The sequence below is a fragment of the Grampus griseus genome, assembly GCF_964374135.1.
Source record: "Grampus griseus genome assembly, chromosome: 3".
Lineage (NCBI taxonomy): Eukaryota > Metazoa > Chordata > Mammalia > Artiodactyla > Delphinidae > Grampus > Grampus griseus.
The window spans coordinates 58,369,062-58,441,150 of NC_139019.1; the positions used below are offsets into that span (position 1 = coordinate 58,369,062).

The 72,089-nt window shown below is 37.9% G+C and overlaps 1 protein-coding gene across 3 annotated transcripts; it reads right to left on the reverse strand.

Moving 5' to 3' along the window:
• Positions 1-1,040: 1,040 nt before the first annotated feature.
• Positions 1,041-43,769, reverse strand: FAM169A (family with sequence similarity 169 member A; the record flags this gene model as incomplete). 3 transcript variants are annotated; one of them, XM_082651574.1, is made up of 12 exons in its annotated part: positions 1,041-1,670; positions 3,058-3,261; positions 6,666-6,822; positions 12,805-12,955; positions 13,490-13,529; positions 16,058-16,164; positions 16,680-16,808; positions 21,539-21,718; positions 39,798-39,969; positions 42,077-42,162; positions 42,476-42,575; positions 43,638-43,769. In XM_082651574.1, the coding sequence occupies 12 exons, from the start codon at positions 43,767-43,769 to the stop codon at positions 1,122-1,124; spliced, it is 2,007 nt and encodes a 668-aa protein (XP_082507700.1). In that variant the 3' UTR covers positions 1,041-1,121. The 3 variants fall into 3 exon arrangements, with proteins under 3 accessions (XP_082507700.1, XP_082507699.1, XP_082507701.1); XM_082651573.1 differs by having other exon boundaries at positions 16,052-16,164; XM_082651575.1 differs by lacking the exons at positions 39,798-39,969; positions 42,077-42,162 and having other exon boundaries at positions 16,052-16,164.
• Between the last annotated feature and the right edge of the window lie 28,320 nt (positions 43,770-72,089).

A 72,089-nucleotide genomic window follows, 5' to 3' on the forward strand; every position in this document is an offset into this window, starting at 1 on the left:
GTACACACAGGCTAGACTGTAACCTGTCCGCACAGAACAAATCAAGAGCGAGCAAGCCAAAAGGGACAAACGAAGCCTCCAATCTGATTTAAGCTCTTGTAACTATGGCTCCTAGAGCAGCTTATTCCTGCCATCTAGGTCTAAGATTGTGGGGCGCAGTTCCAAACCTACCAAAAATGGAAGCCAAGGGCATAAGCTGGCAGGCAGGCAAAAAGATCTTTTGACAGGAATCACTCCATGAGTTAGGGAAGTGGATGAAAGGGGAATATAATGAAGATTCTAGAATAAAGGCAGTGGCAGGATTAAGGAGAAGCCTTAGGAAGGGTTCTCACACTTCTAAAGTATACATGTTAACTGGGTGAGGACAAAAGTACAGTCCCCAGATTCAAATGAAATTTTAAATAATTATACGAGTGCCTACAGGCCCGAGTTAAATCCCTAGCAGTACTGTTAATATCAGATGTTATCAAGAGTGAACTGGAAACAGATTTTGTTTGTGCCTTTCCACAGACATTGAAGTCAAAGGAAGAAACTGCACCTACAACTAAGAACTAAGAGGCCAAAATAACCACCTTCATAAACATTTGACCATAAATTTCCAAATTTGTGCTCTCATTTAGTTGAAGTTGCATTTATCCTAATTTACTGACATTTTTGTTTAAGCATGCCTACATTTTAAAAAATGATTAGTTTTGAAATTTAAATCTTCTAGAACCTTCACCAAGATTACTATTAAAACCCGTAGTATAAAAGATTTCTGTGATCCTTAACAATTGATGGAAGCCCTACTACTTTCACATTTTTTAATTTATATTTTGTGAAATATTAATGGTCAGATATCCCCAATTGCTAAAGAAAATATAGTATGATCTGGTTTCCCAAAATCGAAACATGGTTAATAAAAATAAAAAAAATTGTATTTACACAAAATAGCCTGAAAAATTAAAAAGAACGGTGAATCCTAGGTCCTACAGGGGAGGGAAAAGCGGCATCATAAATAAGTTCAAATTGAAAATTTGGAGTTTTTATCCTGTGCCCCATGCTATTTATTAACTGCCATATTTTAAAAACAACAATTACGTTACAAAGAAGAGGATTTATCATCCACATTTCTTCCTCATTCAGGTCAGCTTGGCTTTCTTCTTCGCAGGTCCTTTGTGCCCTTTGGCCTTTCTTCTTAAATTCCGCCTGTCGACCACAGGCACTTCCACTTCTATCTCCTCTGAGCTGCTATCCACAGTCTTCTCTGTTGATTGTGTCAACTGATCCAGTTGCTCAGAAGATGCTTCAGACTGCTCCTCTGACTGGTTCTTCTGTCCTGCATTCTGTGAAAATGGCACATCTTCAAGTTCAACCTCTATTAAAGAGCTCTGAGGAAGAGCTGGAGATGTTTCCTGGGGCTCAGCTACCCCCTCCTCACCCTGGTCTTCCAATGAGGCAGTAGTGTTGGGTGATACATTTTCAGGAATCGATTCTTCAGAAAATTCAGTTATCACGGAGTTTGGAAAACCACTGTCGGACCGTTCTTCATTTGGGATAGTAGCTACATTGTCTGAACTCCCAAAATGTGCTTTCTTTCTTGAAACTAGAGGCAGCCTCTCTTCAGTGTGCCCCTTGTCATCAGATGGGCCTTCATCTAGCAACATTTCTGAGTCAGTTACATGTGAAGTCTAAAAACAAAAAACCCGGTGAACAACTTTTGCAATATAGTTCTTACATAAATTATTCTCAGACATTAATATGCAATGACCCTGAACCACATTTTAAAGAATTCAGTACTCACTACTTTTGTTAATCATGTGCACATGTTCTGAATACAGCTCAATTTCTTCGAAACTGTCTTACATGATAATTTGGATTCATTAAGTTCTTGCTTTAAAGATGCAATAAAAGTAATGATTTTACCCCAAAAAGTACTTAGGGCACAAACTTTATGTCAAGATTCTTCAAAACCATGAATCAACTCAGTTTTTAGTTTCCTGGTGTTACTGGAGCCAGAACCGAGACTCCTGGGACTTGACACTGTGCTACCCCACTGAGTTTGACTAGTAGGTGAAAGGTGAGGGCAGCGAAAATGTTATTCATGTAATTATGTGAGACACTAATAAAATAATGCGATACAAGAGTTTTTTACCCTTAAATTGGAATATTCAAAAGTAGAAATTAAATTTCCTTTTTGATGTGGCGCCTATATATACAATGGAATATTACTCAGCCGTAAAAAAAGAATGAAATCTTGCCACTTGCAACAACATGGATGAACTTAGAGGGGATTATGCTTAGTGAAATAAGTCAGACAGAGAAAGATAAAAACCATATGATCTCATTTGTATGTGGAATCTAAAAAACAAAACAAAATGAAAACAGACTCAGATAAAAAGAACAAATGGGTGGTTGCCAGAACGGAGGGTGTGAGGGGACTGAAAGAGGTAGGGGATTAAGAGGTACGAACTTCCAGTTACAAAATAAACCACGGGGATGTAATATATAGCATAAGGAATATGGTCAACAATATTGTAATAACTTTATATAGGGAACAGATGGTTACTGGACTTACAGTGGTGATCACTTCATAATGTATACAAAAATCAAATCACTATGTACTACACATGAAACTAATATTGTACATCAACTATATTTCAATAAAAATAAATAATTAAATTTCTTTCAAAATATTCCATCAAGTTTTCCCCACTAATCTAATCTGTCTCCCTAATTAAAACAAATTAAAATGACAGTACTGGTCACAGACTATGTAAGTAATAGGTATTCAAATATTTGGTAAATAATGCTTTACCCATTTTTCTAAGCATTTCCTAAATCTACAAAGTGAAACTCATTTTGTTACCGTAAGTCAGACGAATGAAGTTACAAAGATTTGAATTTTAAAAAACATTACTGATTGCATCTTCTTAAAACACCCAAAGTAGTAAAATTGATTTTTCCTGAAGGACTGTACATGTTAAAGTAGAGGAAGATATATATCCCACATTGCCCTAGCCAAGTCAGCAACACTGGACACTATAACTATAAAAAATTAGGATATCTCTCCATTACCTTATCCTGTGCAACAGCCTCAGGAGATTTTGAAGATTCTACCACCAGTGGAACAAGATTCGTAGAGTCTTCACTGGAATTAAAAGACTGCAATTTTAATTCTTCACCTAACACTTCGCTAGTGGAGTCCTCCTCTTCTGTTATAAGTGAAGTCTTAAGAGTATCATCCATTATCTCACCATTCATAGGCTCTGATTCAGATTCCTACACCATCGAGGGCAAAAAAAGTCAGGACAGAATTACAGATTAACTTACTTGTCATACAAGGTGGGTCCATTCTCAGTCGCCCTGTCATGCACCAGGACTCAAAATACACTCTACCATGTTACAGGACACAGGTTAAGGAACAGCAGAGTCAGTAAGAGAAAAGAATCCATTAAGTACCCCAATTTCCCTCTGTTCTCATGGAAAAAAGACAGGACCAGGATGCTCTATGGACCCAGTGTGGGTCTGAGATTCAGTGAAGAGACCCTGCCTCCTTCTTTCTCTTCCTCCATACAGGGCAGTGACAGGAAGAACCTTTTCAGTAAAAAGCCACCAGAGGATGTCTAGATTTGGTGCCAGCTCTTTACAGAACATCAGCTGCTCGGCACTCAGAATCCTTGGGGCCCCTGGGAAGTCACAGTTTAGCATGCAGGGGGAGGAAGCAGTAGCAGTCTTGTGGGAGGCTGAGTTTGGGTACAGCTTCTTGCTGGGAGGAGAGAGCTCTCAGTCTTAGTGAGCTCATTCTCCTGTCAACAAAGGGTCATCTTTGAACAATGCTGCTCCTTAAATCACATTAAAATATGGAAAAGCGATTTGATAACACTAAGTCTCCAATTTCTGAAACTCCTCCTCCAAGGTTTATCAATTTACAAGATTTTCATTAACATCTAATATTTCTAATTAATCCTAATGACATTCTAATAATTAGAGATCATTTTATTTAATTATCATTTAAAAAATTAGAACACTGGGCTTCCCTGGTGGCGCAGTGGTGAAGAATCCACCTGCCAATGCAAAGGACACGGGTTTGAGCCCTGGTCCGGGAGGATCCCACATGCTGTTGAGCGGCTAGGCCCGTGTGCCACAACTCTGAGCCTGCACTCTAGAGCCCGCAAGCCACAACTACTGAGCCCGCATGCTTAGAGCCCATGCTCCGCAGCAAGAGAAGCCGCTGTAATGAGAAGCCCATGCACTGCAACGAAGAGTAGCCCCCGCTCACCACAACTAGAGAAAGTCCACTAACAGCAACAAAGACCCAATGCAGCCAAAAATAAAATAAATTTAAATTAATTAAAATAAAAATTAGAACACTGATGCACTCAAATTTTAAGAAATAGACTTGGCTGGATTATATAGAACCCCTGAAATCATATAATGAATGCTTTCCTAAGGGCTACTGAAATCACAGACTTAGAAAAATTAATCTGGCCAGAGAGTATAAAGAATAAACTGCACACAGAAGGTAATTATAATAAAACTCACAAAAGGACCAACTACGGTAAGAGAAATGTTAAAAGGAAGGAAATGAGAAAGATATAGCAAAAGTTTTTAAAAAAAAAAACAGAATTTTGGTGAGTAACTACAAGGGAGAAGCAACAGAAGAGAAAAACTCAGTCCTTCAAGTTCTAGGTTTGGGAACAGAATGAAAAATAAGAAATAGGAAAAAAGGCTCAATAGAGAAGTGATAGGAAAGAACAGAGATGTTAAAATTTAAGATGATAAAAGACATCTGTCTAAACAGAAATATTCAGAAGGCAAGTAATACTGAAGTCTGGATCAATATTGAAAGTCTGGAGTTATTGGTCATCCCCACAGAGATGACCATTCAGCCATTAGACTAGATGCATTTTCAAAAGAGAAGAAAGTCAAGAACTGAGTCTTCTAGAATGTCCACAAATACAGGGGAAAAAACAGGAAGCAGAAGAGTCAAAAAGCAAATAAATAAAACCAAAACAAAACTTCAGAGAGAGGAAAACCAAGAAACCAGAACACAACAGTGTTAAAGCCAGGGTACTAGAGAATCCGGAGGAAGAGAGAGTAGTCAACCTAGGTAAGGAAACCCACCAGAATTGAGTGAAAGTGTCACATGTATTGTTGGACAAAAGAAACAGGTTACATGAAGGATGTACAGTATAATCTTAAATTAAAAAAAAAAAAACCACCACAAAAATATACATTCCCGTAGACATCTAGAAGCATATAAATCCCTTTTTTAAAATATGTTTTGTGGCTTCCCTGGTGGCGCAGTGGTTCAGAGTCCGCCTGCCGATGCAGGGGACGCGGGTTCGTGCCCCGGTCCAGGAAGATCCCACATGCCGCGGAGCGGCTGGGCCCGTGAGCCATGGCCACTGAGCCTGCGCGTCCGGAGCCTGTGCTCCGCAACGGGAGAGGCCACAACAGTGAGAAGCCCGCATACCGCAAAAAAAAAAAAAAAAAGTGTTTGTTTCCCTAATTTTTACAAGAGAAAAAATGTCATTTAAAAATACAATTTCATGAAGTAGAGGAAACAGGAGCTAAATTGGAGCAAGTTAATAAATAAAATCAGTAATGCAGTTTCACTTGCTTAGCTCCTGGCTGGACTTGACAAACAGGTAAAAGATTTTTAAAGAAACTTAAGTATGTTTCAAAGAAGAAATAAGGAATCTGTAAGAGAGGAAAATATTGAAGATATTAAAGAAAAAGAAGGATAGGAAATAGAGAAAATGAAAAAAGAAATGAAGCCAGATAAAGAGTTTTTTACTCAGTCACAAAGGATTTTCCTCCTTGTTTTCTAGTTGTAAAAAAAATGAATTTAGTTATTTTTCTAGGAATTTGTAAATCAACTGTAGTCAAATACATATGTTTTTTCTGGACAACTAATTCTATCCTTGTAACCAAAATAGGGGTGCAATTTAGGGCTTGCTGGATATTAAGGCGTTCTAACTGGTTTTATAAGGTAGACCTCTTATAGTCACATTTGTCACTTCTTAAGTATGTTTAATTCTACAAATTAATTTGTATTTTAAATACACTGAGGGACATTACTAACTAAACATCCTCTATTTTATCTTTGCAATATGTCAAACTTTATAAACTCAGTTTGAAATATAAAATACTTGTAACTTTATCCTCTACTACCTGACCTTGCTTTAGACATATATGCTTTTTTTTTTTTTAAATTTATCTTTGCTGTGTTGGGCCTTTGTTGCTGCACGCGGGCTTTCTCTAGTTGCAGCAAGCAGGGGCTACTCTTCATTGCAATGCGCAGGCTTCTCACTGCGATGGCTTCTCTTGTTGCAGAGCACGGGCTCTAGTCTCATGGGCTTCAGTAGTTGCAGGACATGGGCTCAGCAGTTGTGGCTCGCGGGCTCTAGAGCACAGGCTCAGTTGTGTGGCACACGGGCTTAGCTGCTCCGTGGCATGTGGGATATTCCTGGACCAGGGCTCGAACCCATGTCCCCTGCATTGGCAGGCAGATTCTTAACCACTGCGCCACCAGGGAAGTCCTGACATATATGCTTTTTAACATTAAATACAATTTCTACTAAGAGTCTAAAATACATCGTTATGCTTTTCTAACAATATATGACTAAGAAAGTTAAATTTTACTTCCATTCATTTTATTTAATAAGTGAATCTCCTACCTTTTCACCTTCTTGCTTTTCCAGGCCTGGCTGGGTTTCTGGTGCTGGTCGAACATTTTTATCACTACTTTCATCCTCAAATTCAATCACACTCTGTTCAGGTTCTTCTTCCAAGAATTCTTCTGAGCTCTCTGATGTTCGTGCAGTAGACTCCAATCTATAAAACCAAAGAAAAACATTCTTACTTGTTTTATTAAAGATGAATATAAAATTTCAGGAATCTGTTAATAAAGTAACACTTTAGAGAATCAACTAAGTGTTGTTCAGACAACAACTTCAAATTTTATAGGTCCAAAACCAACCTCTTCATCTTCTTACAAGTTTGTTCTCTTTCCTACCTTGTTCTCCAGTTCGATCACCACCTTTTCAATTATGTAAACTAGACCTTTCTTTTACTCTATCTATATTGATTGGCTCTTACTCTCCTAGGATGAGCATACATCTCAGCTTACCTGGGACAGTCCAGTTTACAACTTTTGTCCCAGCACTGGCATAATTACGGGCATCCCTCATTTTATTGCACTTTGTTTTACTGCATTTTGAAGATACTATGTTTTTACTAATTGAAGGTTTGTGGCAATCCTGTGCTAAGCAAGTCCACTAAAGCCATTTTTCCAACAGTATTTGCTCACTTCATGTCTGTGTCACGTTTTGGTAATTCCCACAATACTTTGAACTTTTTTTGTTATTATTATATTTGTTACAGTGATCTGTGATTAGTGATGGTTGATGTTACAATTTTAATTGTTTCCAGGTGCCACAGGTCACACATATGACCAACTTTTTTTGTAATGAATTTTTATATTGGAGTATAGTTTACTTACAATGTAGCGTTAGTTTCTGCTGTATAGAAAAGTGAATTGGTTATACATATACCTATGTCCAGTCTTAAGATAGCAAACTTAACTGATAAATGTTGTGTGTGTTCTGACTATTGAAACTGATTGGCCATTCCCCATCTCTCTCCCTCTCTTTGGGCCTCCCTATTCCCTGAGACAAAACAATACTGAAGTTAGGCCAATTAATAACCCTGCAATGGCTCTAAGTGTTCAAATGAAAGGAAGAGTCACACGTCTTCTCACTTTAAATCAAAAGCTAGAGATGATTAAACTTAGTGAGAAAGGCACGTTGAAAGCTGAGATAGGTAGAAAGCTATGTCTCTTGTGCCAAACAGTTAGCCAAGCTGTGAATACAAAGCAAAAGTTCTTGAAAAAAATTAACGGTGCTACTCTAAGTGAACACACCAGTGATAAGAAAGCAAAACAGCCTTATTGCCGATATGGAGAAAAAGTTTTAGTGGTCTGGCTAGAAGATCAAACCAGCCACAACATTCCCTTAAGCCAAAGCCTAATCCAGAACGAGGGCCTAACTCTCTTCAATTCTATGAAGGCTGAAAGAGGTGAGGATGCTACAGAAAAGGAGTCTGAAACTAGCAGAGGTTGGTTCATGAGGTTTAAGGAAAGAAGCTCTCTCCGTAACAGTGCCAGGTGAAATAGCTAGTGCTGATGTAGAAGCTGTATCAAGTTATCCAGAAGATCTAGCTAAGATAATGAATGAAGGTGGCTACACTAAACAACAGATTTTCAATGCACACAAAAAACCCTATTGGAACAAGATGTCATCTAGGACTTTCAGGGCTAGAGAACAGAAGCCAATTCCTGGCTTAAACTTTCAAAGGACATCCAAAATATATAAACAGCTCATGAAGCTCAATATTAAAAAAAACAAACAACCCAATCAAAAAATGGGCAGAAGACCTAAATAGACATTTCTTCAAAGAAGACATACAGATGGCCAAGAGGCACATGAAAAGCTCCTCAACATCACTAATTATTAGAGAAATGCACATCAAAGCTACAATGAGGTATCACCTCACACCAGTTAGAATGGACATTATCAGAAAATCTACAAACAACAAATGCTGGAGAGGGTGTGGAGAAAAGGGAACCCTCTTGCACTGTTGGTGGGAATGTAAATTGATACAGCCACTATGGAGAACAGTATGGAGGTTCCTTAAAAAACTAAAAACTGAATTACCATATGAACCAGCAATCCCACTACTGGGCATATACCCAGAGAAAACCATAATTCAAAAAGACACATGCACCCCAATGTTCATTGTAGCACTATTTACAATAGCCAGGTCATGGAAGCAACCTAAATGCCCATCAACAGATGAATGATAAGGAAGATGTGGTACATATACACAATGGAATATTACTCAGCCATAAAAAGGAACGAAACTGGGTCATTTGTAGAGACGTGGATGGATCTAGAGACTGTCATACAGAGTGTAGTAAGTCAGAAAGAGAAAAACAAATATCGTATATTAACGCATGTTTGTGGAACCTAGAAAAATGGTACAGAGGAACCAGTTTGCAAGGCAGAAATAGAGACACAGATGTAGAGAACAAACGTATGGACACCAAGGGGGGGAAGCGGGGGTGGGGGGGGCAGGGGGGATGAATTGAGCGATTGGGATTGACATGTATACACTGATGTGTATAAAATGGATGACTAATAAGAACCTGCTGTATATAAATAAATAAATAAATGTAGCACAGCCACAGATGTATCCACCCACTTAAAAAAAAAAAGTTTCAAAGGACAAGCTGACTCTCTTGCTAGGCACTAATGCAGCTGGTGACTTGAAGTTGAAGCCAGTGCTCATTTACCATTCTGAAAATCCTAGGGCCCTTAAGAATTATGCTAAATCTACTCCACTGTCCTCCACAAATGGAACAACAAAGCCTGGATGACAGCACACCTGTTGACAACGTGGTTTACTGAATATTTTAAGGCCACTGTTAAGACCTATTGCTCAGGAAAAAGAAATTTCTTTCAAAATGTGACTGCTCATTGACAATGTACCTGGTCACCCAAGAGCTCTGATGGAGATGTACAATGAAATTCATGTTGTTTTCATACCTGCTAACACACCATCCATTCTGCAGCCCACGTATCAAGGAAGCATTTCGACTTTGAAGTCTTATTATTTAAGAATTACAGTTCATAAGGCTATAGTTGCCACAGATAGAGATTCCTCTGATGGATCTGGGCAAAGTCGATTGAAAACCTTCTGAAAAAGATTAACCATTCTAGATGCCACTATGAACATTCACGATTCATGAGAAGAGGTCAAATATCAACATCACCAGGAGTTTGGAAGAAGTTGATTCAAACCCTCATGGATGACTTTGAGGGGTTCGAGACTTCAGTGGAGGAGGTCACTGAAGATGTGGTAGAAATAGCAAGAGAATCAGAATTAGAAGTGGAGCCTGAAGATGTGACTGAATTGCTGCAATCTCAAGATAAAACTTTAATGGATGAGGAGTTGCTTATTGTGTATGAGCAAAGAGAGTGATTTCTTGAGATGGAATCCACTCCTGCTGAAAATGCTGTGAAGATTGTTGAAATGACAAAGGATTTAGACTATGGCATAAACTTAGTAGACGAAGCCACATCAGGGTTTGAGAGGATTGACTCCAATTTTGAAAGAATTTCTACTGTGGGTAAAATACTATCAAACGGCATCGCATGCTACAGAGAAATCGTTAGTGAAAGGAAGAAGTCAGCCAATCTATGTGGCAAAGTTCATGGCTGTCTTATTTAAGAAATGGTCACAGTCACCCCAACCTTCAGCAATCACCACCCTGATCAGTCATCAGCCACCAACATTGAGACGAGACCCTCCACCAGGAAAAAGATTACGATTCATTGAAGGCTCAGATGACAGCATTTTTTTTTAACCAATAAAGTATTCTTAAATTAAAGTATGTATTTTTTTTTAAACATAATGCTATCGCACACTTAACAGACTACAGGATAGTGTAAAAAACTTTTATATGCACTAGCAAACCAAAATATTTGATTTATTGTGATGGTCACTTTATTGCGGTAGTCTGGAACTGAACCTACATCTCTGAGGTATGCGTGTATTAATAATGCCCCTTTCATTCTCAAAAATTTCAGTTTGGACAATAAACGACATAGTTTAGTTCTACCTGTGAAATGCCTTTCAAACAAATACGTAACTTTATTCCCATTCTCATCTTCCTACTTCAGGCCCAATTCTCTCTGGACACTGTAACTTCTTCCCAACTCATGTTCAGACTTGCAACATATACATGCTTTAGTAAGGTTTTCAGAACTATGTTTCTTTTTTTTTTGCCTGCATCCATGGCATGCAAGATCTTAGTTCCCTGAAGAGGGATCGAACCCAGGACCCCTGAAGTGGAAGTGCAGGGTCTTAACCACTGGACCACCCGGTAAGTCACCAGAGTTTGTTTCTAATACACATATCTGTACCAGTGACAGTCCAGCTCAGAAAATTCTGATGGTTCTCTATGGCTTGGAGAATAAAGCATACCTCCTTTCAAAGCCTAACATGACCAGACCCTTATATTTTTACCTCCTACTCGATGCTACCATTTACCTATACACCAGTTTTCCTTACCAACACTCCTCCCAGCTTTGTGCCTTTGCTCATGTTACTCCTGCAGTCTAGAACTGCACAGTGCAATACAATAGCCATGAGACACTTGTCATTATTTACAGTAATTAAAACTGAGTGAAATTAAAAACTCAGCTCCTCAGTTGCACTAGCCATACTTCAAGTGCTGGGTGATGAGCAAACTGAGTAGTGGCTGCCATGCTGGACAGGGAAGGGCAGACAAAGAACATGTCCACCATGACAGAAGGTTCTTTGAACAGCCGTGGTGGAGACCAGGGGTGAGCAAACTTTTCCTTTAGGTTTTGTGAGCCATATGGTCTCTGAACAACTACCCAACTCCACCAGGGTAAAGCAAAAGCAACCATAATAAAAATGTGAACTAATAAGCACAGATGTGTTACAATAAAATTTTATTTACAACAATAGGTGGTGGGCCAGATTTGGCCTATAGACTACAGTTTGTAGACCCTCGAACTAGAAAAGAAAGTCTTCTTTCCCAACTCTGCTTGTTGAGTTTCTACTTATCTTTGAAGCCCTGGCACAAATGTCAAATTTCTTTATCCCCTCAATTAGAATCAATCACACCCTCCTTTGCCTCCATAGCACTTTGCACTTCTATTATTATATCACAATCCACCTTGCAGTGCTCTTAACCTGTGTCACAGGTACAGATATGTGTATTAGAAACTTATAGATAGTCGATTCTTCAAGGGCAAAGATGAAGTTTTGTTCTTCATAGTGTCTGAGCACTTAAGCATTTAGTCTCACTGTTACTATTTTATGAAAAGCAAAAAAAAGGCCACAATAATTCTGAGATGTTCAATTTAAAAATTTACTGTTACATTCCCTTCTAAAAAGGGTATTACAACAAATGTTGCTCAGTGAAAAAAACTATAATTCTCTAAACTCATTACTCTTTTCACAAATTAAATATTTACTTAAATTTGACTTTAAAGTGATGAATTTTTCATTAAAATATAACATTTACATAATTATCCAAATTTAAAGTTACATACATAATGAAATTGGCAGAGTTACAGAATTCTCTACCTGAGTAGAATAATTTCACAACTAAAATGGCAACACTATGAATGGTTGACTCAGGAACAGTTAGCAGGACTATCAGAGCAAAAGCCTAATTTAACTATAATATTGAAAATCTTGCTTTCTTTAAGATTCAAAGGAAGATGGAGAATAAGGTTTTGATCCAAGTGTTCTGTTGATTCAGCTGGCTATTAGGTTTCTGGAGGAGTTGACAATACCATTTATGGCTATCACTAATTTGTTATATTCTATAACCCAGTAAAATGAATTAGTTATAAAGTAAAATTGAGGGTTTTTTAAATTGACTAAACCTCAGCACTGCTAAAAACCATAGCTACTGTCAAAGTTGACAATAATGACTCATTTGGGATAATATAATCACTAGAATATTCTCCTGGATTTTCACACGAGAGACTAAATCATGAGTTTATTCCACTCTCTTACTAGCAACTTCTCCCTATACCACTGTCAAAGTGACACTTACCAAGTGTAATCAATAATCTTGTGGAAGAACTCAAATACAAAGTTCTACACCAAGGTCATTTACTACACAAACAATAAACTTCACCTTAAAAACTAAACACTAATAATATGAAAATAAGAATAAACAAAATAACGAGAGTAAAATAAACAATACTTCACTTGTTCACTGAAGCTGTAGGTGAAGTCTGGGGAGTCTTTTCATCTTCCCCTTGAGAACTACTAAATTCAGAATCCTGAAACCGTTTTCCAATCTTTGGCCGCTTTAGATGACTACTTCGAGTACGAGTGGAAACAGGTGTTTTACCATGACCTGAGGAAAAAACGGCAAAACTATAATTGATTATGTATTCAAAGGATTACCTATTAAAATACACAGAAATGAAAAAAAAATACACAGAAATGCAAGAACTACGCTAGTTTACCTAAATCCCCAACATTACACACTTCCTCTCTGTCACTTCAGGTTAAGAAACCATGTCAGTGTCTTTTTCTAAACTATGAAATAACCTTGTCAGTATTCATTCCTCACATTTCTGTGTCACCTTGAGTTTTTGCAAAGTGTTTCTGCATTTTCACTTAGACCCCCTTCCAATAATCTTGGGAAATGAACAAGGTACACATTACTGTCCCTATGTTACAGGTAAGGAAATGAAAACAAAAAAAGGCAAAATAGCTTACCTAACTGTTCACACAGCAAAATCAGTGGTAAAAGAACACAGATCTAGATTTTAGGGCTGGAGAAGTCTTCACTTTACTCTAAGGGACACACCCACATAGACACAGACACACACACTTAATTCTAACTGTCTCAAACACTTACTAATAGACCAGCTGAATTTCTTACCTTCAGAAGTACTTGCAAAGGCATCTTTTAGAGAATCAATCTAAAACAGAGATACAGATTAAAACCATAAGTTTTAGGTCCTTTCCTCTCCCTATGGATCTACTTCATACAGTTACAAAGAAAATCCTTTTAAAAGTTTTTCAAATAGCACCTTTTGTACTCACTATTCATCGACTAAGAAACTCACTTAGGAAGTAAAAAAGTTATATTATAGCTTCAGTTTATTATGAGCTTAAGAACTTAGGAAGCCATCTAACATGCTATAGTGATATACACGGGGTTTCTGAATGTTCTGTTCTTGGCTCCCTTCTCTTCTCAGTCCTCATCCTCCTTCTATGTAACTGTATCTACTACCTTTACTTCAACAGCTATTTGCTGATGAATCCAAATATACAATTTAATCTCCCCAACTTTTTTCCTGATTTCCAAATGATGAATCCAGATATACAATTTAATCTCCCCAACTCTCGCCCCGATTTTCAAAGCTCTATTTCCAGTGAAATCTCTCTCCAGCGGATACTCCACCAATTTCACATCCAACTTGTCCCAAACTGAAATCTTACATTTTCCCAGTATTATCCTCTATCTTGGTTAATGGCAATAACAATTCAGTATGCCATTCCAACCAAAATCCTGTGAGGCAGTAATGCTTTCTTCTTGTCCCTCATTCAATCAACCACAAAGCCTGTCAATTTTGACTCTGAAGAATCTCTCAAAACTGTCCCCTCTTTTGTACTACCAATGCTTTAATTCAAGCATTTATCATCTTTTCATGAAGGTGTACACCTTATATATGTACAATTTTTGTCAATTATACCTCAATAAAGCTAAAAAAAAATATGTAGTTAAAATAAACAAACAAAACCACTTCCCCATGTGGCTACTGATTTAAAAAAAAAGATAAAAAAACAGTTTAATATGAGAAATATTTTCCTTGAATTAAAATATTAAAGTAATATAAGGAATATGAATTTCTAAAATAAAAAAAGTCTAATTTATATTGCCAACCTTATAATAAGGTGAAATCTTAATATGTTCTCATTAAAATGACACATTTTAAACTATATGGCTTAAGATAAAAGTAGATCACTGCTCTCACCACATGTATGAGAAGAGTAGATTTTTCTACTTTCCCTGGTCTTATGATATCTGACCAGGACTAAAATGAATTTGAATATATCTGAGGAATTTGGAATGCAGTATAACAGAACTGGGGCTTATTCTGAAGTCTGAAATTCCAAAGGTAGAAAAAAAAAAACAAAACTGAACTCCTTATATATAGTTACTGTATCAATATTATTTATATTATCCTTAAAAATGTTTTAAAAAACTTTTACTCAAAATAGTCAACACTCATGCTAACTAAGACAGGAGAAAAGAGGCATAAATAGGGCTTCCCTGGTGGCGCAGTGGTTGAGAGTCCGCCTGCCGATGCAGGGGACACGGGTTCGTGCCCCGGTCCGGGAAGATCCCACATGCCGCGGAGCGGCTAGGCCCGTGAGCCATGGCCGCCGAGCCTGCGCATCCGGAGCCTGTGCTCCGCAACGGGAGAGGCCACAACAGTGAGAGGCCCGCGTACCGCAAAAAAAAAAAAAAAAAAAAAAAAAAAAAAGGGCACAAATAATTCCCCAAAGCACTGTGTCTCTGAAATGTACATGCATTTACATAGACATATTCAACAGTCACTAAAAATATATTCAGATACCCGTGTACAAAACAAATATGACTGTATTAAATGCCACCACAACAAAACACTGCATAAAAGTAGACCTCTAGGACCCCATCAATGAACCTGTATTTTAAATAATATCAAGTAGTTTCTAGTAAAGTACCTGGTAAATCCTCTGGAATTCAGTAATGGGACCTGCCCTTCTACTTTCACGTTACCTAGTATTTGCAAAGTATATTACATTCTACAAAGACCTAATACATATAGCCACAGACTTCCCAAAGTAACTTCATAACCTTTGACCTACTACTAATTCCACTTCTAGAAATTTATCTGTGCAAGGAAATAATTACATTTGCTCAAAGATTCATGTATAAATGCATTCATGGCTGGGTCACTTATAAATATAAAAAACTTAAGTATAAATGTTAAGGAAACAAATGCTGATATTTATATATAATAGACTAGTGTACTATTTAACAACGATTTAAAACAGTAATGACATAGAAAATGCTTACAATATTATGTTAATGGAGAAAAGCAGTTAGAAGCAGCATAAAAGAATAAAAACAAAAATGAAACATATGCAGATACATGTTTCATAATATATATTAAGTACATATACAAAAATGTTAGTTGCTACATCTAAGGTAATGGAATTATAGCTTTTTATTTTCTTCTATATTATTTTGTGTATTCCAAATTATTTTTCAAAGAAAATTAAATCTTAGAAACCAACTAACATAAAATGCCAAGTAACTAACACAACAGAAGTTACATAAGTCTGTTGAATGAACAATAACATTAAAAAAGTTAAATATTAGTATTAGCTGAACCTCTTTTTTAAAAACAGCAAAATTATCATTTCCTACAGTAAACAACAGTATACCTACCGTTAGCTGCATCTCACTAGACAGACTGTCTTCAGCTCCTGCTTCATAGTCTGGAACAGATCCAAGACCGTATTCTCCAGACACAGGTCTTTTAGCTTCATTTTGAGAAACTGCTGTGTGTAAAAGAATTTTTTAAATTGTAAACCAGTTAGTGTCTGCTTTTAATTGTAACACTCTTTGTACTGATTTTTACAAAGCCCTAAAGAAGGGTGTTGAAAATCCAAGTGTGGGATATCCCCTTCACCAATATCTTATAATGAAGCCTTGCAATTGTAAAGAGTCTTAAACAGTTATCTGTATGTAGTGACTTCAAGGGGAGATGCATGAAACTGGGTACTACCTTTGATCCACTGATGCCTATTCTATGCTGTTTGAGTAAACTGTGTTTATTTCTTATCCACCAATTCCTACTGGACTACTGGGCTACGTTCTACTGGACTACTCTAGGTCCTCTGACTATTAGTGACTCAAATGTTTACATATAACAAAAATTCAAAGTTTAGAAAAGGAGGTCTGTTACTAGAGAGATCACATTACAATACACCACTATTCTGGACTATAAGACACAACCATAATTAGGCACTGCTTTTTTAAGCTGGACTTGTGTTCAAACTGAAAACATTCTTACCTGTAATTTTAAACGTTTCTCTTTGTAATGCTCTGGTGATTGGTATTCTCTGGTACCAGTGTCCAACACCTTCAACTTCCCAAAGCAGTTCATGGTCTCCTGGATATTTTTCAAAGTACTGGTTGCAAGCTGAAAAACACATTGAAAGTTTTCTAGAAATCCCCGAAATCAAACGTTTGGGCAAACAGAAGATGGAAAGTAAGCTGTCCAAGTCACTTAATGGGGCTAGCATAACTCTGATACCAAAAACACCAAGGAAACTCAAGAAAATTACACAGCAGTCTCATTTATGAATAAACAAAGATAAAGATGATAAACCTCACCAGTTGTGAAGGAAATATAAGATGAAACAGCAGGATTCCATTTTCACACCCATCAGATAATAACAAGCATCAGAAAAATAAGGGAAATGAAAACTCCCACACTGCTGGTGTGAGAACAATTTTAAAGTGCTTAGGCAAGTTGAAGAAAAATATTTTATGATCCAATTCTACTTCTAGGTATACACTGTAATGACTTAAACATATGCAGAAGAAGGCATCTATAATGATCATTACAGGACTGTTTTAGGCAGTACAACCTCGGTGCCCATCATTAGGGGATATATGAATAAATTATGTATACAATAAAATACTATACAGCAACTACAACCAATAAACTACAGCTACATATAATCAACGTTGATAAATCTAAAAAAAAAGTCAGTAAAAAAACAAGTCAATATTACCTACAAAAGGATGTCATTTTATAAGTTTAAAAACACATTAAACAAAATGATGCAGCATCTAAAAAAAACAAAATAATGCCATTTGCAGTGACATGGATGGACCTAGAGATTGTTATACTGAGTGAAGTAAAACAGAGAAAGACATCATATGATACCGCTTATATGTGGAATCTCAAAAAAGGAACAAATGAACTTATTTACAGAACAGAAATAGAGTCACAGATGTAGATAACAAACTTATGTTACCAAGGGGGAAAGGGGTGGGGGGTTGGATAAACTGGGAGACTGGGTAGTGTACACTACTATATATAAAATAGATAATAAGAACATACTGTATAGCACAGGAAACTCTACTCAGTACTTTGTAATGACCTAAATGGGGAAAACAATCTAAAAAAGAGTGGGTATATGTATAACTGACTCACTTTGCTGTACAGCAGAAATGAACACAACATTGTAAATCAACTATACTCCAATAAAAATTAATTTAAAAAATAATAAAATAATTTTAAAAATGATACAGCCTCTGTGGAAAATGGTTTGACAATTCTTCAAAAAGTTAAACATAGAATAATAACCCAGCAATTCCACTCTTAGGTTTATATCCAAAAGAACTGGAAGCAGGGACTCAGATATCTGCACACCCATGTCCACAGCACCATTATTCATAGAAACACAGAAAGGTAGAAACAACCCAAGCATCCATCAATAGATAAATGGATAAACGAAATGTCACATATTTACACAATAAAAATCTACTCAGCCATAAGAAGGAATGAAATTTTGATATATGCTACAAAAAGGATGGAACTTACACATTATGCTGTGTGAAATAAGGCACAGAAGGGCAAATATTGTATGAATCCACTTATGTGAGGTACCTAGAATAAGCAAATTCATGACAGACAGCAGAAAAGAAGTTAGAGAATGAGGGGAGAGGAGAAGGGGGATTATTGTTTGAAGGGGACAGAGTTTAGAGTGGGGATGATGAAAAAGTTTTGGGTATAGACAGTGATGATGGGGACACAGTATTGGGAATGTAGTTTATGCCACTGAATTGTACCCCTACAAATGGTTAAAATGATAAATATTATGTTATGTATATTTTATGACCAAAAACTGTTGAGGAGACACTGCTCTGGGAAAGATCCCCGGTGTTCTCCTTACTTACTGCAAGTGGTAAGTTCTCCCACTATACGGCCTGGTGTGTCTTCTGGCTCAACAATCACCAAGAGGCGAACCCAGTTTCCGGGCAACACCTCTAATAGGGCAAATGAGGGGAACTTCAGTGCTATTTATATTTTGGGAAGTGTGAAAATCTAAAGTAACTGTTTAAATAAGAATATATACAAAATAAATCTAAAATTATTATTTTTAAAAACTTTAAATTTCTTAAAATAAAAAAGCACAAGAAATAATGCTTTATAGTGTTTATAGACATAGACTTATGTGTGAAAACATGGGCAGGAAGGATATACACCAACTTGAGGAACACAATTATCTCTGGGGAGGAAAGAAGAAAGGGGAATGGGATTAGGAAGGGGTTCAAAGAGGACATCAACTGTATCTACGTTTTGTTCAGGTCTCCCAAAAAATAAATGAAAACAAATATGGCAAAATCTTAACATTTGTTAATCTGGACACTGGATATGTGGACACAAGGATACCATTTGCTCACTTTTTCCCCACATATTTGACAATATTTCTCATGTTTTCTGGTTGTAGTTCCTATACTTATTAGGAAGGGAAAAGCTGGAGAAAACCAACAGGCCACACCGAGTCCTCTGCCTGAAATAAAATAACTAAAATAGCAGAGGATACCTTACATAATACATAAGCACCTATAATTCACTTGGTATTCAATTTATTTATCATGAGAATCCTAAAAAAGGGTAATAAGAGAGTCTGCCTGCAGTAGATGTGTTTGCATTCCTCCCCAAATTTAGTAAAGCAATAATTAGACTTTAAGAGGAAAATCCATTTTCATATTTTCCAAGGGTATACAGGGTTCATTCCATTCTCATGTATGGGTCTAGACAGAAGCTGTGATTCAAGATGGACATGCAACACTTGGCTCTTGTTTTATGGATTTTTGGTATTAAAAGGGGGGAAAGAAACTTAGAACAAAAATATTTTTTCAGTGGAAATAAATATCTGATGTTAGATTAAAATCAATGGTAAATTATATTTTATACAAGTTTTCTAATAAATTACTTTCCAGGTTAAATATTACTTCATTAAGAAAAGAGTAGTGCTATGGACTTTACACAAGTGCAAACATAAATCCACTAATTGCTTTTAAAACACCACAACACAATATATCCACACAATGAAATACTAAACAGCACTAAAAAAGAATAAATAGAGCTACATGAATCCACGGGAATGAATCTCATAATGATAAAGATGAATAGAAAAAGAAAACTACAGAAGAATTCATACAGTACATATTATTTATATAAAATTCTTTATTTTTTTTCTGCACTGCGCAGCTTGTGTGATCTTAGTTCCCCAACCAGGGACTGAACCCCGGGCCCTCGGCAGTAAAAGCACAAAGTCCTAACTACTGCACAGCCAGGGAATCCCCTAAACTTTTTAAATATGTAAAACAATATGACATTGTTGGAGGATGTATACGTATGTATTAAAAGTCTAAGAAATGCATGGGGAAAATAAATGCCAAATTGAGGATAGTGCTTATTTCAGGGAAGGGAGTAAGCTAATTGGATAGGACAGAAGTTCAACTTATATTGGCAATGATCCACTTCTCATGGATGGTACATGCTGGATGATACATGAGTATTTGTTACCTTATTCTTTATATTTTTTGGTATATCTGAAATTTCTTTTTTTTTTTTTGAATTTAAAAAGCCACCACAGACAAATAACCCAAAGAAAGAATGGTTAAAGGATGTAAATAGACATTTTTCCAAAGGAGGTACATAAATGACCAATAAGCACATGAAAAGATGCTCAACATCAAATGCAAATCAAAAGTACAATGAGATGCCACTCCACATCCACTGAGATGGCTCTAACAAAAAAGACAAATAGGGCTCCCCTGGTGGTGCAGTGGTTCAGGGTCCACCTGCTGATGCAGGGGACACGGGTTCGTGCCCCGGTCTGGGAAGATCCCACATGCCGCGGAGCGGCTGGGCCCATGAGCCGTGGCCGCTGAGCCTGCGCATCTGGAGCCTGTGCTCCGCAATGGGAGAGGCCACGACAGTGAGAGGCCTGCGTACCGCAAAAAAAAAAAAAAAAAAAAAGACAAATAATAATGAGTGTTGGCGAGGATATGGAGAAATTGTAACTCTCATACAATGTTTATGAGAACGTAAAATGGTGCGGTTGCTTTGGGAAACAGTTTGGCAATTCCTCAAAAGGTTATGGCCAAGCAATTTCATCCACGCCTAGGTATATACACCAGAGTAATGCCCACACAAAAGCTACACAAATGTTCAAAGTAACACTATTCGTAATATCTAAAAAGGGGAAACAATCCTAAAGTCCATCAACTGATGGTAGATAAACAAAATGTGGCATATCCACACAAGGGAATACTCCTCAGCCATTAAAAAAATGAAGCACTGATTCATGCTACAACGTGGATGAACCTTGAAAACATCTATGCAAAATGAAAGAAGCTAGACACAAAGGACTTACAATATAATTATATCATACAATTCCATTCATATGAAATGTCCAGAACAGGTAAATCCATAAACACAGAAAATAGATTAGTGGTTGATTGCTAGGGGATAAAGGAATGGGGGAATAGAAGAGTGAATGCTAATTGGTACAGGTTTTCTTTTTGGTGTGATGAGAATGTCCTGGAATTAGACAGTGGTTATGGTTGCATAGCTGTGAATATAATAAAAAACCACTGAATTGTACACTTTAAGAGGGTGAATTTTATGGTATGTGAATTATATTTCAACTTTTTAAGAAAGTTACCACACCCCCAAAATGCCATTTATGTGGAGGTAAGGGCACATTTGCAAAATTAAGCCCTAGAGAGCCAAGGAATATAATTTACTTAATATTGATATACGCACATTTAAAATATCCTGCAGAAACAAGTCAGAAGTGACACCGAGACAAGTTTAACTTTCTAAAAACTTAATCCAATTACCTATGTACATGAGAGAGGTCAGTGGATACCGCAAGCCAAGTGCATCTTCTGTAAAGGAATCAACAAAGTCCTCCAGCATATGAAGCCCAAAGTCTTTGCCTCTATATTTCTTTCTAACGAACATTGTATCAAGAACTGGCAGTTGGTAGCTTTGGGTAAGAAACGAGGCACATATGCTTCCTGCAGGAATAAAACAGAAATCTGACAATTTTTCACATTTAAAAGGCCACATATGTATATACATTTAGAGAACATGAGTTAAATCTAAAATTGGTTAGTTTTTCTTACATCAAGAAAAATGTTAAAGACACACTTAAGTTTTATAATATAAAATGCTTTCCAGCTATTACATATCATAATGTATACGAGATGATGAGAAGAGCTATTTATTTTACGTTTGCCAACAGTATCTCATACAAGATAAACAACTATTACCATTCGATGAACTATATACTAGAATACATATCACTGTCCATAGACTTGCACAGCTTTAAAATTCATCAATTATTAAAATTTCAAATTTAAAGAGTATTTGGTGATTGTATATAGTTTATATTATAATACATGAAGTATCTAATTCCAACCTTAGTAATGTGAAATATTCATCTTTTCCCTTTACTTTTTGCCTAGTGATTACAGTCTCATTTGTTATCTATTTAATGATGGCAAAGAAGTGAATTAGTTCTCCAAATTTTTAAGGACTATGGATTAGGACTAAATGGAAACATCTGTTTTAGAAATGGCTAAGTCAGCAATCTTTCTGCTGTGAATATATGTTTTAAAATATCTTGTACGTTTAAGGTTTAACAGGAGAATGTTTGTAGTAGTAATTAAATATGTCTCTCCTTGTTACATTACAGAGCTACTCTGATTTGTCTTTTAAGAACCCTGATTTGGGTTTTGACCCTCCAAATAGATGTGTAAGCGCCTGTAATGTATCTTAAGATAGTTTATAAGTTGAGGGCATCATGGTGGGGCGGCCCACTTTCTATTAATTTTAGTATTAATTCATAGCTATCAGTCAACATTCTACTTTTTTGTGCCTCAAGTAAAACAATCTATTATTCTCAGTTACATTATTCACATGGTTTTGGATAATTATAATAACGTAGTTCAAGAAAGAAACAAAATTTCAGGTAACAAACACCCCACAAATTAACTTTTACCAATCATATCATTTGATGAGTTGGTCAATATAACAAGGATTTTTTTAGTTCAACCAAATAATGAATTACTTATGATTAAATTGGAGAACTTCAATAACTTTTTGCAATAGACTCTAAGACTATCAACTAACTTAAATTCAGAATAGTTAACGCACATTGCTACGTACTTAGATCTTAACTGCTGACATTCAGTTCGGATACTGCTAAGGGTCAAAATGTCTTTATATAGTGATTTAGTTAACAATATTGTATTATATACTTTCAATTTACTGAAAAGGTAGATCTTAAGCGTTAGCACCTCAAGAAAAAAAAAAGAAAGAAAATGGTAACCATATGAGGCAATAAATATATTAATTATCTTGATTTTGGTGAATATATCACAACGTACATCAGATCATCAAGTTATACACATTAAACATATACAACTTCAAATTATCAATTATATTCAATAAAGCCAAAATAAATAAATAAATTTTTAAAGAATCTAACAGGTAGTCTCACCAACAAGCTACTGTGACCATTATCAGTTTTTAATGCCTTAAAATCAGGGTTTTCTCATAGTAACTGCTAGAAGTGATAATGAAATCAAAGGAGACATTACTTTAGAAGTAGCAGTAGTTCAAAGGACAAAGCAAAAATGAGAAGAGAAAGCACTATTTAGTTCTCAATACCATCTGAGGATCTGTTGGTATTTACTATTATGCGTGCCTCAGAATACCAACTATATGAAGTAAATTTCCCACAAATTATTTTTTTTTCTGTTTTCACACAAACATTCCTTTAAGTAGAGAAAAGGTAAAGTCCAGCATCTAATAGTGTTCAAATGATCAATTTATGGAACTAATAGTGTTCACGAAGTGTAAAGTTCTACCATTTACTCACCATGTACATATTCATTTCAAAAAATCATGCTAATTCTCTTTTGCCTACACCTTCAATACTTATTTTTGTATTTGTATCAGGTTCTACCCTGATACAAAAAGCAATCAAATAAAGGGCAGAAAACCTCTGCCCTGTTACCAGAGATTCTTCAGACACATCAAAACAGCTGCAGTTAATAGCACAATTACTTAGTAAAGTAAAAATCACAACCTCCTAACTTAGATGAAGTTTTCATTAAAATAAATCTACTAATTGAAATAAAATTAAATTTAGCATTGCATATTGCAGCTTGAATATTTATATTCCTCAGAGGACCACTTTTGGCCACCTTCTTTTTCTACATGCTCTCTCTGGGTAATCTCAGCTACTCTAAAGCCGTCTACCATTTATCCAAATACTCATGACCACTAAACTTTTATTTCTGTAATACATGAGATTTACTACAAGATGAATGGAAGAGCTCATATAAATGTAAATACAACAAAAAACACATGATCATCTCCAAAGACAAAGCAAAATTCAGTACATTCATGATAAAAATACTCAACATCCTCAACCTGACAAGGGATCTATGAAGAACCCACAGCTAACAAACATCACACTTAATGGTGAAAGTCTGGATGTTTCTGCCTAAGATCAGGAACAAGATAAAAATGTTTATACTCGCCACTTCTATTCAACATGGTAAGGAGGTTCTAGCCAGGGCAATTAGGCAAGAAAGCGAAATTAAAGGCACCCAGATTGAAAAGAAAGAAGTAAAATCACATTCACAGATGACATGATCTTGTATACAGACCTTAAGATTTTCATCTTAAGAAAACCACTAAAAAATTATTACTATTTTTTAAATATTTATTTATTTGGCTGCACTGGGTCTTAGTTGTGGCACATGGGATCTTTGTTGCCAAGTGCAGGATCTTTTAGTTGAGGCATACAGGATCTAGTTCCCTGACCAGGGATCAAACCTAGGCCCACTGCATCGGGAGCACGAAGTCTTAACTACTGGATCACCAGCGAAGTCCCAGAAATCCACTAAAAAATTATCAAAACTGATTTTTTTACAAGTTCGGCAAGGTTACAGGATATAAGATCAATATACAAAAATCAGTTGGGGACCTCCCTGGCAGTCCAGTGGTTAAGACCCCAGGCTTCCACTGCAGGGGGCACAGGTTTGATCCCTGGTCAGGGAACTAGGAACCCACATGCCACGCAGGACAGCCAAAAAAGAAAAATCAATTGTATTTCTATACACCAGCAATGAACAATCTGAAAATGAAATTAAGAAAACAATTCCACTTACAATAGCATCAACAAATAATAAAATTCTTAGGAATAAATTTAACAAAAGTACAAAACTTGTATATTGAAAACTACAAACATTTAAAAGAAATTAAAGAACACTTAAATAGGGCTTCCCTGGTGGCACAATGGTTAAGAATCCACCTGCCAATTCAAGGGACACGGGTTCGAGCCCTGGTCCAGGAAGATCCCACATGCTGCAGAGCAACTAAGCCCGTGCGCCACAACTACTGAAGCCTGTGCTCTAGAGCCTGTGCACCACAACTACTGAAGCCCATGTGCCTAGAGCCCGTGCTCCAACAACAAGAGAAGCCACCACAACGAGAAGCCCACGCGCCGCAACTAGAGAAACCTCAGGCACAGCAACAAAGACCTAATGCAGCCAAACACAAATAAAATTAAAAAAAAAAAAAGAACACTTAAATAAATGGAAAGATATCACATGTTCATGGTTCAGAAGACAACACTGTTAAGATGTCAATACTCCCCAAACGGACCTACAGGTTCAAAATCCCAGCTGGATTTTTTGCAGAAATTGACAAAGTAATCCTAAAAATCATATGGAAACGCAAAAAAAATACAAACAGCCAAAACAATCTTAACAAAGAAGAACGAAGCTGGAAGACTCACACTTCCCATTTTAAACCTTACAAAGCCACATACAGTAATCAGGCCAGTGTGATACTGGCACAAGAATAAACAGAGACCAACAGAACAGAAGTTCCAGAAGCAAAACCTCTTATTTATGGTCAACTGATTTTCAACAGGAGTCCCAAGGCATTTCTATGGGAACAGAACAGTCTTTTTAAATGAATGATGCTGGGACAACTGGATATCCCTATATGCAAAAAAATGATGTTGGACCCCTCCCCCTTTCCTCAGACCATATACAAAAATTAACTGCAAAGGATCATAAACATAACTTTAAGTGCTAAAACTATAAAATCTTAGAAGACAACATAGAAGTAAATCTTCATCACCTTGGGGTAGGAAAAGCCTTCTTAGCTACAACACCAAAAGCGCTACACCACCAAAAGCAAAAGTGACACGTAAAAAGAAGATAATTGGATTTTATCAAAACTAGTGCTTCGAAGGATACCATCAAGAAAGTAAAAAGACAACCCAAAAAATGAGAGAAAATACTTTCAAATTATATATCTGATAAGGGACTTGTATCTAGAATGTATGAAAAATGCTTACAACTCAATAATAAAAACACAAAACCCATTTTAAAAATGGGTTGAAGGGCTTCCCTGGTGGCGCAGTGGTTGAGAGTCCGCCTGCCGATGCAGGGGACACAGGTTTGTGCCCTGGTCTGGGAAGATCCCACATGCCGCGGAGCGGCTGGGCCCGTGAGCCATGGCCGCTGAGCCTGCGCGTCCGGAGCCTGTGCTCTGCAACAGGAGAGGCCACAACAGTGAGAGGCCCGCGTACCGCAAAAAAAAAAAAAAAAAAAAAAAATGGGTTAAGGATTTAATAGACATTTCTCCAAAGACATACAAATGGCCAACAGGTATATAAAATATGTTCAATGTCACTAATCATCAGGGAAATGGCAAATCAAATGAGGTATCACCTCATACCTGTCAGGATTGCTATTATCAAAAAAACAAAAACAAAAACACTGAAGACAACAAATGCTGGCAAAGATATGGAAAACTGGAACCTTTGTATACTGTTAATGGGAATGCAAAATGGTGCAGCCACTATGAAAAACAGTATAGAGGTTCCTCAAAATATTAAAAATAGAACTACCACATGATCCAGAAATCCCACTTCTGGGTATATATCCAAAATAATTGAAATCAGGATCTCAAAGAGATATTAACAATCCAGTGTTCACTGCAGCACTATTCACAATAGCCAAGGTGTGGTAAAACCTAAATGTCCACTGATGGATGATGGATAAAAAAATATGGTATATATATGTACAAGAGAATAATATTCAGCCTCAAAAAAAAAAAGTAAATCCTGCAATATACAACATGGATCAACCTTGAGGACATTATGCTAAGTGAAATAAGCCAGTCACAGGACAAATACTGCATGATTCCAATTATATGAGGCATTTAAAATAGTCAAACTCACAGAAGCGGAGAGCAGAACAACGGTTGCCAAGGGCAGGGTGAGGGGGAATTGGGGAGCTGTTAATCAATGGGTTTAAAGCTTCGGTAAGGCAAGTTCCAGAGACCTGCTGTATAACATTACACCTATAGTCAGCAGTGTTGTAATCTACAGCTAAAAATCTGTTGAGAGTAGATCTTATGTTAAGTGTTCTTACCACAATAAAGATTACAAAACATTTTTTAAGATAAATAATCTAGACAGAAAGGAGATTAGTGGTTTCCAGGAATTTCAGGGTAAAGGAAATGAGGAGTGATAGCTAATGGGTACAGAAATTCCTGAGGTGATGAAAATGTTCTAAATTAGACAGTAGTGATGGTTGTACAACTCTGTGAATATACTAAGAATCACTTCAGGGTGAATTTGATGATATATGAATTATAGTAGGATGGATCTCAAAATAGCTGTTCTGAAAGAACACAGACTAAAAAAAAAATGTATATACTGTATGATTCCATTTTATAAAATTCCAGAAAAAGCAGGCTAATATATAATAATAGACAGCAAATAACTGTTTGCTTGGGGTCAAACAGGGGGAAGGAAGGATGGTTACAAATATGCACAAAGAAACTTTTGAGGGTAACAGATATGTTCATTATCTTGATTGTGGTGATAGTATCACAGCTGTATAAATAAGGAAAAATACAACAAATTGTAAACTTTAAATATGGTCAAGTTTTTGTATGTCACTTATACCACAATAAAGCTGGGGGGGGGGGAGATTTTTTTTAAAAAGGCCAGCTCGATTTAAAAATGGGCAAAGGATTTGAATAGACATCCCAAAGAAGACACATAAACAGCAAATACGCACATGAAAAGATGCTCAACATCCTTAGCCATTTAGGAAATGCAAATCAAAATGACAATGCCATCACTTCACACCTACCAGGTTGGCTATAGTCAAAAACATAGACAGGGCTTCCCTGGTGGCGCAGTGGTTGAGAGTCTGCCTGCCAATGCAGGGGACATGGGTTCGTACCCTGGTCTGGGAAGATCCCACATGCCGCAGAGCGGCTGGGTCCGTGAGCCATGGCTGCTGAGCCTGCGCGTCCAGAGCCTGTGCTCCGCAATGGGAGAGGCCACAACAGTGAGAGGCCACAACAGTGAGAGGCCCGCGTACCGCAAAAAAAAAAAAAAAAAAACAGATAAAAATAAGTGTTGGCTCACAATGCAATGCTTAAATGAAATGCTTATTTTTTTCACAATTTTCTGTGCATCTATATACTTTTGCTGAACAAAAAGAATCATTGCTTTATATCATGTTTACTTTTTCTTAAATAGTCTATTTTCCCATGTCATTAAATATTCTCTGAAAGCATTTTAAAAAAGTATCGGCAAGGATGTGCAGAAACTGCAGTCCTGGTACATCGCTGGTGGGAATGTAAAACGGTGCGGTTGCTTTAGAAAACAGTCTGACAGTTCCTCAAAAGGCTAAATTTAGAGTTACCATATGAACCTGGAATTCCACTCTTAGGTATATAACCACGAGAAATAAAAACCTGTACACAAATCTTCATAGCAGCATTATTCATAATGGCAAAATCATAAAAACAACTCAAAAGTCCATCAAATGATAAAAGACAATGTTAGAATATCCATACAAGGGAATACTATTTGGCCATAAAAAGGAATGAAGTGCTGATTCAAGAATGGATGAAACCTGAAAACAGTATGCTAAACAAAAGAAGTCAGATGCAAAAACTATTCTGATTGTATGATTTCATTTACATGAAATGTCCAGAACAGGCAAATCTACAGGGACAGAAATCTATAAGCAGATTAGTGGTCGCCTAGGGCCAGGTACCGAGGGCGGGGAGGGAATGGAGAGTGACTGTTAACGAGTACAGGGCAGGGTTTTTTTTGTGGTGACGAAAGTGATCGAAAATTGGTTACAGTGAAAGTTGTACAATTCTGTGAATATACTAAAAAAAATTGAATTGTATACTTTACATGTGTGAATTGTATGCTATATAAATAAACCTTAATAAAGCTGTAAAAATGTAAATAAACAAAATTTATACATGTGACTCCAATAAACCATTTATAATTAGGTTTTTCATATACTCCCCAAACCTGCTTCTCCCCTCCTGTTTACTGATTTTTCAGTAAATCTCATCACCATTCTACCAGTGGCTCAGAGCAAAACATGAGATCTCATCCCTGACTCTTCCTTCATAGGCCATGTACAATCCATCAGAAACACTGCAGCAATAACTTCATAATTTATCTCAATTATGGTGACTCCCACCTCCTTCTTCCTTGCCCGAGCCACCATCACCTCTCACCAGGGTTTTCTGCAATAATAACCTCTTAACTAACGTAGCTCCTAACCCTGCCACCTCTCTTTCTGGTTTTCTACACAACAGAGCTACCTTTTTTAAAAGGCCAATCAGATGGTGTCATGCCCATGCTTAAAATCCTCCACTGGATTCCTATCACCCACAGAGTGAAATTTAGACTCTTTCCTTGGCCTACTGGACGTGTCAGGATGTGTGCCGGTCTCTCTCCATCCCCATATCACTCACTCCCTCTACTCTGGCTGCACTGGCCTTCTTGTTCTTTCTGAAACACCCTGAACTTTCTTCTGCCTCATGGCCTTTGCCTTTCAGTTCTTTGCCTGAATACCTCTTCTCTTGAAACTTCACATATCTTATCATTCCCTCACTTCCTTAGAGGTGCTTCCCCGACCACTCTATTTAAGATAGTACCCCCCAACACACACTCTCTATTCTTTTAATCTACTTTTTCTTCACAGACCTGAGAGCATATCGCCTATTTGTCTATTCATTGCTATCTCCTCCTCTTAAATGTAGGTTCTGTGATGACAGTTTACTTACAAAAATTGTATTACTATCTCTCAATTTCTCCATCTTGCTCCTTCTTCTATTCACCCTCCTCCCCTTTCCCTCTCCTTCCCTATCAATATGGCACAAAAAATAACTTTTGAATAAATGAATAAATTTCAACAGTACCATTCAGGATCTACGCATCACATTCAAGAACAGCTATTCTACTGCAACTGAATAACTCTCTCTTTTCATGGAATTACCATTTCTTCTTTGTCCAACCAGTAATGTGTCTTTCCTGACCTTCATAAAACCTTCATAAAGTCATCAATGTGTGACTGTCTCCACAGAACACAACATAAAGTGAATTCTAAACAAATAATGTGATTATCTTTGTCATACACCACTAGGCAAGTACTCTCGTTACAGTCGTCATGCTTTATAAATTGGTTAACATAACGTTAGCTGTTTTAACAAACCAAATCTGGAAAGCTTAACATTAAAAAGTTCCATTTTTGTTTAAGTAATAGTCTCACATAGCTGTTGCTGGGTAGTGGACGGCTTTCTGACTCACAATCATCCAAGAACTTTTTCAGTTACCTATTGTTGCCTAACAAACCAGCCCAAAATGTACTGGCTTAAAACAAAATTTATTATTTCATTATTTATCACAACTCTCATATGGTATCAGATGGGCCACCGGCACAGTTAAAGGTCCAAATGGCTTCACTCCCACAGCAGTAGCTAGCCGGCTGCTGACTGGAATTGCAGCTGGCCTTGCCAGCTGGGCACCTCAGTTCAATGTAGTTGCTTGAGCTTCCTCACCACGTGGCGGTCTTGAGGTAGGTGCGTTTCTTCCATGGTGACTAGTCTCTAAGAGTACCAAAGTGGAGGCTACCAGGCTTCTTAAGGTTTAGGACAGTGTCACTTGTGCTGCAGTCTACTGGTTAAAGCAAGTCACAGGGCCAACAGATTCAAGCAGGCTACACAAGGACATAAATACTGGAAGCACGGTTCACTGGGGGCCCTCACAGTAACACAGGAACTCACGTTCCTTCTATCTTGTGGCTTCTCCATCCCCTAGCTCTTCAGAATCTTTTGCATTTAGCAGACAGATGAGGAAAAGGAATGCATCTTAACCACTCTGCTCTGATGTCATACATATCATTTCTCTCATTACCAAGGGAAGAATTAGTCACACAGCCCCACCTACTTGTGAAAGCAACTGAAAAACATAATCCCTGACTGGACAGTTGCTGGCCAATGACAAGAATACAGAAGAGAAAGCACAAATATTTGGTAGACAGCTAGCAGCCTCAGCTAACTTTCTGCTTTCTCTTTTCTCCCAGTAGATTAACACTTCCTTTTCAACTTTCAGGAAATCAACTTTGCATCTCAGCAGATAGTACCTTTTGCTGGCAGACTCCTTTCACAGTTATGTTTGCTTATCTCAGGCTATTTTCAGTAACTTATAGCCTAACACCAATATTGACAAATACACATACTCATGTTACACAATAGTTTTGACTGACCTCATTCACATTTTAAGATTACACTAACTTCTGTGGCCCACACAAATATCCACATCTCCCCCATGTGGTCCACCTTACATTTCTAACTACTCCCCCATGTGGTCCACCTTACATTTCTAACTACGTATCTCTTATATGTCCCATAGGAACACTGAACTTTACATATCAAAACTGAACTCAAGTATTACCAAATCCACTGCTCGTATATTCCCAATTTTAGTTAACAGCTTCCCACCTAGGCACCCGAGTCAAAACCCTGAAGATTCATCACTGGTTCCTCCCCTCCCCTTCCCATACACACACACTGCAGTCACCTCACTCTGTCCATCCAGAAATCTCCCTCAAATCTGTTTCCTCCTTTATCCCTATTGCCTCTTTCCTAGCATTGGTCCTTCCTTCACCTGGATGACTGAAATAGCTCTTTTAATCGAAGTCCCTGACTTCAGAACACAATTTCTTTATCCATCACCAAGTGCTACAAAAATTATCTCCCTAAAATATTTAACCATGATGCCCTTAAATAAAATTCTTTGATCACTTCGTGCCAATAAGATGAAGTTCCAATGTTTAGTATGGCATTTAAGAACCTTCACAAGGGGCCCTCCATCTTTACCTCTCCCCACCCTACGATCCTTTTAGTCCCACCAGCTTGCTCAAGGTGGTGTTATAAATACACTTTGAACTTCCATGATTCTGTTCCTTCTTTCACATTTATATTCCATTCATCTGTTTACTAAGAATTTTCCTTTTCTTTCCCCTTCTCTGCCTACTGACATCCTACTTATCCTTCAAAGCCACTTTTAAATATCTCTTTCTCAGTGACACCTTCCTCCAGGCAAAATTACCTGCCCCATTCTTCCATGACTACTACTGTTGATACCTCAAATACAGTACTTATCAAACTGAATTTTGATTAGGTAACTAGTTTTCTGTCTCATCCACTAGACTTTTGGTGCTTTGAAGGCTCACCCCATGACCAGTCATTTTTGTGTCTCTACTGAGAATGGAATCAGCCCTACCTCCCCAATAAACAGAAACCTTATTGGGAAGTACATGCTTTTTAAGATGGCTAAAACTTGACCTGAAAACAAAGTACCCACCTCATTTCCCAATGATACATTTCAGGCAGCCACAGAGTACAGTGGGACTCCCCCATGCCTTTGCTCACCACCTTAAGAAAAGGATTAAGCCTAGACAGTCTCAACGCCCTAAAATATAACCTCAACCCTTCTCAAACACAAACTTCCACTATGTTTTGCCTTTAGCTATATGTATTATCAATACTTATCATTTTATATCACAGTTTTGTTATTCCTTAAATAATCTTAAAACAGAAGGGCCAGATAGCTGAATTTCAGTGAACAGAAAGCGAGTGATCTGCCCAAAAGAGGAGGTAAGATCATAGCTATAGCTCTCAGTAAAAAAGTTGGAAAGTCATAAGGAAAGCTAACTACCAAATGAAGAGAGGAAAGAATGCTTCCACTATAAATTATTTCAAATGGAAATTACAAAAACCAAAACTATGTCTCCTGGTATTGATCATAATTCCCTTTAGAAGTGAATCAACAAAACTGATTTTAAAGTAGTTGTTGATTAGATTCTGCTTCTGCCATATGGTTCTTGTGCTTTTCCAAAACATGAGTCTTCAAACTGGACCAGGGTGATTCACAGTTGAGGCCAAATAATATTTCCAGGGCTTCCCTGGTGGTGCAGTGGTTAAGAGTCCGCCTGCCAATGCAGGGGACACGGGTTCGTGCCCCGGTCCGGGAAGATCCCACATGCCGCAGAGCGGCTGGGCCCATGAGCCATGGCCCCCTGAGCCTGCGCCCCGCAACGGGAGGGGCCACAACAGTGACGGGCCCGCGTACCGCAAAAAAAAAAAAAAAGTCCAAAAGAGCACCTAATGATAGTGGCCTCCATTTTGTTTTTTTCTCAGCTTGTCTACACTAAAATGTGATATCTGATTTATACACATTTATATCTTTTGTATTTTTTGACATAGGACAGTTAACAGAACTTCCACTGAATTAACAAGTGGTTTTCTTATTTTTCATACCTGTACGAGATTTTTTCCTTAGCAGGTTTCTAGTTAGCACAGCCCTTTTAACAGGGGGACATGATCATCATAGGCCCTGTGAGGATTTATAAACTTCATCTAGTTTTGCGGTAGACACTGATTAGACTCTGGGAATAGTTCCTTCTCTAATCATGTTTACTTTTAATCAAAGTTTTACATGTACATTGTTAGCGTCCAACAGTCCTCTAAGATTTGTTGGGGAAAAAAACGTCCTGTGACTGCCTCCCTGATCCACACAAACAAACACCCTTTCCATCCCCCAGAAACGCACACTTTGGTCTTTTTCGGTATTAACCCCCATAACTCTAAGTAACTTACTACTTCTTGCTTTTTCCATTTTAGGCATAATCAACTGGCTTCCCAGTATGGAAGATGAGAATTTAGCTTCTATATACATGTACATACCCTACTCCCAATACACCATCACCATACTTCCTCTACATGCCCTGCCCTATTACCCCAATACAGTAATTTATAATTTTGGCTAGGTCAATTTTCAGCATTTACATTACACACACACTTTTGATAACTGAGCCATGTAGTATATCATGATTGTTTTCCTTTTCCTGCACTGCTTTTTGATTTGCCTTAATAATGGTTTATCACTCTTTATTTAGTATTTACCTCTAACTTACCCCCCAGTGTCCCACAACTGTAACACTTACGTTGGTAAATGCAAACACATCAGGTATTCCATATTCTTGAATCAATGACCCAGAGCTTTCTGACTTACTACAATCTAGATTAGCCAATCTCTAGAAAAGTGCTGTCCAAAAGAACTTTCTGCATTGATGGACATGTTCCGTATCTCTCTGTTCAATGTGGTAGCCACTAGCCACATGTGGCTACTGAACACTTACACAGTGGCTAGTATGACTGAGAACCTGAATTTTAAACTTTATTTCATTTTAATTAATTTTCATTTAAATAGTCACATAAAGCTAGTGGCTACCAATCTGGACAGAGAAGCCTCAGAACTATCAAACAGCTGTGATGCGGGGGTATTTCTCTCCTTATTTTCCTGATCTGGTATCATTCTTTCCTGACTTACTTCCTTATTTTAGTAGAGCATAAATTCTGTTAGCTTCCTGAAAAATGATGCATGAGAGGTTAAAAAAAAAAAATTTTTTTTTTTAAATTAATCATGTAGAAATTTCCTTCTGTCACTCTCATACTTCATTCATTATTTGGGCATAGAATTATATTGGAAATCACTTTCTCCCAGTATCTTAGAGGCACTGTTCCACTTCTAGTGTTCAGTGCAGTGCTGCTTTTGAGAAACCTAATCATTATGATTCTTGATCCTTTGTATAAATTCCCCCTCTCACTCTGTAGAGGATTACAGAATCTTTTCTCTATCCCAGATGTTCCGAAATTTTGCAACAATCTACCTCAGCGTGGGCCTATTTTAATTCATTCATCGCAATGGATGTTCAATGGGCCTTTTTAACTTGGAAATACATGTTCTATAATTCTGAGACTTTTCTTGAACTACTTCATTGGTGATTTCTTCCCCTCCAGTTTCTCTGTTCTTTCCTTCTGAAACATCTATTATGCAGACTGCTCCTCTAATTTTATCTTTTCTTTCCTATTTTCCATCATTTAGGGTTTGTTGTTGTTATGATTGTTCTCCTTTCTAATCAACATCAACTTTATCTCCCTTATACTGAGTTTTTAATTTCCAAGAGCTCTATGGATATTCTTTTAATATATCTTGTTCCCATTATGAATGTACTAACTACTCTTACGTTCCACAAATATTGAGTTGTTTTGTTTGTTTTTGCATTGTCTGTCTCTTCCAAATTGCTTTTATTCTTTTTTGGTTTTGATCTCCATCTTTCATATCAGTGACTTTTCCTAACTAAGCTATTTGTTCATAGTTAAGAATGAAACATTAGAGACTTCCCTGATGGTCCAGTGGTTAAGAATCCGCCTTCCAATGCAGGCGATACGGGTTCGATCCCCAGTTGGGGAACTAAGATCCCACATACTACAGGGCAACTAAGTCCGCACACCACAACTACTGAGCCCACGCACCACAACTAGAGAGCCCATGTGCTGCAACTACTAAGCCTGTGCACCATATTAGACAGCCCAAGTGCCGCAACTACTGAGCCCGTGCACCACAACTACTGGGCCTGCACACCACAACTAGAGAGCCCGCACGCCACAACTGCTGAGCCCGTGCACCACAACTAGAGAGCCCGCAAGCCACAACTACTGAGCCCACACACCACAAGTAGAGAGCCTGTGTGCTGCAACTACTGAGCCCACATGCCACAACTAGAGAGAGCCTGCATGCCACAACTAGAGAAGCCCGTGCACCACAACAAAAGATCCCACGTGCTGCAACAAAGATCCCATGTGCTGCAACAAAGATCCCATGTGCTGCAACTAAGACCTGACTCAGCCAAATAAATAAATGAATATTAAAAAAAAAAAAGAACGAGACATTAAAAAGTTGATCAGTGTGCGAGGTGGGGATTGCTGACAATGACTGGAACCTTTCCCAGGGGAACCATTTATATTGGTATTTTTAGAATATTTTTTCTCTTGGCCCAGTCAAATTCCTCAAAGAGTACTTTTTTGCTCATGTAACCATTAAATAATATTGAAATAGATGGCATGTATTCACACATTTTGGTAACATTTAAAATTTCCATCTTAGGTTTCAATAATTACAAAGAATGTAATTTCTAACATCTTATAACATTAACTTTTTAACAACTATTTATCATAAAAATAACTTTAGACTTACAGAAAAGTTGCAAAAATATACAAAGAGTTCCCACATACCCTTCACCCAGATTCCCCTAATGTTAACATCTTACATAGCCAGAGTGCTATTATCAAAACCAGAAAATCAACATTAATAAAATACCATTAGCTAAACTACAGGCCTTATTCAAACTCTCCCAGTTTTTCTACTAATTTTTCTGTTTCAGAATCCAATCAAAGATTCCATATGGTATTTAGTTTAATGTCCCAACTCTGATCTTTGATAATTCCTCCACCTTTCCCTGTCTTTCATGATCTTGATACTTTTGGAGGTTACTGATCAGTTATTTTGTAAAATAACCTTCAATTTGGCTTTGTCTAATGTTTTCTTGTGATAAAATTGAGGTTATGCATTTTGGGCAAAAATACCTCAGAAATGACGTTATGTCCTTCTCACTACATCATAAATTGGGGTCTCTGATGGTGATGTGTCTCATTGCTGGTGATGTTAACCATGATCTATTAGTTAACATGGTGTCTGCCAGGATTTGCTATGTAAATTTACTATGTTTCCCTTTTCAATTAAACAGTATTGATTAAAGAAAAACACTATATCACTACTCTTTTAAATGCATCAAATGGACCCTAAAAACTATTATCAATTTGATTTGATAACTGTCATCATCCATTGAACAACCTGTTCCTTTACTATTGAACTAACCACTCTTAACACTCAAAAAGCTTACACTGTTCCTTCCCCACCCCTGACCTTCTATTTCTATTATATTTATACTACAGACTATTACCCTAATGTAATATATTTTTATACTTGGATTATATATTGATTATCTAATCATTCTTCTCTGCAAAAACGTATCTGTATATAAAAATATACATTTTTTAAGTTTCTTGTGAACATAAGATTCTAAGTATCAATTCAAAAGAAATTCTGAGTTATCATTATAATTAATATTAGTATATGATGGATCAAAACACAAGTATATTATACATTTGGAAAACTATTATACATTGGGAAAACTAATTATTCAGCAAAAAATAAAGTTTTATTGAAAATACATCTCAACGAAATACATGGAGCTTACCTTTTTTTTTCAGTTTATGAGTCCATGAACAAATATTACTACCAGAATGTGACAAGGTTCAGCATTAATCCTGTTCCTATTTTTTATTTGTATAGATTAAAATGCCTAATAACCATAGAAGGGACCAGAAAATCTTATTATAGTGATGTTACTCAATTCTGCAAGTTCCCTTTAGAGTTATGTACCAGATATTACACAATGACCTACTGTTAAAAACTATTTTTAATGATCTGACATCTACCTAACCCAAGAAACAAACAAACTACACATCCCTCATAGTAATCTCTTTATTTCGGGCCAAAAAAAAATTTATATACTTTCTTGAATTTCATTATACTATAATAGGATTTGACCTCATAAACAAAGTCCCCTCTTATATATCAAGGCTATTTTTATGTTCCAACTAATATCCCTATATACTGATTTGCTATTTTATTTTAAAAAATCATAAATAGGGCTTCCCTGGTGGCGCAGTGGTTGAGAGTCCGCCTGCTGATGCAGGGGACACGGGTTCGTGCCCCGGTCTGGGAAGATCCCACATGCCGCGGAGCGGCTGGGCCCGTGAGCCATGGCCGCTGAGCCTGCGCGTCTGGAGCCTGTGCTCCGCGACAGGAGAGGCCACAACAGTGAGAGGCCCGCGTACCACAAAAAAAAAAAAAAAAAAAAAAAAATCATAAATAATAAGTGATATCATAAGGCTTTTATTCAACTACAAACGTACTTAATAAAGATTTTATCTTTTTGCTTCTGGTACAGTTTTTTCCTGATATGTACATTAGGAATACTTCTATCACAAAGTGTTTCAGTATTTGTTTTGGACAATTTTTTTCAAATTATTTTATGTTTGGGTTTACTTTGTAGAAAAAAACACTGCCAGACTGAATTAGATGGTTACTGATCCAAAGGCTAGCATAAGCACATCTAATGCCATTGTTCTCTGGCAGATGAGAGCCAGAGCTTAAAGCAGGAAAACACTGAAATAAATAGTAAGGAAGTAAGGCAATTAGCAGAGAAGTATGGAAAGTGCTAAAAGGGGTAGACAAGTAGTACTTGGAAGCTCCAGCATATAAAACTGAGCTGACTAACAGAAAAAGTAAAAATAGAAGCCAGGTCCCAAAGGAGTGGAGGAGCCCCCAAAACACAGAAAGCAAAGAGGAGCCAATGCCTGGAATCAAATACTGATCAGAAATACTGAGGGGGAATGCTATGTCCTTTCTTAACTGTATGTCTTTCATCTACAGATGCTCTAAATGAAAAAGCAGAAACTCTTATGTACTTCCAATGTCTATCAGCTACTTTCAAGTAGGAAACCCCGCTGCAGCCAGCGTGAGCAGCAAAAAGCCTCCAATTCCATAGGAATTACTTGTATAAAATAAAGCATAAAGTAATTAAACCATATTCCAGCCTCCAACTTATGAGAACATTTTAAAAACAATAAAGTGATGCCTTTTATGCAATGCAGCACTAAGCTTCCATTTAACAAACATTATTATTCTGCCTCTGTATGATGATATCTTTCTGAAGTTGTGTAAATTATTGGTTCTACTTCAAATTTATACAAGAATAAAAGCATATTAAGGGAGAGTTAAAGTATTTACTAAACAGCAAAAACATTTAAAACTATAGATCATAGTTTTTTTATTGAGAAAAAGTGACCTTCCTTTTACTGACTATATGTAGTCATCATACTCATCATGACTGATGTTCTCATCATAAATGTGTACTAATTATACTATTAAGGTATTAGTCACAACTGTCCTTCAAATTAGCAGGAAATTTGGTATTATCTTTAGACTGCATCTGACCACAAGAGCTAAATTTGGCAAGTGTGAAATATTAAAAAGACAAAAATAATGTGAGTACTCTCTGTGAAAGGTGTTTTGGCCAAGGTACAGAACAAGGCTGCCTTTGTTGTGTAGTGGTTGTAAGGTGTGGGGTATACGTGTACATGGAGTAAGCAGGTTTGATTTTTCTGGCTCCAGTAGCTCTAGGGAACTGAATGAACAGGAAAACAGGTAAAGCAAGATGAAGCTGCACTAGTCTTTCAGGAAAAGGGTATAGTTGGGTCTTAGGATCAGAAATAAAAACTTTACAAGATTGACTATTTCAAAGCTGTTTGGATTCTCTAAATATATTGAAGTACTTTGCTTTAGCTGCTTTACTGTATCAGGCTGAATCAGCTACACTAGAAGAAAAAGCCTACGTATTTGGTCCACAGGTAGACAGGGGATTTAAGACGAGCCAGTAATAGTGATAGCAGCAGGAATCAAAGTAAAACAAAGACCTTTAAATAAAGGGAAGGCAACGAGAGGGAAAGAAGACAAGGCTCAACATACAACTCTCTGTCCACATACGTGGAGACATTTTCCACTCTGTTAAATGTTTACTTTTTTTTCAAAAGACTTTCCTAACCAATCCTCACTTACATAGAATCAAAGTACTCCCAAGAAATACTGAGTAAAATCATCTCAATTCGTACTCTAGATACTAATTTAAAAGGGACATTGATACAGTTGGGGTCCAAAAAGTGGGTTTACATAATACATATTTTAAATAACTTTTAAAGACTCACCTGTAGGCTTAACTGAATAAAACCCAATGGCCTCTCCTTTCTTCCACAGAATCTTAGCATAATCAGTACTGCTATGACACAGGAATGGGATCTCATTTCTCTCCATTTCCTGCTTTCTATAAATAATTCGATTCAGAACATACAGAACCACTCTCTCCCCAAGAGTTCTCACCTACAAAGAGATGAGACACCAGGCACAACAGTTAGCATCAACTCAGAGATGCAGTTTACCTTGCTCCCTGCTTCCATACCTTGTACTGACATTCAAGGCACTTTGAATACGTTCAGAATGATTTGTAAACCATTTTATTATCACAAGGATGAGACCAGTCATTCATACCAATAACAATCCATTTCTATGGACACAAATTATGCATGAAATAATGCCTCTCAGCAAAATTCTAAAACAGGCAAAACAGGTTTCCAATATACCAATCCCCAGCATCTCCACGTTAGCAGTCAGTGCTCTTTCTGCTTCCAGCTGCCCAGATCCCAGTTCTCCCCAACTCTACCTGCTGCCCCCCACCATTTCTAGTGCTTCTTTTCCCCCCATTCCAGCCTACACATTAAAAAAAAAAAAAAGAAAGAAGGAAAAGAAAGTGAAAAAAGCTTCGTGTTATGCCCTGAAGACTTTAAAAACAATGATTATCTCATTTGATGAGCAAAGCCATAATTATGCTCTTGGGAAAGGAATCTCTCTCATCTTTTCTAGGTAAAATGGTCATTTAACAGTCATGTCTTTGTTGTCGAACGATAAGGAATACCTGTCTCCCCCTACACACATACACACATAACCCTCTGCCAGACCAGATAGGCAATGACAGGGGCACCAGGGCAGTCTGATGAAAACAAAACTTGGGGCAATCACAGAATGGAAACAACCTCACTTCCTACAGGCAGGTCTGCACGGTCACAGGGACACCCTCACCAATTGCCTGACATTGAACAGTGGGGTTTTCCCCATAGACATCTGTCACTGCTAAAAACAAGAGTCTATACATGAAATCTATCCCCCCTACCCCACCCCAAGTCTCCTTAAAGAAAAACAAGAATGTCCTCTAATTAGGCGAGAGGAGAGAAAAAGCATTAGGCATACACACACTACTCTCAAAAACCTCCCCGGTAAGGAATTTCCAATACCGAACACCACATGAAATGACAAAGCTCTCCAGCTTACAGGGTATCCCACACCTTCCTTGAACAGCTCTGACCAGAATGAAATTCTTTCTGATACTGAGCTGAAATCTCTTTCCCAAAGACTATACCTTGATATTCTGGATCACATAGTCTATAAATATTTGAAGACAGCCATGATATTCTCTTAAATTTCCTATCAAAGCTAAACAGAGGAAAAGACTAATCTAATATGATTTGGGGTACTCTTGCCATTTCAGTCTTCTCCCTTCAAATTGCTTCAGATCCCTAACCTTTTTTCTTTCTCTTCATGTTGGGCATGCAGATATTACAGGTATAAACATCGAAGATATTGATAAGATAATGGGGCTTTTCTGTATAAACTTAAGGTTTTTATTAGCTTTTTTGCTTTCTTTGATTTTACTTCTAACTAAAGCCCAATCTTTTTCATATGTGCTGCTGTTTTAGTATGGTCTTCATGGTATACAGTAGAGTTAAATTTTTGAACCCCCAGATACTACTTTACCTTTCTCACTAATTTATTTTCATCATGTTAGATCTTTCTCTTTGTTTCTTAATTCTGCCTTTATGGATTAGTTCTCCCATTCAGCACTGTGGCATGCAGAATTGATAAGTATGCCAACTATGTCTTCTTCTAAGTAACTGATAAAATGGTGACTAAGACAGAATAAAGGACCCAGTTTTACAGCGTGCTGCTGAGGACCTCCCTTCCACTACACTGTTTGGAACACTGAATAGACCACCCAAAATGGCCCTACTGATAAGCAAGTTTACTGGTCAGTCTCTCCTAGAGACAAAGAACTTAAGCAACCACACAGAGATAATAAGCTTTTTCCCACCCAAAAAGAAAAATCAGAAGCTAAAGTTGATATGGGTAACTACAGCTTAACTAAACCACAGGTACTCATTTTTCCTCCCCCAATTCTCAGACACTTTCACATAAAATCAAGGAAGCCCAATCTAAGTGCCAGTTTCACCGTTAACAGTGGAACTCTAAGGGTTTAATATAACCCGGTACACTAAAATGGAGAAAAGCTCAATAACTTCAAAAACTATCACTGTTTATGGGAAACATATTGTGAAATGGCCTCCTAAACACTTTTAAAACTACAGGATCTTGTTACCTGCTTAAGTCCCTCTCTAGAAGGGACAGATGTTTTCACAATATCATCAATAGCCCACCACTGATCAGCAAGGTAAAGTGCCACAGCTAAAAGAAAATAAATGATTGTTAACATTTAAGTCTTAAAGTACACGATATTACTATTCGGTAAGGTTTTCAAGGATACCCTTACATATACCCATAGTTTACAATACAATGTGGCAGCCCCATTTATACCATTTTTATTGTATTTCACTCACTAAACATTTAATTATAAGCAACTGAGAATTTTATTTTCCTGAATTTACAGTTTGAAATAAGTTTTCTTTTTAAAAATTCCTTCATGTAGCTATCTTTCAATAAATTTTTAATTGTTTGAAAGAAAATTCCTCAATTTACAAATATTAAACAAAACAGAGACCTGTGAGTGAGTCCTCAGGTGCAAAAAGAGCAAGAACTTTCTGGGTCTGATCTCCACCATAGAGAGGTACATAGCCTACATTTGACAGGCTAATAGGAATCTGAAACGACAATTTATTAAAGATTAGTGAAGAGTTGGTAAGAAAACATCACACAAAAACACCATGCTTCTATCAAAATGTCAAACGTACGTTAACGCTAATTACATAATTTCATTTCATAGGAGATATTTCTAGTCTTAAAAAAAAAAAGAGCAAATCAGATAGACTTCGCTTTTGCAGGAATTTTATTAACTTAGGCGAAAAAATGAAAGTCTATTTCAATAAATATTATTGCGCTCTAGCTATGCATATGAATAAAAACAAAAGCATGATATGATCCATAAAGTTGTTAAACTTTATCATCTGTTATTTAGACCACTTGAGGGAGAAAAAAATTCCATTTTCTAGTAAAAACCACTAGGGTAAATTCATTTTTCCAGTAAGATATATGCAATACTTTAAATTTTTTCTGCTTTCATTAATCCAACGCTAATTCCCTACTTACACACAATATTGCCATTCAGAGAATTACAAAATATTGATGTTGGAAGAAACTTTAAAGAATTCTTTGAATAAACATCATCTTCCAGAAGAAAAACCTGAGGCCTAAAGAGGTTAGAGAATTTGCCTATCATCAAATTCACACTAGAATTCTAATAATTTCATGTCTAATGATCTATCAAAATATATCTCAGTTTACTAATTAGAAATTTTATTTTAATATTTTGGGAAAAGGAAGATTTGTGACACAAAAATGTGTAATGTAGTGTTTTGCTGACATTTTTTATTAAAAAATTTTCTAAAATAACAATTTCCAAATCTAAAGTAGACTTAATTGGGTTAGCTCAAATATGGTAATCAGTCTTAGCAAAACTAGTAAACTACTTACATATAATTTTAAAGGCACAATACAAATAATAAGCAACTACCTGTAAAGTTAGTCTTTTTAAAACTTGATCACGCTGCTGTACTAACTAATCAATATTTATCCATTTTACTGAAAAGTCTTCTGGTAAAATTTTCAAAAGTGATTAGTTAACACTTTAAAAGATAATAAAAGGATACTGATTTCATGGATAAACTCAACTGAAAAGATCGATAAATCACTGCAGGATGCCTTACCGTAATATTGAGAAGAGAAAAACATTCAGGATTTTCAGGGTCCCCACACCTGAGATCTGACATGTAATCTTCGGCAGAATTTTCCATTTCCTCATGACTGCAATTATCCAGCATATCCACAGGGAATGCCATCCTCTTTAACAAAAAACATGGGACAAAATGTTTCAGAACATGAAAGGCTATCTTCCTGTACTGAGAAAAAACTTTTTATTGTAATAGCGCAGCATTTTATTGTAAGGAGACTTCTTTTTCACTATGCCAAGACAGACTACAACTTAAGCCTGCTAATCTAAATGTATGTCAGAAAGAAAACTTAAACACTCACTTGTATTAAAAACAAGCAATGAAATAAGAATTAATGCACATGCACCTACGGTCAATTAGTCTATGACAAAGGAGATAAGAATATACAATGGACAAAAGACAGCCTCTTCAATAAGTAGTGCTGGGAAAACCGAACAACTACATGTAAAAGAATGAAATTAGAACATTTTTCTCACACCATTTACAAAAATAAACTCCAAATAGATTAAAGACCTAAATTTAAGACGACAAACCATAAAAGTCCTAGAAGAAAACATAGACAGAATACTCTTTGACATAAACCGTAGAAATATTTTCTTGCATCTGTCTACTAGGGCAAAGGAAACAAAAGCAAAAATAAACAATTGGGACCTTATTAAACTGAAACGTTTTTTCACTGCAAAGGAAACCATCAACAAAATTCAAAGACAACCTACTGAATGGGAGAAAACATTTGCAAATGATATGACTGATAAGGGGTTAATATCCAAAATATATAAACAGCTCATACAACTCAATATCAAAAAAAACAACCAATTAAAACACGGGCGGAAGACCTGAATAGTCATTTTTCCAAAGAAGACATACAGATGGCCAACAGGCACATGAAAAGATGCTCCACATCGTTAATCATCAGAGAAATGCAAGTCAAAACCACAATGAGATATTACCTCACATGTCAGAATGGTTATCATCAAAAAAAACCCACAAATAACAAATGTTGGAGAGGGTGTGGAAAAAAGGGAACCCCTGAACACTGTTGGTGGGAATGTAAATTGGTACAGCCAATGTGGAAAACAATATGGAAGTTTCTCAAAAAAACAAAAAATAGGGAATTCCCTAGTGGTCCACTGGTTAGGACTTGGCACTTTCACTGCCATGGGCCTGAGTTCAATCCCTGATCGGGGAACTAGGATCCCACACACCTCGCAGCACGGCCAAAAATAATAATAATAATTAAAAATAATTTAAAAATAAAAATAGGAGTAACATATGATCCAGCAATCCCACTCCTGGGCATATATCCAAAGAAAACAAAAACAGTAATTCAAAAAGATTCATGCACCCCACTGTTCATAGCAGCACTATTTACAATAGCTAAGATACAGAATTAAACTAAGTGTCCATCAACAGATGAATGGATAAAGAAGATGTGTTAATATATACACAATGAAATACTACTCAGCCATTAAAAAAGAATGAAATTTTTTCTTTTAAAGAATAAAAGAACAACATGGATAGACCTAGAAAGTATTATGCTTAGTGAAAGAAGTCAGACAAACACTGTATGTTATTACTTTAATGTGGAATCTAAAAAATAAAACAAATAAATGAACACAACAAAACAAACTCACAGATATAGAGAACAAACTGTTCATTACCAGTGGGGAGAGAGAAACAGAGAGGGGCAAGACAAGGGTAGGGGATTAAGAAGTACAAACTACTATGTATAAAATAAGCTTACAAGGATATATTGTTCAGCACAGGGAAATATAACCATTATTTTATAACTTTAAATGGCGTATAATCTATAAAAACATTGAATCACTATGTTGTACACATGAAACTAATATTGTAAATCCACTATACTTCAATTTTTAAAAATGAATAATTCCTTAAATTATAAAAATAAATATTTATAAGGTATAGGATATAAACACACATACATACAAATATATCCTCATATACCTCCCAACACAAAAGTCATTGTAAAAGGACACAAGGGAACTTTTCAGAATGATAGAAATGTTTACAACTACATTGTAGTGATGGCTGCACAACCCTATAAATTTACTAAAAAAAACACACGGAATTGTACAGCTGTAATCGGTAAATGTTACAGTATGTAAACTGTATCTCTCATGTATACAGCTGTTAAAAAAAAAAAAAGCCAGCACCTTAATGGGGAAAACTCTAAAGACTTTTTCACTAAAGTCAAGAAAAATAAGGACTTAACTAATAAATAACATTAGATAGGTACTTGCTAATGCAATTAGACAAGAGAAAGCAATTAGAGGTGTAACAATTGGGGATGTGCATGGCTTGGGGTGAGGGGAGACTATCTCAACCTCAATTCGCAAATAATAAATTTAATTGAAAAACCCAAAAGAATCAATGGAAAAATTATTCCAAACAATAAGAAAATGTAGTAAAATGGTAGGACATAAAATTACATACAGAAATCAAGCCCTCATATATATAATAATAATCAGTAAGGAGAAATATAAATAGAAAAAAATGAAGTAAAAATAGAAAAGACAACCCCATTAACAATGGCAAAGATAAAAATAGACTTAAATTCAACAATAAACAATATAAAACTTATATAAGAAAAACTATAAAACAGCATGCCTGAAGGAAGCAAAGTGAACAACAGGGAAGACAAACCACGTTCTTGGAAAGGAAGATTCTGCATCATTAAGGTAGCAGTTTCCTCTAAGATAATCTGTTAATTTAATGCAATCCTAATGAAAACATCTCCAGGATTATTGTTTCCTGAAGCAAGACAAGTTGATTATAAAGTGAATTTGAAAGAATAAATAAGAATATCTAGAAAAATCCTAAAAAGGCAGAGCAATGATTGGAGAAAAGTTCAAACCCTCTAAGATATTAAAGCACGTTATAAAACTTCTATGATACAAGCATATATAAAACTTCTATGCGATACAGGCATATAAACAGACAGACCAATGGAGCAAGATAAATATACCCTAATGCCTATAGAAATTGCATATATGATTACAGAGCTATTTCAATCAATGGGAGAAAGAAGCACTTTTTAATAGGTAGCATTGTTTCACTGGCCTTACAATATGTTTAAATGAGAAATTAATTTTGCCCATTTTTAACTTCTTATATCTGAAATCATATAGTATGCTCTCTATTGCATCAACTCTTTTCACTCAACATTATTTCTGTGAGAAACATAAGCAGTGCTGCATCTATCATTTAATTTGTTCCCTTTTATTGCTATGTAGTATTCCACAATACACATATACAGTTTATTTACCAATCTACTGCTGATGGGCATTTGGGCTGCCATGAGCATTGCTGCAGGAATATTTCGGTAAATATATGCACTCACTTCTGTTTTTTTCCCAAGGTATAAAATATTTAATAATGCTTTGTTGATTTATGTTTTTTTAAAATGCACTCCTCTGTGATAGGCCTGCATACCCAGACTTATCAATCCTACTAAAAGTAAAACAAGCAGATATTGTATGTAGTTTGATGTAATGCAACAAGAAAATTGGATCCAAATCTACCTATTAGACAAACATGTGAAACGATGTTTAAAGTATGCGGCCGGCCAAATGTAGAATAACTCAGTTTCTTCAATATATATACAGAATAGAGTTTAAAGAAAAAAGTGGAAACTAATGTAAATTAAAAGAAACTTAAGAGACATACTGATCAAATGCATTGTGGAGAGCATCCTGATTTGTGTATTCTTGAAAATTTCCATGAGAAAAAGTTAAAAAAAAAAAACAACTTAGGAGCTATGTCAACTACTGATCTACTAGTTCTTAAAGGAGGTACAAATAAAGCTGGTAAAGATTATCTTGTCTTAAAAGTTACCTGCTTTGTATTTACCCACAATAAAAATTGCAGAGCCGAATAGCTATATCTGTCAAAAACCTCAATTTTAATTTTTTAAAAAATGTATAAATGGAAAGGCAGGAGAAAATAAATTGAAAAAATAAAAGTTACTTTTCTCGAAGGTGACCTTCATCAAATCTATTTTAACACAACAAAAGTATTAGTAGACAAGAAACTGAAAATCTAATGGAAATATGAGATAAACACAAAAAAGACAGGACAAACATATATTGTAACAGTTATACATAGTTAAACATATTTTCATGAATTTCGAAGATATGATAATGAGAGGAAGTTACTTTTTTACCGTAATCTGAAATCTTGGTGCTAAGAACTTTAAAACTTGATATACATATCATTGGGGCCCTGATTTGTATATATAAATTTATATACATACAAATATGTATTTTTTAATTACATTGATTTTTTAATTTTTAAAAATCAAAACCTAGAAATAGAACACATAAATTCAGCCCATCTGTTAGTAAATGTAAATGTCTAAATAAAAGGAGAAAGCAAGAAAAATTTGTGAACGATTTATGAAAGCAATACCACAGAACTTCCAGCCAACTTACAAAAAGGAGGAAAAAAAGACTGAATTTCAAGAGAGAACCATCAGGAGCTTATCTTAAAAAGATGTTATACTTAGAAAAGGATCATAAAATAAAACAGTAGCTCTGCATTGAAGGACGCTTATTTGTTAGTGTGGCAAATCTTTATAACTCTATCAAAGTCAATATGCAAAAGCAAACTAAGGAAATACAACATTATGTTCTATAGTCAGATCTAACAATTGTAGTGAAGATTAAGATTTAGACAAAACTAAAAACATGAAACAAATGGTCAATAGTGGGTGAAAGAAGCATAATGAGGATGCTAGTTAAAAGAATGTTAGTAACTGTTTTTGCTCTTTTGTAGACAAGCTCCCAGCTTTGTATCCAAGTAAAACATTCAAAAACATTTAATATACTATAGAAGCTCAAAAAGTATTAATATAAAAGCATTCCTGGGACTTCCCTGGCGGTCCAGTGGGCTACCACCGCAGGAGGCGCAGGTTCAATCCCTGGTGGGGGGGGCAGGGGACTAAGATCCCGCATGCCGTGGCCCCCCCCAAAAAAGTATTCCTCTTAAACCCACTCAAAAGACTCTAGAATATTAGCTACCAAAACAACGTATGAATGAAACATTTAAAATTTTCATTTGCTAAGAGTAATCATGATTTAAAGGATAAAATGTAAATTAATATTTGAAGACTGCTGCCAAAAACTTGGTCTACAAAAGCATAGTTAATTACAATCCCATAAAAATAATACAGTATTCTAGACAAAATGGACCCGCAAGGATGAGACTGGCAGAATAGCAAGTTTATCGGGGACTGGTTTTTTTAATCTATTACTAAATTAACTTTCTTAGGGACTTCCCTGGTGGCAGAGTGGTTAAGAATCTGCCTGCCAATGCAGGGGACATGAGTTTGAGTCCTGGTCCAAGAAGATCCCACATGCCGCAGAGCAACTAAGCCCATGCGCCACAACTACTGAGCCTGTGCTCTAGAGCCTGCGAGCCACAACTGCTTGAGTCCACGTGCCACAACTACTGAAGCCCGCGCACCTAGAGCCCATGCTCTGCAACAAGAGAATCCACAGCAGTGAGAAGCCCACACATCACAAGGAAGAGTAGCCCCCACTCGCCACAAGAGAAAGCCCGCACACAACAACAAAGACCCATCGCAGCCAAAAATAAAAATAAATAAATAATAAAAATTTAAAAAGAAGACACTACTACAGATCAAAGGCAAGTATAACATGACTAAACTCAAGTGTAAAAAGAGAAAGTCATTATCCTTCATTCTTAAACCTTTTTAGATTGAGGTTTTTAAAAAGAAAAGAAAAATAATCTCTTCTGGGCTATTTTTTATTATTAAAGATTATATAGGGCTTCCCTGGTGGTGCAGTGGTTGGGAGTCTGCCTGCCAATACAGGGGACGCGGGTTCGAGCCCTGGTCTGGGAGGATCCCACATGCCGCGGAGCAACTAAGCCCGTGAGCCACAACTGCTGAGCCTGTGCGTCTGGAGCCTGTGCTCCGCAATGGGAGAGGCCACCACAGTGAGAGGCCCGCGCACCGCGATGAGGAGTGGCCCCCGCTCACCGCAACTGAAGAAAACCCTCGCAAAGAAATGAAGACCCAACACATACAAAAATAAATTAATTAATTAAAAAAATTATATATACAAACACAAAATGAAACAATCCTATTTTCCTGAAATCCAATCATTTAAATACTCTGAAATTTACATAAAGAGCGTTACTGGAGGGAAAAAACTTCACTTAATTAGAGGTTGTGATTTTTAACAACTAACTTTTATTAAGTGCCAGAATGTGTCAGAACTGTGCTAAAAGAATGCCATTCACTCTCATTCAAGCCTTGTAGCAAAGATATGTGGTGGACCCGACTAATATTCTTATTTTATAGAAAAGTAAACCACCTTGGAGAGGTTAATCATTTCCCCAAAGTCACATGGAGAGCGGGTGGCAAACCTGAGATCCAGCCCATCCTACAGACAGAGCTAAATACTGGGTACTGCATCACATTCAAGGCCCTTTAAGAGCACGTTTTATAGTGAAAAACTTTAGACTTGGAGCACTAGAAATCTGGCAATTTCCAGATACATCTGACTTGATTTTAATATTGTTGATCTAAAGGACTTTTTTTTAATCTTTGTTTTGAGATTTGGAAGCATAACTAAACAAATCCTTAAATCCATCATTTTTGTGGCAGCAAAGCTAGTTTAAAATGAATGTATTTCTTCTTCACTATAGAAGGAATTATTTCACTCTTTTCTCTCTCATCTCACCTCCAGGGCATCTCCCAACAAACTTAAAAGTTGTGATTTCTGGGGTTTCCCTGGTGGCGCAGTGGTTAAGAATTCACCTGCCAATGCAGGGGACACAGGTTCAAGCCCCGGTCCGGGAAGATCCCACATGCCGCGGAGCAACAAAGCCTGTGCGCCACTACTACTGAGCCTGCGCTCTAGAGCCTGCGAGCCACAACTACTGAGCCCGCGCACCTAGAGCCCGTGCTCCGCAACAAGAGAAGCCAGCACAATGAGAAGCCCGCACACCACAATGAAGAGTAGCCCCTGCTCACCACAACTAGAGAGAGCCCGTGTGCAGCAGCAAAGACCCAATGCAGTCAAAAATAAGTAAATAAAATAAATAAATTTATTATTTTTTAAAGTTGTGATTTCTGAATATAGTTTTAAAACAACTGCAAGGCTTCCCTGGTGGCGCAGTGGTTGAGAGTCCACCTGCTGATGCAGGGGACACGGGTTCGTGCCCCGATCCGGGAAGATCCCACATGCCGCGGAGCGGCTGGGCCCATGAGCCATGGCTGCTGAGTCTGCGCGTCCGGAGCCTGTGCTCCGCAACGGGAGAGGCCACAACAGTGAGACGCCCGTGTACCGCCAAAAAAAGAAACAACAAAAAACAACTACAGCATCAGTTTTTAATATGAAAAAAATTAGAAAATGTTTCCCCAATTCCAAAAGCCCAGACACACACCTCTTCTAAAATATTTTTGTGTTTTCAAATCTGTCCTTAAATCTGTTACGTTTATTACTGGTCATTCTCAGTGCTAAATTGTATTGGCTAAACAATCACCAATTAATATTTAAAGAAGATGAAAGAACTAGCAATTATTATAAATCGGTAATAGCAGGTAACATTTACTGAGAAATGACCACACACCAGACTTTAAAGGGACTGTGGCATGTAATACGTAATGAGGCACTTCTATCAGCCCCATTCTATAAAGAAATGGAGCTTTAGAGATTAAGATTTGATCAACGTCATACCACTAATGGAGCTAGAAGAATACGAATCCAGACAATCAAATATACATTCCAATATAATTATTTGTACTCAATATGCAAAATCAAATATCATAGTCTTTGTCATGGTTATAAGAAATTTCCTTTTGCAAAATATCACAATAATTACCTTGTTATTAAATATTCTATTCACATATTACACCAGAAAAAGTACTCGCATTGGAATCCTGTGACCTTGATTCCCGGGTCGGCTGTGCTAACCAGCTCTGTGATCCTAGGCGAGTTACTTACCGTCTTTAGGCTTCTGTATTCTCATTGATAATGTGATGCAACTGGACAGGATAATCCTAAGGACCTTTCACCTCTAAATGTTTTTAACAGTTTATTTAAAAAAATAGCGGTTACTTAAGACTGTGTAAACTACTAGCCTTAAGCTGGTTCCGCTAGTTCAGGGAGGCAAGAGAAGGGTAATAAGGTTCTGGAGAGAAATATAAGTTGCTGTGAAAAAAATCAGTCACTTCTCTCTCTTTTTTGTTGTTTTTAAGCTTCTGTTCTATGTTACATAACTGTAAAGCTGTCAGATCAAATTCTGTCAAGTACTTTATGCTCTGCCCATGAGATGAACCAAAAGGTCTAACTAGATTCTACATGAATGAGAAAGCTTAATGTCGCCTTAAGCGAACTAACTCATCAAAAAGTTTACGCAGAATGGACAATGAAGTGTAAAAAGTGTCCAAATTAATTTATAAATTAAGCAAATGGCATGCTCATTAATCCTAGATAACCTGTAAAAAAAAATTAATGCTCACACCTCTTATGTAAGAACTCTAAGATGCCCACCAGCTATTTTACACCCATCTTTTAATAATTTCATCCTTTTCTCCTGAAAAATTATCTATTTGCAAGAATAAATGCTCTTAACAAGAAAGAAAATATAAGAGTTAAAAACCGTACTCCTATTATTGTGATTTTTTTCCCCTATTTAAGGTTAATTACTGGATATCAACTATACTCTTAAAACAGGGAAATATATTTTTTAACTTTAGTCCCTAAATAATTTCAAGATTCTTATAGATTATTGCTATTATCTGGGGGCTTTAGGAGGAGAAGAAGATCCAAAAAATTACGGAAATTTTAGAGCTGAAAGAGTTCTTAGAGAAAAAACAATTATCTCAACCAATCCAAGGCGTGATCCTACCTCTCTCTCCTCATTGTTCCCCCAACACCGAAAATAGCTTAGGTGTCCCAGCAACATAATCCGCAAGGCTCTCAACCTTTTACACAAAAGGCCTGTTTCTGGACCTTATTATGATTCTCCTCTTGATTCTTCCCTTGTCTCTTTCTAACATCATAACCTTCCCTAACGAACCTAACCCATGTACTACATCAGCTCAACTGAACTCTCTCCTACTCACCTTTTATCCTTCTATCCCTCCTACCCACACAAGGCCCTAGTTCCTAGGTTAATCCTTCTTTGCTTTTAGAGCTGAGTTTTTAAGTATGACAAAAATGAAACCACTGAACAGACTGCTACAACTATCAACTCTCAAGTGGGCTCAACACTACTGAGAAATCCTTTTCTATCTTCTGAGAGAGGAAAAAGATTTGATTACATATAGGTAAAGACTACCTATAAGTTTATGGGTAATGGGGCAGGAAGTTAAATGCGGTTCATACCTGTAACCTCTTTTTATTTCAAGTAGAAAACAAAATCATCTTTTGAAATAATCATCACTGAACCAACAGTGGACTACACACCTGGTTCTATTTGAAACATTTCACATGTATCCCTGATAGAGTTTTTATCCCAAACCCATGAAGTGGATAATTTATCTCATTTGTCAGATGAGGAAATTAAAACACATAGCAGCAGAGTAACTTATTCAAGGCACACTATAGTAAGTGGCAAAGCTAGAATCTGAACCCAGGCAGTCTAGCTGTGAGGCCTATCCTTTTAGTTACCACGCTATGTCTGAAAGCACAGCGCCTTAGGACCCTAAGATGGTATAAGATTGCTTATACATATCAAGAGAAATCTTAACAGTTTTCTTTCTAAAGGTTTAATTCCTCTCCATATCCAGAAAAATGGTCCTAGATCTAAGAAAACATTTAAAGATGAAGGTACTGGGTACCTGGTATGTTTTAGGGCTTACAAAAGCAAAATCCAGTCATATGTCATAGAATTTTGTACACGTGAAAGGTGGAATATGCAGAATACTAGTTAAGGGAGTGTGTTCTTGAGCCAAACTGCCAGGATTACTAGCTGTGTGACCACAGGCATATTACTTGAACAGATAGAGAAAAAGAAACTCTGAGGAAGGAATAAATTGCAAGGGTAAAACTAATAACTTTGAATACATAGTAAAATTTTTACATCTAAAAACAAAAAATTCAGAGGCAAACGTTATATAACCAATATGACCCACAAGAGTTAGGTTGCTTAATACAATGGTTTTTAAACTAAGATGCAAATAAACAAGCAAGTGGCATGGCCAATTCATAAAACAGGACAAACACCAAAAATGCTCAACTCTTAATTTCTTTTTAAAAAGCCTATTGCATGTACTTTTAAAACTAATTTATGAAAAATATTGGTATATACTTGAATGTTTATACAGAAGATGATGTGGAAGGGCATACATTATATTGTTATTGTTAACAGTAGTTATTCTTGATGAAGGAGGAAGGAGGGACCCAAGGGAAGAGACATGCGGGGAAGAAAGGAGATTCCATATAGAGCCTCTTCCTCAATCGTTTTTGTAGTGCAGTCTCTCCTGGATGCAACCGATTGACAAAATTTAGGTTACATGCCTGCATCCTACCTCCAAGGGAGACAGAATTTGATATGGGGGTTCTACCTTGGGGAGGCAAAACAGGGCTCATAGGGCTGAAATGAGACTCCTAAGCAAAATGAGTCAGAACACAAATACTAAATGACCACACCCAGGAATGGATGCTAAATCCTTTTCTAACTACATATACACTTGCAGCAAGATATAGAGAGCTACTTACACTCCTCAGATACATATGCAAAAGCCTAACAATAAATTAATAGGTGATATTTCCACTACTGGGCATATCCCCTGAGAAAATCATAATTCCAAAATGGTCATGTACCACAATGTTCACTGCGGCTCTACAATAACCAGGACATGGAAGCAACCTAAGTGTCCATCGACTTATGAATGGATAAAAAGATGGGGCACATATATACAATGGAATATTACTCAGCCATAAAAAGAAAATTGAGTCATTTGTAGTGAGGTGGATGGACCTAGAGACTGTCATACAGAATGAAGTCAGAAAGAGAAAAATAAATGCCGTATGCTAACACATAATATGGAATCTAAAAAAAAAAAAAAGGTTCTGAAGAACCTAGGGGCAGGACAGGAATAAAGACGCAGATGTAGAGAATGGACTTGAGGACACGGGGAGGGGGAAGGGTAAGTTGGGACAAAGTGAGAGAGTGGCGTGGACATATATACACTACCAAATGTAAAATAGATAGCTAGTGGGAAGCAGCCGCATAGCACAGGGAGATCAGCTCGGTGCTTTGTGACCACCTAGAGGGGGGATAGGGAGGGTGGGAGGGAGATGCAAGAGGGAGGAGATATGGGGATATATGTACAGCTGATTCACTTTGTTGTAACGCGGAAACTAACACACCATTGTAAAGCAATTATACTCCAATAAAGATGTTAAAAAATTTTTTTTAAGTTATACAAAATTTTTTTAAAATGTGCTTATAACTGAAGCTTCCACTTGACTGACTACATATAGTACTACAGAATACACGTGCCTCTAGAACATGTCAGCTACTCTAGCCCTTCATGACCCAGCTTACCGAACACTTTATCTCACAGGAGCGGTGGTCTACAAACATCAGGAAGGGCAAAATAAGAACTACTGAAATGAATACACCGTAAAGTTTTGTCCTTCATTTCAACATTAGACAATCTATTTTTTTTTAAACCTGGTTTCTTTACCATGGAACAGGTCTGATTTAATAGTGCTTAAAGTTAACAGGGGTTTGGTAGAAAACCTCAAGGACACAGGCAATTTTTAAAAACAGGTGTCCAAACAACGTGCATATTGTTGTAGATATCTTTAACATAAAATATCACAGGTTTGTCTCATTTAGAACCACGAAGATGGATATTTTCTTTTTTTTTTTTTTTTTTTTGCGGTACGCGGGCCTCTCACTGTTGCGGCCTCTCCCGTTGCGGAGCACAGGCTCCGGACGCGCAGGCTCAGTGGCCATGGCTCACGGGCCCAGCCGCTCCGCGGCATGTGGGATCTTCCCGGACCGGGGCACGAATCCGTGTCCGCTGCATCGGCAGGCGGACTCTCAACCACTGTGCCACCAGGGAATCCCTGGATATTTTCATTTTAAAGGAAATACTCAGAACAAAAAGCAAAAACAAAACAAAACTTGGTGCTTAATTTTGGCATATGATTTATGAAATATTCTGCTGAGTCACAATCAGCACCACCAAAACCACCCCGCCCCACCCCTAGTATTTTCACTGCACAACAAATAAATGTAACCAAGGGCTGCTGCTATCTGCAGAGTATCACCCCAACTTGGAAAACCAGCCGCCTCCAGCCCACAGGCTAACCACTCCGCTCTACCTTCCAGGCTTCTCCAACTCTGCACGTAAGACTCATGGCCCCATACACCTGCTCTTGCAATCCTCGTGCAAACTCAGGTGTGTATGCTTACCCAGGTCAAGTGAAATTGTTTTCTTACCTTTCACTGGCAGCAGTCCCGGGAAAAAAGAGATAGTAGTAGCCTTCCTCTCTGGCTTCAATACATATTTACTACATAAATGAATGACTGAACAAAGGTTTGTATAAATAAACCACACACTGGTGCTAGGAGCAAGAGCTGCCACAGATGAAACACGTGAAGTTCTGCTGCTAAAGGAAGAGCAATAGATAGTCTCTCAACAGGCAAAGATAGACGTGAAGACCCTCTAGTAAAGCAACTATACTCCAATAAAAATTAATTTAAAAAAAAAAGAAAAGAAGAAAGGAAGACCCCCTAAGAAGATGGGAATGCTAAATGGAAGCCAGAAAGCATGCTGAGAATGGCAAGTAGTTGGATTCACCAACAGAGTTAAGGTATATAAAAAGTAGTAGTGGTAGGTACACTAGGAAAATAAATTGATAGAACGTAACAGGCCAAGAATACCAGACTAAAGAGTTTGGACTTTATCTGGCACACAGAAGGAGGCAATTTGAAGATCCTGAGCAGAAAAGAGACATCCAAGGCTATGCTTGAAGACAGTTTATCTAGCAGCTGTGTGTAGGATGGATTAATAGGTAGAAATGAAGGCAGACAAGTTGAGAAACTCATGAGTTTCTCGTAAGTTCCTTGTGCATACTTCTTTTAACATACTTATCACATGAGAGTGTGATTTACTTTTCTTCGTCTATTCTACCAGGCTCAGAACTCCAGAGAAGTATAATCCATTTTTCCAAACATATAAAAAGTAGGGATGAATCAAATGATCTCTGATGTCCTTTCTAACTAGTAACTTAGGTGTCTATGTTCGATTACTTAGAGAACGAAGATAGGAAATAATTTACAAAGGGGTGGTATCATCAAATTCATTTATAACCACTTTTTATAATTCAAAATGTTTTCTGATGATGGAAGATGATTCATCGCTTGCTTACCTTGCACAAGGCATTATGTTCAATACTCTACACATATTATATCACTTACTCCTCAAAATGACCCTATGAGGCAGGTATTCATACATTCTTCCAACAAGCCTCAGGTGTGAAAAGGTTAAGTAAGTTGCCCAAGTTCACACAGCTAGTAAGCGGCAGAGTCAGTCTCTAAACCTAGGCAATCTCTCTCCAGAACCTGGATTTAACCAGGTTCCCAGGTCAAGACAAAAGGTCAGTATAACCCATAATGTATCTAATCATACAATTATCATAGAATATATCAAGCATGTTGTTCAGTCACTCTTTAAGTGTTAGATTTTTTAAAAATCTTGCAGTATCCTCTCTTCAGACTTTAGATACTTGAAAAATTTGAAGAGTCAATATGCAGATGAAAACTTTAGACTTTTTCAACATATCTCTAAAGAGTAAAAGAAATGGGCCTTCCCAACAATAAATTCTACCCACAAATGTATCACGCCGCATGAAAACACAGACCAACCAATTAGCTGATCAGAGTCCTGTTAGTGACAGCTGATACATTCCAACTCTGGTTGGAGTAACATCTCTCTGCCCTGTTGTAAATAAAGAACATCCGTGCGCCAGTTCTAGAAAGGAGAGCCAAGAGCTTCTAGACTTCAGTTGAGTGGTTATTTGTGTATGAAACTGTAAAATCATATGAATCATTTTATAAAACAGAACTATGCTTTTTGTTGTTGTTGTCGCCATTCTGAGAAGCTACTCAGATACAAAAAGTTAGTATTCTCCAAACAAAATTTACTCAGAATCACTTCCATTTCTTTTTCACGGTTTAGAAAAATTTATCAAGAAATCTCCTCAGCCTTGAAATTAATTTCAAGGACTTTTAGATATGCATTAACTTACAAAGCTAAATATCAAGACTTCTAACATGTGGTTGTTGTTTGCTAAATATAGCTCTATTTTCCACTCATGATTAATTAATAGAAAACAGATTCTTAGTCTAGGATCCACAAAAGCTATAAAGAGGACTACATGAATTACTTTCAATTTTTCAAAAAACACGTATTTCCCCTACATAATACACAAAATAGTGAAAACCAAAGATTTTCTTGGTTTTAACTAGAATTCTACCAACTCAACTCATTTTGGTTATACTTTATCTCAGGTAAAGCAAAAGCTCTGACAAGTGGTAGAGAAATCACAATTTTAAAAAAGAAAAAGTAAATCAGTGCTTTGAAATGTACCTCAAAAAAGTGCTGTACGTGGCGCGATGTGGGGAGAAGAAAATAAAAGGGAGAAAAAGATTAGAAACACTGAACTAGATACCAAAAAAAACAAAAACAAAAAACGATCCTAATTTCATAGATGATAACATTAGTTGTAGCTCACCTTTAGGAACATTGTAACATTTACCTCTGCCAACATTTTGAGATAAGCTCTGTTACAACTACTCTTTTATAAAGCCAGGGTTCAAACTTATGTCTATTTGGTTTAAATTGTGGAATTATACTGCCTCTGAATAATAACTACTGTTAACTTAAGAATCAGAATAACTTCATCTGATATATCAGGGGCTGGCTGATCTAAACCTGAAAGCATTGTTAATACGTATAAGACTTTAGAGGGACTTCCCTGGTGGTCCAGTGGTTAAGACTCCGTGCTTCCACTGCAGGGGGCTCAGGATGGATCCCTGGTGGGGGAACTAAGATTCCACATGCCTTGCCATGTGGCCAAAAAGTAAAAATACTTCAGACTAAAAAGTTCCTTATCAGTACAGTTTATTACTTTATCAATCATTGTACAACAAACAGTCAAGCTCATTCACTTTTTCTCCACGGCTATTCATTCTTAAATTGGCTTCTCCCCTTATCGCTATACTTATATTACTTTTCTTAAGGCCTCCAATAACCTCTCAATTCCCAAATTCAAGGGATTATTTTCATTCTCACCCCTCTTGTCCTTATGACAGACCAGACCCAACTGACTATTTTCTGCCACTTAAAAGTTTCCCTCCTTCCCTGGACAACACTCTCTCTCAATTCTATTTTTTAGCTTCTTTCCCTCAGTTTCTTTCAGCAACTGAACCCTCTCCTCTGCACAATCCATAAATGCAGGGGTCCCCCAACATGCAGTCTGGCACTTTTTTTTTTTTCTTTCTTTCTTTTTGCGGTACGCGGGCCTCTCACTGCTGTGGCCTCTCCCGTTGCGGAGCACAGGCTCCGGACGTGCAGGCTCAGTGGCCATGGCTCACGGGCCCAGCTGCTCCGCGGCACGTGGGATCTTCCCGGACCGGGGCACGAACCCGTGCTCCCTGCATCGGCAGGTGCACTCTCAACCACTGTGCCACCAGGGAAGCCCTGGCACTTTCTTAAAGAATACGATTTACTAAGTTGATTTGTTCCCTATGCATATTTGCAAAAATCTTTTCTGCATTTAGATTTTAAGGAATTTTTAACATTTTAATCCACAGTACTTCACTAAACTATAAACACCATGAGGGTGGGGTCTATTTGGTTTTGTGGTCCATAACATAAGACACTCAGTGTTTGCTGAATACATGAAAGCTCCCTTTGGTGTAACCTAGAACTAACATCTCATTGGAGCAGCTGGTAACTAAAATCATGCTTTTTTTTAAAAAAAGTATGTGCTAAGTCACAAACTTTCTGGCCCAAAAAATAGGTTGGACTAGATGAGTAGATTCCTCCTACAGAGCAGATAAACCTTAAGGTTTCATATACCAGCTCTAAAATTCAATGAGTCTAACAATTATCAGCTGTTCCCAGATTATCTTTAAATCATCACACCTCTTCCTTAATAAATACAACCTTGAGTAATTTTGTTGTTGTACTAAAGAATTGTGAAATACCCCTACTACCGATGAAGCATGCCAAATTTAGTACTTTAATTTCAGGGTTAAACATACAAAGGATCAGAAGCCTAAAGGTGTGTGAAAAGAAAATCACTGTAAACACAATAATCGTGCAATTCTTTTTTTCAATTTAGAATCATAAAATCTTAGAAATGGGAATAAACCTGAAAGTTTTAACTTCCTACTCAACCAACGATCGTTTCTACAGAATCCATGATATTTTTTGAAAACCTGCCCGAATACTCAATCCTTTTGTATTCTAATTAACTCTAAAAAGTAAATCTTAGGCATATGACTGAACCTAACACACACAGAAGGCTTAAAAAGGGTTAGTTAGGTAGGAGATAGGTAGAAAAACGTTAGGTTTTTCTTCCTCTTTTCAATTTCTCAACCATTGGTATAATAATGTTCAAAATCTCAAGCCACATTAAAGATAAAAAAGCACACCAAGATCACTTCCAAACTCAGGTTAATTAAATTCAATAGTACCAATGCAGTACTGACACGTGTATTAAGAGAATCAGTGTAAAGATATAGGGATTGTGTTTGACTATGTGCTGAACTTGCCGGCAGGAACAATCTCAATCCCTTGGGACCTAGCACAGGTCCAGTCAGGACACACGCAATCCTTAGCAGGCAATCTTTACTTCCTTAAGTTCTCTGAAACAAGACATCTCTCAGCTCATCTCTTGATGTCCAAGGTCCCTTTCACCTCCATAATTCTTCCCACAGAACATGTCATTAAGGAGTGGCATGACACTTCTGCTAGGGATGGTACATGATATGGAATCATGTGTTTGCAGAGATACTAAGTGAAAGAGTCTTCAACTAATCAGAAAAAAAGTTCAGAGTAATTTAATAAAGAGGATGACTCTCAAAAGCATCTAACTATAAAATATTTTGTTTTCTCCAAATCAAAGTTAAGCCTTTTGTTTGACATATATTGTATCTTTATTAGAGAAATGATACCAGTTGTAATGATTCGAATACTATTTCAAAGGTCAGTCTCATTTGGAACTTGTTAGAACCTAAAATCCACAGGTAAAGCGTCTTAGGTTATAATCACTCAAGCAGCAGACCAATGGTGCTACTCATATAAGCTAAGTTCCCTAAGCCAATCCTCATCATAAATTCAAAGAGAGGAGTTCACTGTGACAGCTACAAGCTTTCCGTGAAAGGCTCTGATAGTTTACCTTTATTTGTACTGGAAGTCTTATCACAAACGGACTTTTCGCAGGCTCCTCTCACCACCACATTCCCTGGGCTCCCCCCACCAGAAAAAACAAACAACAACAAACAAGTAAAGGTTTTTAAAAACCAAAAACTTAGTCTCATCCACATACCAAAAACTTAATCTTGTCCATGTTAGTCACTAAAAATCGTTCCTCTTGAAGGAGAAAAGCAAAATACGGTTTGCAAAAATAACCTACACATCTTTTGTACATACACACATAAATGCAAGCAGACGATACAAGGCACATCAAACCCAGATCCATTTTAGTGAATTCCCTCCAGGGCCCAAATGTGTGTATTATGCAACTGCCACCATTCCAGACTTTAATCCCTGTCTGTGATGCAGTGATAAAATACAGATGACCGGAGTATAATCTACTAGGTACATACGTATATTTGCGAGGAGACAAGTTAAAACAAGAATTACCAAATTCTCTGGAACCGTGAAAATGACGGAAGGTGTAACAGTTCTAAATCACAACTTTTCCTTTGGGTAGTCTTTTAGCAACCTGTCCCTACCCCCCTCAAAATCCTCACACGAGAGCGTTTTCATTGAGGTTTTGAAACGATATCCCAAAAGACGAAGGGGTAGTGGTTATTTAGAATCTACTCCAGGCAAGACACTCATACCACTTTCCAGAAGCTGAAAAGCCAGTGAGATACTTGACCCCCTCTCCCAAAGGGCGATAATGGGAGTAAATGTAACCCAGATCCCTGAGCCATAAACAAACCAAAGCTTCACCCACTGATTTCCTAGGGCACAGGCCTCGAAAAATTGCATAATGGACAACTAAGAATTAGAACAAAATTGTAATGACCTACATTCTAGAACGGAATCTATACAATACCTATTCCAAAAGCGGTTAAAGGTAAGAGCAGCGGTCAGAGCATCCGTGGCTGAACCCGAGTCCAAACGCTTCCGCCCCACCAGCCACCAAGTCCGCTTCCCCCACGCCGAGGCGACCGACCGGGCGGACAGGCTCCAGGTGGGAGAGGTGGGAGGGGAGGGGAGGGGAGTAGAGGGGGCACAGCAAGCAGCAGCTGGGGAACGGGCCGCGGCGGGCGGAAGAAGGAGAAGGAGGCATTCCCTCACACAAAATGGTGGCGCTGGCGCGGAGGCCGGCGCACCTGGGGCGTGCCACACGCCCCTCGGGGGAGCAGGCCAGTTACCCGCAGCTGGACGCGCGCCCCGGGCCCGGGTGGCCGACGTGGGCCTGCGTCGCGCCCGAGTCCTCGGGGCAGCCCGCAGCTTTTGGTCCAAGTCACCGCCCGCGCACGGGGGTGCGGGGCCGGGGCCGGCGGGGCGCGAGGCCGGACCGGGCAGCCTCGGCCTGGGCCCGCGGCCCCCGCCCGGGACGGGCCGCGCACTCACCTCCGACGCGCCGCCGGAGCCCGGGAAAGGAGGCGGAGCCGCGGGAATGAATGAAGCCGGCGGCGGCTCGCTGGCGACCCCCAGCCGGGCCCGGGCCGCGCCGCTCGCGGCTGCGGGGGCCGGTACAGCCGCCTGCCCCTCGCCCGGGACGCCCGGCTCCTGGTCGGCGGGTCGGCCGCAGCCCACCGTGCCCTCCGCCAGCGTGACGCACTCGCGCCGCAGCGTCTCCAGCCTTTGCAGCCGCGCGGCGCCCGCGCCCACCGCGAATCCCCCCGCCTGCCCGCCCGCGCCGCGCGGCCCCTCCTCAACGCCCGGGACGCCGCCCTGCCTCCCGCCGGGCTCGCCGGTTCGGCGGGCGCCGGGCAGGTGCGGGCTTGGCGGGCCGGAGGGCGCCACGCGGCCGCCGCCCCGCCACCCGCGCCCCCTCTCCCCGCTCCCGCCGCCGTCGCTAGTCAGAGCGCGACGCCCCAGCTCAGGCAATGGCCGGGTATTAAAGAGTGACCTTGGCTTAGGTATAAAAATAGGTGCGGGTAAGCTGCGGGGACCACGACGCTGAATTTGCGTATTCCTTTAATGTCAACATTCGCAGGATCCCGTTTGCACGCCCCAAGGAGTTCTCCTCTAGCGAGGGGCGGGACCTCCGGGAATTTATCCAGGGTGGGCGAGGCCTGCCGGCCTCGGACAGGGATGCGGAGGGTGCGGAAGAAGTCCACAGGCCCCCTCCGGCCACCTCCCTCCGAAACCCACTGCCACACTGGAGGATGGAAGGCGAAAGGAAGTCGAGAGGCCCCTTCACAATTTGGACAAGCCCAAGTGCCCAGACTTCCATCTTGAGATTACAAGGAACCACCAGATTCCTGCGTTGAGCTTTTCTCTTTCAGAAACTAGCACACGCAAAACTATCCCTAACCCAGGAGGACCGCGCTCCACCCTCCTTCGCTTCCTCTTCCTATTCATTTCCCTTGCTTTAGCGCCCAGGGCCCTTTTGCTAATTACACTCCCAGGAGAGAAAGATAAACTCTCAAGTATTTAAAGCATGGTAGATTTCTTTAAAGTAACGCATGCCACGGTTTAAATATGTTTAATAAGTGAACTGAGGAATAGTATTGTATTTGAGTAATTTTAAGACTTCCTATTATCCATAAACTCTGGAAAATAAACTCATCATTCAAGAGGCGTGGCACTGTTTTTAGCTCATCCAGTACCTTTGAAATTGCTTCTTTAATTCCTCAGAAATATTTAGCAATCATAGTACCGACCTTTCATGAAGTTACTAACGATCAATGAGATCAATAAATACTTCAAAGAATACTTGTTGATGCAGAGATATTTGGCTCAGAATTTTTTCATCAGATAGAATTTTCTACCTTCAGTTGCTCGTAAGAATCAACCTCACATCTGTAATGTTTTTTTATTTGTAATATTTAATTAGCAGAAATCTTAAATGTTATACATAAAGTAGTTACCATTTTTGTGGACCTTAACAATGAACTAGATTTAATTGAGCAGGAATTTTGAATAGCTGGGTTTTTTTTTTAATTTTTTAATTTAATTTTATTTTTTTATACAGCAGGTTCTTATTAGTCATCCATTTTATAGACATCAGTGTATACATGTCAATCCCAATCTCCCAATTCATCACACCACCATCCCCACCCGCTGTGGCTTTCCCTGCTTGGTGTCCATACGTTTGTTCTCTATATCTGTGTCTCAATTTCTGCCCTGCAAACTGGTTCATCTGTACCATTTTTCTAGGTTCCACGTATATGCGTTGATATGCGATATTTGTTTTTCTCTTTCTGACTTACTTCACTTTGTATGACAGTCTCTAGATTCATCCGCGTCTCTACAAATGACCCAATTTCGTTCCTTTTTATGGCTGAATAATATTCCTTTGTATATATGTACCACATCTTCTTTATCCATCCATCATTATCCTAAATGATGGACATTTAGGTTGCTTCCACGTCCTTGCTATTGTAAATAGTGCTTCAATGAACATTGGGGTGCATGTGTTTTATCCACAGCAAATCTTGAATGAATGAAGTTATATAACTCTGGAATTTATATTTCTAGGGCTGTATGTAAGTGGGAGTCCCCAGGGCAATTCCAAACAATTGCCACTTGGGAAGATGTTCTTTTGGTTACCACACTACAGGTGTTGAAGCCTTGGGCCATAGAGTAAAGCTAGCCAATGCAACTTTTTACATTTGAAATGCATGAATGTGATTGGCTTTTAGCTATTATTGTAGTCAGTGGCTACTTGTGCCTGGGAAGCCTGTCTTTCAAATGTCTGGCCACTCTGTTAGGAATCAAAGCCACACTCACCTAGCCCTATAAAAGAGAGGGTCCAGTGGCCTCTCATTCAAGCAGCTAAACCCAGCTCTCTTCCTGCAGCAAGGGTCTTTCCTGCAGAGACCTGCTAAAGAAGTGCTGTCTCCTACCTATGAGGAATGTCCTGTGAGGAAGCTCTGGCTTCGTTCTCTTTACCTGCAACATGATAAGGCTTTGAGTGTTTTAAGAAAAAAAAAAATCACCATTTACGTTCCTCTTTGGCTGAGATACATGAAATCTTGCTTCTGTGTTTACCCATATTCTGAAAATCCATGTGCTCTTAGTGCGCAAAGAATTAAAAAAACAAGTCTTTATCAGATTAATACATGCTGTAAGTCGCTACCAAATAATTTGAAATATGCTTTGACGCTTTTGTCTAAAAAGTTTTGCAGCAAGTAAAAGGATTATTGCTTTGATCTTTGTTGTTGCATATGCTTGCTTTAATTATTATTTTGTTAAGTTATAAGCAGAAAGAAACATGTTGAGTTCTTACTGCATTGTTAGTATATGTCAAAAGTAGAATGAAACCATGTTAAGAGAGACTTGTTACAACACTGGACTTTGGAGACTGCTGATACAAATGACCCAGAAAAGAGCCCTTAAACTGTACTGGAAAAGAGAAATTCCTAATGGCTAAAATAATGGCTAATGTTTTTGATTGTTAACAAATTGCAAGGCACTCTACTCACTTCTTTGTGGAAATTAACTCATTTAATTCTAGTAACCATCCTTCGAGGTATATACCAATGTTATCCCTGGTTTACCTACAAGGAAATTGAGGCACACAGAGAAGCTAAGTAATTTGCTCAGGGTCACACAGCTAATAATCCTGGCAATTTGGCTCAAGAGCATACTCCCTTAACCAGTGTTCTATACCGCCTTTCATGGACACAAAATCTTATGCCATATGATTGAATTTCACTTTTGAAGCCCTAAAACATACCAAATACCAATGCCTTCATGTTTAAATGATTTCTTAGATCCAGTAGTATTTTCCTGGACATGAAGAGGGAATTAAACCCTTGGTTAGAAAACTTGTAAGACTTCCTCACATATATATTAAGCAAAATTATATAATCTGTTAGTTTTTGAAAAGCAAAAAAAACCAAAACAACAACAACAAAAAAAAAACTTTTAAGGTTAATTGCTTTCCAAGTTTTTTTTTTTTCAGGTTCCAGAGAGCAGTTATAAGTTTTATTTACACATGTATTTAGAGAATGGAAGAAACACATTTCCTGAGAAAAGATTCATCACCATCTTTGACCCTCCATTAGACTTAGATGGGTAGAATTAGGGTCCAATGTATACAATACACATGTTTTAAATTCATAAAATTACAATGAAAAGGTTTTCATGACTGAGGTAGCCCAGGGACTTCTAGATCTAAAATATTAGCCAGTTAGTTAACTAGTTAGCTAATAGTGTCAGCCATGGAAAATGGGAAGCGGGAAGGTAATCTTTCCTACTCACCCTAGAAGAATGCTTTATTTTTTCCTCAGGTATATAAAGTATGTCACAGGAATGCTTTAATTATTTTTTAACACTTTTATTGGGGTATAATTGCTTTACAATGGTGTGCTTTAATTATTAAAAGCAGTATTTTGTTGGGGTTTTCTTTGTCAAACACTACTACTATCTGAGGATTTCAAATTCCTGAATGGTACTATGCACTGAGAAAAAGAAGAAAAAAGAACCTGAAGAACAAGAGAAATAACAGGTTTGAGAAGACCAGTTACATTTCTTCTTCTGGTTTGGTTTGATCTAATATGAGATACAAATTTAAGCACAGAGTACTTGGTAAGTTTAGGCTCAGTTTAAGAGAAAGAAGCTGTGGTATTTTTCATATTACTAAAGAAAAATTACATATTTATATCCATATATAGCAAGATGCCTAGTTAATATCCATTTTCCCCTTCCCTCTGCCAGACCCAATTTTGTTCAGGGTGGCAATGTGTCCAACCAAAACTATTTTCCTTCCCAGACTCCTCTTGCAGCTTATGATCATTTTGGTCGATGAAATGTAAGCAGAAGATTATTTGGTATGGCTTTCCAAGAAAGCTTTTTTTTTTTTTTTCCCTGATAAAAGACACGCTGAGCTATCCCTTTGCCTTTTGCCATTTGTGCTTTTTTCTCCTTCCTGCCTGGAAGAAGGCCTTACCTCTAGGATCAGAGCAGCCGTCTTGTAACCATGAGCTGACCATGAGAATGAAACCCATGTATTAACTATGCCAGAGTCAAGATATAGTAACATGGGACAATCATGACGTGATGGAACTACCACACCAATTCCAGACTGCCTACCCCCAGTCTTCTTGGTCACTTGCCAACAAATGCAATCCTCACTAAAATTCAAAGTTAAACACTGTCTCCCTGCTATGGCTAGAAAAAAAAGAACACACTTCTATAATATGTATACTATACTTTATAGATGCTCTTCTATGATTTTGCTGCTGTCTTAAGGAACTGCATTTTGCAGAAATCAGTGCTCTCTGTGACTTACCTACCTAGTATTTGATGAAGAAAACACACTACTCCCTGACCATGAAAAGAATATCTTATACTTGATCATTTAGTGCATTTGATTTTAAACATTTCACACATGACCTCAGTAAGTCTGGAATATCACTGTGAGGAAGGATAAGAAGCGGCTGTAGTAGTCTAGAAACAAGTTACTGGCCAAAGTAATCGCCATGCCAAGTGTATAAGGAATGTACAGAAAAGTATAATTATGTTTTTCATTTTTAATTAAAAATAAGTAGAAGAATCAAGGCATCAAGAGGGATCCTAAGATGAGAATAAGTAGTCTATACTTCATAGAAAGCCACCTGGCAATACGTATCAGAAGTGATGAAAGTGTGAATGTTCCCCTTAATACTTAAGGAAACTTTTAAAAAGAAGAAAAAATTAACTACAATCTAATGTTTTTTATTGAGTCTATTTCCTAAAGTGGCTATTGAATAAACGACAAGAAAATAAGTAAAAATTTCAAAACAGTGAAAAAGAAGTTATGTGCATGATGTCACTAAAGCATTTTTTTTAAAGCCAAAATGTATAAATAATACCATGAATGTCTAAAGAGGTATATTAATATTAATCAAAGAAATACAAAAAAGTTTGCCTATCTTATTGCAGGCAGTAAGAGGTATTATTTTTAATCACTAATAGCAACCACAAAGCTTATTGAAACAGCTACTCACTCTATAATAGGTTGACATGCAAATGGACTGCCCATCTGGAGGCAAAGTATCATGGTCACAGTTGTCATTGTTGCCGGGTTACGTTTATTAAACACTTATGTACCAAACATTGTACTAAATGTTTTACTTAAGTTGTCTTGTTTAATCCTCACACTATCTATTTCAGGTAGATACTATATCCTTATTTCAAAGATGAGGAAACTGAGGTTTAGGGAGATGAAGAAATTGACCCAAGGTGGTAGAGCAGGAATTTGACCATTGTCCTGAATTATACTAGACTTTAAATGCTAGACTTTAGACTTAACTATACTGCTTCTCAATTAGTATATATCCAAGCTTCTAGAAAATATTTATATTAACACCCTCTCACCCAATATTATATATTTATTAACTGAACATGTGTCTTTTGAAAAGTCTGTTATGCCAGGCACTGTGCTGTATAGACCCTGTGATGTGACAAAGTGACAAATGGGACAGGCAGAGCCAACAAGAAATGTGGATGTGCCTGTAGAACAGTGGTTTGCTGGCAGAACTGAGAAGACAACTAGTGCTTTTAGCAGAGTGCAGGGTGTCAAGAAATGAGACCAGAGAAACAGGCAGGACCAGTTATTCCTCTAAAAAGCCCTGGTCAGCCATGGTCAGTATGGACTCCCTCCCAAAGGCGAGGGAGAGCTGTTTAAAAAGTTTAAGTTTCAGAGTGACACATGTTAGCAAATTTTCTCAGGCTGCAATGGGGAAAATGAAATGAAGAAAATATGACTGAGGCAGGGAACCAGTTTTGGAGCTGATTAATTAATCTGGGTGAGAGAGGGCCGTCTGGTCTAGAGGTCACAGTGAGGATGAAGAGAAGTAAATGAATTCTAAAGCTCAAAGGTGGGAAGTGGAATCAACAGGACTTGGCAAAATGTGCAAAGTAATAGAGAAGAGAAGCAAGACAACCAGGCTTCTGGCTTCAATCAGGGTAGATATCGGTGCTGCTTACTAAAATAGGCATCACTAGAGAAGGAGAATTTAGGAGGTAAAATCATGAATTCCATTTTGGCTGTGTTGAGTTTTCTGTGCTGTGAGACATTCAGGTGGGAACATCTGAAACAGATCTTTAGGAACTGGAGCTCAGGGTTGTCGGGGACAGGGGGGCAATTTCCCTCTCTATCCCTCTTGAGTTCTTGTGGTGTAACGAAGCAGGATCCTATGGGGTCTTCCCAGAACAGACTGCGCCCTCCCATTCCCTCTGCTTTAGTTCCTCCCTGAAGTACCTAGATAATAGTATCTGATGCACATTTCCTCAGTTGTTTTACTGAGATGCTAAAACCCCCAGCAAATGGAAGAAGTTGACTATTTGATGACCCGAACCTACTGGAGCCTGAGGATTGATAATGTTAGCTCCTGTGACATCGGCCGGTTAACTCATCATCCACCAATCAGAGAATTGTGCATGAGCTGATCACATACCTTGCAACTCCCCTCCGTATCTTGCCTTTAAAAATGCCTCCCTGGACTTCCCTGCTGGTACAGTGGTTAAGAATCCACCTGCCAGAGGACACAGGTTCAAGCCCTGGTCCGGGAAGATTCCACGTGTCGCGCAGCAACTAAGCACATGCGCCACAACTAACTGAGCCTGCGCTCTAGAGCCTGCGAGCCACAACTACTGAAGCCCACGTGCCTAAAGCCCGTGCTTCACAAGAGAAGCCACTGCAATGAGAAGACCGCTCACCCGCTCACCACAACAAAGAGTAGACCCTGCTCTCCGCAACTAGAGAAAAGCCCCCGCACAGTGACGAAGACCCAATGCAGCCAAAAATAATTAATTAAAAAAAATAAAGAATAAAAATGCCTCCCTGAAACCCATCAGGCAGGTTGGGTGTTTTGAGCACTAGCTGCCCTGGACTTTTTGCTTGGCACCCTGAAATAAACGCTGCACTTTCCTTCACCACAACCCAGTGTTGTTACTGGACACAAGTTCACGTGCCCCATGCACAGTGAGGCCAAACACACCAAAATGTGGGAGTTTGGAGCAAAGAAAGGTTTATTGCAGGGCCAAGAGAGGAGAATGAGTGGCTTGTGCTCAAAAACCCGAGCTCCTCGATAATTTTGGGGAAAAGTTTTTACAGGCAAAATTTGGGGTGAGGAGGGTGTGTGATTTTCTTCTAATTGGTTCGTGGTTGAGGTAAAGGGGCGGTGCCCCAGGAATCTTGTGCTCAGCCTGAAGTTACCATCCTCCACCTGGGTGGAGGCCTTAGTTCCTGCAGAAAACTCAAAGATATTGTGTATTCCTTGAGGAGGCACCAGGATCCTGCACTATAGTTTCTTGATTGTTACTCCTTTGTTTCTGCATTTCCTTACTTCCCTGATTAGCAACTGTTTGAATCTGCTCTTTGGAGCTCAGGGAGGCCTAGGAGGCTGAAGCCTTTATCCTGCAAATAAGAAGCGGGACATGGGACACGGAAAGTCTTTTGTACCTGGGAGGGCCCCACAGGGTTTCAGTGTCAGTAGACTGGCTTTACTGGGCACAGGCAAGCGGACCCGCGTTTGGATCAGTAACAGTGGCTGGACTAATATACAAGACAGATGAACAAGAGAAAAACCAATTAAATTTCTTGCACATAGGAGATCATAAAATGATGCTCAGAGAGTCACCAAAGGCGGGTAGCTTTTATATTTTTTCACACAAAGAAACAATAAATTTGTGAGGATTTGAAAGGACAAAGAACCTTAGGTTTGGATGCTTAATTAGTAAGGAATTTAAGCAAAGTTTGGGCTTGGATAGTAAATTAGGGAGGAATAAATTAAGTAAATAAATAAAGTAAATAAATAAATTAAGTAAATTAAGGAGGAATAAGGTTTATTTATACAGGCTTCTCAGCCCCGAATGCCCTACCTCTGGTGATAAGGATATCTTTCTACCTCCTGGCACAGGGAAGGCACCTTTCACATGGGAGATTTATTTCCCGCTTTCAGGGAGACAGAGAGGAGGGTCAAAGTGTCTCTACTGCATTGGCTGTTTTTTAAGTTTCTTTTTTTTTTTGGCTGTGCCTCGCAGCTTCCTCCCCAGCCAGGGAGGGATTGAACCCGGGCCCTCCCCCCCCCCCCCCCCCCCCAGCCAGCAGTGAAAGCGTGGAGTCCCAACCACTAGACTGCCAGGGAATTCTCTTAGGTAACTTTCATTCAACATAATCAATATGCCACTGAGGCTTGTTGATTATTGAGGTGGCCTGCCCTGGGCCCCAACAGGGGAGACATCTAGACCGAAGGGATGGAAGTTGGAGGAGCCATGGGATGAGTGAGCTTACTGTGGGAGACTGGGAGGAAAAAGCACAGGCACAGGAAAAACCTAACAGAGACCAGGAGAAGGTCCTACATGGGAAGCAGAGACGTAGCCAGAGAGGAGAGGGCAAATGTGGGGTATTGAGGCCCAAAGAAATGAGTTGAGTCATCAGTGGAGTTAAACGCTCCCTTCAGAATTTATCCAAAGGAACTAGTTAAGGGTGAGCACAAAGAGTTGCAAACAAGATGATTTCGATATTGTTTGTAACAGGAAAATACTGGTGGTGGGGAAGCCCACCAAAGAGTTGTTACTGAGAGTGTTGGTACCTCCATACAGTGGAATGTGCTGTAATCTTTACATCGCCTTTCTGAACAATATTCATGGACATAGGAAAATGTTGAGTAGCAAAGACATCGGTCTAAAGAGTATGATACCACTTTTGCTTTTAAAATTATGCTCAATTATACAGATATATTCAGAGAATGTATAAACCATAAGGACAGATATTGAAATGTTAACACCAAAAATTGGAAAATGAATTCAAAAGGGGAAAAACTGGGTAGTGGCATTACTGAATAGGTAATTTATATTTTTTATATTATTTTTTTATGATAAACATATAGCCCTTTTATAATAAGAACAAATTTAGTGGGGTTTTGGTTAAGAAATGTGTGGTACATAACCCATAACATGCAGTGATTAAATATTATATTTATAGAAACTAGATATCAACATGGAAAAATATGTGTGCTAGAACATTAAGGGATGGCAAGTTAAATTACTTTTATAGAAAG